Here is a 70,135-nt window from a genome sequence, read left to right as displayed (position 1 = left end):
ATGTAATAAAATTCATGGTCCGTCTGCAAAACTGTGGCTGTGGGGATGTGAGGACTAAGCACCTACTGCCGAGCCTCTAGGAGCTTTTAAGGTGAGCTACAGTGACTTCTGCATATTCTTTGTGGATTCAGCAATGGCTAATTTATTTATTTTTTTATTTTTTTACATGTTGATGGCATTTGTTGAATTTCACCTGCTTGTTATAAAATGCTTTGCCTTTAGGATGGTTACAGGGTTTTGAGTCTAGCTATTGGGCCTTGAATGACGCATTCAGATGAGTTAGTGTTTGCAAAGGATTAAATCAGCAAGTCGTGACCTGAAGGTTTTTTTTATATAGCTGCTCGTCCCTTCTTTGTATGTTAATTTGAAAACATTAATGTATGCAGAGAGCTTTTCATTATACTGCTCAAATTCCGCTAAACATCACGCAGCGTTCAATATAATGCCTCTGATTCCTCTGCCATTTGCACTGCAGCAGTTCCCACACAAATATATCACAGAGCTCAAGCGATTGTGAATTTTCAAGGCAGCAAATCCATTAATACTTTTATGGCTATATCTGCCTGCGAATTTCAGTTTGAGCTGATTTTTCTCAAGAGATTTGATGTTACAATACAAAAACACTTAAACGTCAGGAAAATCTGATTAGAAAATATATCAGTGTTGTAAATCATCTTGTAAAACGATGAAAACCCCATCTCTTTTTCCAATCTCAGTCCTCTTTAGAAGACCATTCTAGACACAATAAAGCCACTTTTTGATGGAAGAATCACATCCATTTTATCTCCCTGTGCTGCTGCAATTGCACCGTCACCAACAAAAGTTATTTTCTCTTTCAGCTCGAAACTACTTTTGTTCAATATAATATCCAATTAACTAACGCTCACCCTCCTCCGTGTGGTCTCCGATCCCTCTGCAGTTAATGAAGAGACTCTGCCTACAGGCAAACTGCATTGTTGGCTTTCTGGCTCCAATGTTGACCAAGATTAATCAGCACATTTGTTTTTGCACCATTGCAGAGATGCTTTGCAACAAAGAGCAGCAAAAGTCGTTTGCTCCGTAAAGAAGGCGGCTGTGGAAACTAGACGAGACGGTGCAATGGGACAGTGACCTGGTCCCGGTCACTGCAATCAAAGGCTGACAGGAAAATGACTACAAAATGGCAGAGTGGGCAAGCTGTGGGTGTGTCGATGAGTTTGACCCCTTTATCAGGTAACAGAACTGAGCCGCCAACAGCAGAATGCCATGGCACCAATCACAATGCCATCTGGCAGTAGAAGAATAGGCTAAATCCTGGGCTGGATTCACTCAGCCAGCCATATGACAGCCTGGTGGAGAGGAAATAACTGCTTTCAGATCAGTATCACTCATGTCAGTCGATAAACACTATGGGTTTTCACCTGCACCAAGGCCATCACATTTTCTACCGCACAATAAAGGGACCTTTGAGCTGTTCAGCTCAAGATGGCTTTTTTTTTTTGTTGACCGGCAAAAAAAATCCCCTAACCTACCGCGGTGCCAGATTAACACTAAGGTTAAATCTCAGTCAGGCGTCTGATTGTTTGATACTATCAAAGCAGCAAACGCCCACAAACAAGCAAGCAGGTGAGTATTGGATTTACACTCACCAGCCATTTTATTAGGTACAGAGGACACCTAATAAAGACGCAGGAGCAAAGAAACAGCCGGTGAGGTGTTATGCTTTTGTGGCCCATCTGCTTGTGATTTTGCATTCACAGATGGTCTTCTGCATACCTTATAACAAGTGGCTATTTTTGAGTTACTGCTCCAAATTACTGTTCCCTCATTTGGAACTAGTCTTCTCCTGTGACCTCTGGCATCAACAACCCTCCATGGTTGTGCATGAAAACCCCAGTGGATCAATAGGTTCTGAAACACCCAGACCAAACCAGTTTTACACAAACAAACATGTCACATTCAAAGTCACTTAACTAGTGACTGTTTTTTATGCCTTAAAGCTCCAGAGTCGAACTTCTGTCCTCAAAATGCTGCATGTGTTGCTCACACAACAACACGAGTAGACGAGTCAAGGTCCATATTTAAACAGGAATTATTCCCTAACCCTAAAATTCCCTCCAGTCACCACAGTCACAGAAACAAAACACTGCTGATAGCTGCTGCTTTGTGACTGAGACGATTAGATATTTGCGTTAAAAGCAGTTGAACGGGTGAAACTAATAAATTAGCATATATTTTCTTATGAAATAAATTGGTTCTGACCATAGGAGCTGTTTGAACGTCTCTAATAATAATAAAAATCGACACTGTAAAACAGATAAACAGATTTAAACATTACTTATAACTTCAGCGTTTTTCAAGCAGCACCGGCAAACACTGACTACAATAATTTAATCTCATGGCCCATTAACTATACAAACTGCATAACCTTTACATGAGTGGAGACCATTTATCAGTGCGTTCAACTATAGAGTGTAGCCTTCAAGTGCACATAGTACTTTGCAGTTTCACAGGTAAACAGACAAAAACATGTTAATTAGTTAGCTGTCAAGGTGGATATAATATTTTCTCAGTAGTTTTAGTGACTCACTTGCATCAATAATTTCATTTTCCATTGTTTGAACGTGTCAATAGCTATTTAATGTACATTTGAGGTCATTTAATAGTTATCTCCTTATGCAGGATTGTACAGGGAAATCCAGCCCAGTCCGTTTTCGTCAGTGAGATGTTAATATGAAGCTACCACCTTGACCCCAGTTCCAGTTTAAAGTCATTTAAAACCATAGATCAGGTTTTTGTGTCAGGGTCAGTTGCTGGTGCAGATCTCACTGTTGAAGGACACATCAAAATGTGATGAATTCTGACCCACAGAGCAGCGACAGCTCAACATTTAACCCATTCAGCTCAGTCCCTCTCAGAATATAAAAACCAGTGTCCATTTGACACTTGGGACACACATCTTCATTCTAATTTTGTCATATTCTGCTCTAGGCTATTGAACTCCAAAGGACACCTTAAACTTAAACAGTCTAATGCACAAAGAGAATATTAATGAAGAAAAACCTGCATTTTAGTCATATTAGTGTCGTGTGCAGCCCTGCTACTTCTTCTTCTCCTTTTAACGAGGTTTCTTTGACAGTTTATATTAAATGTAATAACCACAAACTTTAGCAGCTACTCATCAGTCACCACAACATTTATCTTACTGTAGGTTGTGTAAGGTCAAAATCTGTCATTTAAATGATTCCATGATGGTTAATGGGATGTGAAAACACGGTTAATGTGCATCAAGGTAAAATGTGTTGAAATATTACCCAGAATATGAAGCAGATTAACACTGACCAGTTTATATATTGAGACTCGGGCGTCCAGTTGCAGTGAGCCTGAACCTTTTTGTGCACACTCCATGTCAAATCAGCCCTGTGCGGCATGACTAATTCTTCTAAACTCAAATATTCAGAAATATCTTTTTTTTTTTACTGTGTATATGGCTGAGGTGCCAATCCAAATACTGTGGGACAAGTCTACAAACGACATCCTCACACACGTTTCACAGGAGTGGGGGGGGGGGGGGGAATGATCTCCACTTTGAAAATTGTAGTGAGAATTTATTCTAGCCAGGCATAAGGTAAGTGATGTGGAAAATGCTGACACTTTAAGAAAATTTACAACTGCTTGGCCTTGGCCTGTGACTCGCTGGCAGAGGGTTAGGAGAGCATCAACCCGATTTTCTCTAAATCACTTACCTGCTGGCCATCATGCCCTTACAAAAGCATGTTATGGCTGCTATGAGCTTTCTCTCTATCACACTCCGCAATAACAGCCTGGCAGCTGCACCCAAGTGGTGCCGCATCATTGCTGATGGCTTGGGAGAAATTGAATTAAAATATTGTTGAAGGAGTAAATGTGCAGTCCTGGATGTTCACTGCACCCTGCTTTGTTTACCAATGCACACACACACCAACAGCTCTGTTGCTGCCCAGGCTCTGACCATGAGATTCGCTTAATCATCCATGTATATGTGTCATGGTGGTTTGATTTACACAGCACTCGTCGTGTAACTGTTGTTACGTGTGGTTCAGGTCACAGGTGGAGGCAGTGAATCAGTGTGCCAAAATAATGTGATTAAATGTCAGTGGGTTTCCAGCGTCATGCATGGACACTGACACTGAGAGTGAGTCAGGTCCCAAAACCAGCATTTGACACGCACAGTCAAAATGTGGGAAAAATAAATAAAATAAAGCTGCAACCTGCAACAGAAATAATAGTATCTATAATGTTTGTAATCTGTCTTGCCTGCTGCTGCTGCTGCTGCTGCTGTTGCTGCTGCTGCTGCTGCTGCTGGGGGAGATTATGTGGTAGCTCATAAAAGGTCAGTGGCATCTGCTATATGAGCCTCTCTGACAGTTTGCACCTGTATTTAACAGTGTGAAACACACACTTTGAAACAGATCAGTAAGCAGAAATTTAATTTCCTTAATGCCAGTGCATTTGAAATGTTTAAAAGCCCACTGCGTAGCTATTTTTGCTTCATATAGCGGAAAGATCGGGAAAAATGATATCCACTGACGTTTATTAAGCTCAACCCTGGTGTGATTAGAGGCAAAATAGATAATAAGCTCGGGGAAAAACATGAAGGAATTGACAATGAGGCGCGTGGGGAAGCTTAACTGTACATCATTTAACAGTGAGTAGCATGAAGCGCACACCTATCAAAATTATAGACGACCATATGATGTATCGCAGTGTGATGTGGTGGTTTCCCAAAAGACTGTCACATTTAAAGAGCAGTTTTATTGCCACTGTTAATCAAGAACCATCATGGAAACTTTCCTCTATGGGTCGTTTCCAGTGGAGTCAGGCATAAAACTGGGCTGCCTTTTTCCATCATTAAACTCCTAATTACCACCGATTGGATTGTGTGAATGACGTCATCATGCATCACACACACCCAGAGGCATCAAGTGCGCTGATTTGGTCATGGGAAAGATCCAGACTCGTCAGGCCTCTCATCACCAGCTGTGTGCATCTCAACCAAATTTAGTGTTCAAAACTAAGCCTGACACCATCACCGCCGATAATCGCCTCCCTGGGTGTGTCAGTAAAGACGACTGCACAAAAAGACATCCAATTTAGAAGTCTAACAACAATCTGATGAATTATTCACAACAGCGAACTCGAATCATTACAACTATGTGGTTTCCCAGGCCGGGCAAGTCAATAGAAGACTCAATGAAACAGAGAGATTCCTCATAATGTCTGCCTCGGGAAAAAATGATATCCTCTGTCCTCGGATACAAACAAGTTCTCCAACAAAAATCCTGTGTTAGGCAGAAAGTTTTACTTAAGGTCGCACACCAACATCTGCACAGGTTCTGGCCACATCCTCAGGAGAGTGACAATTCAGGAAGCAGTGATATTGAAAAAGGAAAACTTCAGTAATTGCCCAAGGAAATCTAATGCAAACAAAAACAACCACTCTGGCAGAGAGACATCTTGAGAGCGAACATGTCCTCCACGGGGAGCAGAACAAATGGCAAACAGTGGTCAAAAGTTCACGTCCCACTGGAGGAGTAAGTGAGTTGTGGCGGCTGAATGTGAGTGGCTTTAGATTTCACAATATGATAATTGAGTCAGAGCCAAGTGAACAACAATGACGGGGGAATAAAAAAATTAAGAGAGGCTAAGGAAGGGAGTAAACAAAAACACTGCATATCTTCCACAACAACTGATAAACATGTTCTGAGGATTAGTCATACTGGAACAGAGTGTGAAAGTAAATACACTGAAATTAGTTGCTGCTTTTCCCTGAGACGGTCTGCGAAACAGGCAGACTACACTAAGGGTGCATGAAGAGGTGAACTGAATGTTAATGTTACTGTGTGACAAAGAAATATTCAAATGCACGTCAGTCCTTCTGCGGACACAAGCTGAGACCAAGGCACCGAGGGCACTGAACATCAAAGCGGAAGGGAGCTAACAGATTCACACTTGAGAGATAAGACGTGCTTTAATTGTTGCTCTGTCCCTCGTGGGGTCACGAGTATCCCATCAATCACTGTACACACGATAACCTGGCATCTCTCCAGACCTTAAGGAACAGAGAGAACCCTGAACATGAATTATAATAAATTACTCTGGGTGGCATTTTCTCATTTTCTTCATTAGGAAGGGGAAATGATAAGATAGGGGGGAAAAAAGGAAATGGGGCCGAGTCTGAAATTCAACAAAGAAGATAGATAGTAATACTTCTTCCATCGAGTAAAAGGGAGAAAAGAAAAGGCACATTAAATCAGCATTAGGGGAAACTGGAGGTCACAAGCTGCAGAAAATACAAATGAGTGTGGTGTTTAAAAAAAGACGATGCGGCCAGTGTATTTGTCCGAGTGCTACAGCTGCGCTCATGAACAACCGTGTTGACTGAGGCAAGAAAGTCAACACAGCGGAGTCTCTAAGTCTCTGGATCTTGTGGAACACGATCCATGAGAAAGTGACTCATATGTTGACGTTTTAAAGGTGCAATTAGGCCCATTTTTCTAAATTCAGAGGAAACTAAAGCACTCAGAGAGCAAAAACTTCCACCAAGACCACTTAGTTTGTGGATTTCATATCTGGATGACGACCAAAATGTAATCTTTTCTTCCTACATGCCCAGAAAAGTTGATCAAAAATCCATTCTTTACTTTTATAGAATATTGAGCAAACACTTCTCTGGTTATGTGATCAAACAATGGCTGTTTAATAAACAAGTAATAATGAATTTCATCAAATTGGTTTTGTTTAAATGTGTTTTTTTTTTGTCTAACGAGGAAAAAATATCACACAAGTAAAAGTAAATAAATAGATGTTGTTGTTGTTTCTGGCCCTAAAGCAGAGAGTTCATGTCTGATGAGGTCGGACTAAAGTGCTCATTAAAAATAATGTGAATTACTTGAACAGTGCATGGCATATCAGAAGTTTTAATTATTTCCATTATCATCACGAAGCCTCCGCAGTGAAATCAACTCAAACTTTAATAGTTATCACTCAGGCAGAGTGAAAAATTCTCTTCCAACTTTGAGTAAATGAAGTCTCCGACCACAAATCTCGCCATGTTAAATTCTATTGCATTATAAAAGAATGAAAACATGTTAAGATAATTAGTCACACTGCAACAACACATGAAAATAAACACAGTGAGAAATACACACAATGATTGTTTTTTGTTGTGTTCTGTATTGTGTATGTGTGTATTATGTGAACTGACCTGTGACCTGCGAGCTGTTTTCGAAATAATCTTGATTGTCTTCATAGAACCGAAATGGCACAAGGTCAGATGGACGCTTGATAGTCCGATCACTACTCGGTGTCATGGGGGTGGAGCCTCAAAAGCAGGGATCAGCAAGTTAATGTGGCCAAGGACCAATTTCTTTGTAAGCGATTGAATATTTGGGCCGAAACATTGTGTCTTCATTAAAGTGCCGTAAAACGTCTTCAGTCAGAAACAAAAAGCCACGTTTGCTGCCTTAAACTAACCATAATGTGGACGCTGTCTTTAATCACCAGCTTGCTACAAAGACAAATGCGTGTGAGATACGTACTCGTACTGTTAATACTTGGGCAAGTCGTTATTTTATGGACATTTACTCCCAAGAGGTGTAAGGTCAATTCTCCCAAACAGAATCTATTTGAATTAGTTCATATTTTTTCAGAATAAAAGCTCTGAACTCCATATGAAATTTTCATTTCTTTGTGAAGATAAATAATCTAAGATCATATTTCTTAAATCATCTGCCGGGCCAGATACTGATGCTGGCGGGCCAGTTTTGGTCCACGGGCCACCAATTGCTGACCATTGCTATAAAGGAACAAAGGAAACTGTGGTTTTTTTTTTCATGACATTACAAAAAAGTTAATTATTAAGTAATTAGGACTGAAGCCGGACTTTCAAATACACGGAAACATGTTAGTCTGACTTTAAATGTTCTAAACTGAACCAACACACCAAGTTAAAGGAATATTTTTAGTTTTTATCCCAAACTCAGTATCTCCTGAGTTGAGAAATATCTTCATTCTTTTCTTTGTTGCGTGCTCACCAGTGACACTTGGTTCTGTTAGCGTAACTGTTAGCAAAGATGGCGGACACTGTTTACATTCAGGGAATGAGGTCCCGTCCCGTCCCCCTACGAGTGGCTCTAAAAAGTGCAGAATTAGTGTTGCAGTTTCAAGCTTCGGCCTAAGGTTCTGACCAAGTGTCACTGGTGAGCACGTGACAAAAAAAAGAATGAAGATATTTCTCGACTAAGAGGAAACTGAGGTTGGAAAAACACAATTTTTCAAAAATACTACCTCTGTTCTAGTAATACAAAGCTAAATGCAAATTGGTGAAGTATTCATTACATTACAATACATTACATTACATGTCATTGAGCAGACGCTTTCATCCAAAGCGATTTACAATAAGTGCATTTAAACATTTGGGTACAAACAAGAGCTAGAAGTAAGTGCGTGCTTCAAGTAAGCCAAACTATAAAGTGCTAGTCGTAAGTGCTTTTTTTTTGTTTTTTTTTGTTTGTCGTCATCGTCTTAGTAGAGGCAGAGTCGAAAGAAATGTGTATCTTTAATGTTATTGGGAGTGAAATTTCTCCTTCATAATATGTTCAGTTGGACCAAAGCCACAGCTTATGGTAGAGGAAGCCAGTGCACAGAAGAGCTGAAATCCAGGCTGGCACATACTGTACTTAGTGTGCAGCAGACTTGTATAAAGTACTTATAAGTACAAGTATCTTTACCAGAAAATGACTTTGGAAGAAGTTGAAGTCACTTTTTTATAACATTACTTAAGTAAAAGTCTTAAAGTCTATGACATTTACTGCACTTAAGTATTCAAAGTAATTTTCTGATATCAAATGCACTTAAGTTTGAGAAGTAAAAGTATTAAAAAAGTGGGGAGTTAGGATTGAGCCATGGTAGCTCAGTGGTAGGGCGAGTTGTCTTTCAACATAAAGGTTGTGGGTTTCATTCCTGGCTCTGTTCATCTGTGTCCTCAAGCAAGACACTTAACCCCATGTGAATGGGTATGAAAGGTGTGTGAATCTTCTTCTGATTTTATTTGGTAGTAATGAGTGACAAAGATAGAGGAAATGTAGTAGAGTAAAAGTTGCTTTAAATATAAATAAAGTAAAGTACAGATATTTGAATGTTGTACTTAAGTACAGTACATAGTATTTGTACTTAGCTACATTACAACACTGGTGTGCAGCACTTTTTATTATATGAGTTTCCAGGGATCAGCACCTCCATGAGTTCCTTGGAGTGCAGGCATTTCTCTCTGTCCCAGGTCAAAGTCTACCTGAGAAGTAAATATTACACTAAAATTCAACCTGCAAAATCAAGACATCAATAAAAACGTCCCTTATTATTTGCAACAGCGGAGGTAAAGACAGCTGTATCAACAGCAAAACACACACTGCTCAGAGGGAGATTACAGGCAGCACGTCGCTGATCTCCAGAAGGAGGACATCCGGTACATTTGTCTTTGAGGCTCCGGGATGAGATAAGACATTAGTGATAGAGCAGCATGAAAAACGCTGCACTGTAGCCTGTAGCCCACAGACACATGTGACAGACAGGGTATCATGCTCCAAAAAAATGCTCCTGAAACGCTTCTGTTGTGGGAATTAAACCGGGCTCATAATGGCCGTGGGGATTTGTGCCACTGCTGTTTGACAGCCGTCGCACTGGGTGGCGGGGAGAGATGAACTGCGACTAGAACACAACGCTCGATCTACACAGTTGCTGATCACAGCGCAGATCTACTGACCACAGGGAGGGAGATAAGGCAAATATAGAGCATCCTCACTGACAGGTAGAGTGTTGTTTCACAGAGACATGTATTCAAACTGTGGCTGTTTTGGACTTCAAGTGTATAATCCCCATAAAATGCACAACTCCCTAACCATACCCACACCTCATCCTACAATTGCATCTGCCTTCCTTTCTGCTCTTGTTTTGGGGATTTGCAAGATTATTTTTTTCCACGGGAACTACTTAACATCCTCAACAGCTACTTCGTACATGATCCACAGTTGCCATGGCAATATATGTGTGGGGGGAGAGGGAGAGAGAGAGAGAGAGAGAGAGAGAGAGAGCAAGCAATAAAAAGGAAAAAAAACAGTATTCAGAGTTGACAGGGAAATAACTGGTTTCATTATATTCAGCCAGCTGATTCTCTCTATCACCAATGACAGGACGGAGGCCGACTTGGTGAAAGAGCTTTTGTGTTGATGTGGCAATAAATTACAATTGGGGTCAGGGCCGTGCAGGCCGCACTCTCTGATTAAATGAGACCAAACTTATATCCCTCTGACATCTCTCAGCCTTCTTCTAAAGAATCTGAAGGTGCAGAGACAAATCCCATAATCCTAATTAAGTATTTCCTCCTATTGCAAAGTACAAAATGCCTTGCTGTTTACACAGCTAACGGCCTCATTCGGTTCCCATGCTGAACCCGAGCACGTGGTTTAGCGTAATCTGCTGAAGAGACATGTAAGATCGCAAGAATTTAATATATAAAAGGATTCTGGAGGAGAAGGTGGGAAGTTTAATCCTGGAAGTATTGCGTCAGCAAGGCAAAGCGACTGAGCTCCTCGCGGCCTCGTCTTTTGAGGATGTTGTTCTCATTTTCATTGAGTCACGGTAGTCTCATGGACAATTGAGCAGGATAGTGGGAGAGGAAATCGCAAATGCAGCTGCTGATGTTTCCGAGTTTCCCTTTCTTCAAAGCACAGGATACACAGGCGCAAACAGAAATCTGGCAAAACAAAAGGGAAACGACTTTTTTTAAACATTTAAATGTAAAAGCAGCTCAGAATAAATTAAGTCATTATTGTCAGCATGTCCTTCACTTAATGTTGTTATATGACTAATGATGAGAGAACAAAAATGTGTTCTATAACTAAATCATTTAAGACATGCTAATATATTCATAATTATTATATAAGTTATGACTGCATATTTATATTTTAAGCTTGCACTGATTTATTAATGACATATTTATTCACCTGCAAAAATGTAGTGAGTGGACCGCGAGTAAAGAACATTGTGTCAAGCAATTTTAAAGTTATTGAAAAGGTCGCTCAAAATATTCCATTTTTTTCCCCAACTGTTTCTAATGAATGCATCGTTAAGAACGATTATAGCTCGGTTAGTGTTTATGGTGAGCAACTGTTAATCACAGGAAGTTATATAATGTTCTTCGAGGTCGAGTGTGAAACACTTAGGTGGGTTAATGGGCGGAAGTTGAATATACTACCGATTAACTTTGTGAAGGTGTATTTTATAGCTTTAAAATAAAATTGTTTGGGTCTCACCTTTAGACTTTGCAAATCCTTACACACTGGACATGTAATGAGTACATCCGTATTTCTCCTCTCATGCGTGTCGTCTTATACGTCTCAGGTTTCACTTATCTTAACCTGTGTTTAGAGCAGTTCACAGTAATGTCATGATTTATGAGAGGGGAGTCGTAGTGGAAACAAAACAACAGCTTGACTCCTGTGCGCCTCTGCTCTATTGCCCTTGAGCTCTGCCATGACTACACGATAAAGTCCACACTGCTTTCCACTCCAATCACAACATTGTCACTTTAAATACAAACTGAACCTCTGTCACCGTGTTTACACTCTGCAGGGGCGAGCGGCGCCTCAGTGGCTTTGCACAATGCTTGTGGTTCTGTTGAAAGCATCTGATGTTTTGTAATTCCTCACACGACCTCGGGATTAGGGACAGGAGAGGGTGTGCCCCCATCAGCCCTCAAGGGCAACGTCACCCTACAGCGCCGCCTCAGAATTACAAACAACTCTGATTCATCGTAAGCAGAGGCCACTGCTCAAAAGCCAATCAATACCTGCTAAGAGTAAATGCCTCACATCATAGGACACATCAATCACATGCACAGGTGTGCCTGTCAGAGTAGCAGGTATCTTAATAAATATCAAGTCAGCCCTCTGTGGCAAATTAATATTCCCTGTCCTGCCAGTATGTCAGGGAAACGTGTTGTGATTTGGTTAAGAAATGATTTCCGTCTCGAGTGTCGCCATTCTAATAAATGTTCATCATGTTGGCTGACTTGTAATTATTGTTAATGACATTGTGCTGATGACAAGCAGGAGCACTTCAAGTTATTACACGACTTGGCAACGCTGACGACAAGTTAAATAGCATCATCCCCGGAATTAGACGATGTTGTTTAACCACGGGTCGAGGAACGCCGGCGGGGCACATGGCAAGAGAGACCCGCAGTGTAATTACAACACAATGAACTGCACAATGTCAGCTTCTTTATTAAAGCACGCAACAAGAGCCATCATTCAGCTTCCTGTGGTTGGGCGGAGCGGACACTGGTGATCTGTAATCATCACCACAACAGCTGCATTCTTTTTTTTACTGATGTGAGTTTGCATTTGGATTTAGACTAAACGGGTAGAGACCACGGCCTTGTTTGAGCGATTGGTAAGCATGTCGGATCAGAATCTGATCTCCTTGACCAACTGTTTACATTATACATTGTGTGTGTCCATACTGACACTGTCTAATCTCGTTTTCCACATGGATTTCTATAGAAACACAAAACTAAAAAGTCAAATCCGATTTTTTTTCAATCGTTTAACACCTCCAATTATTAACTCCTGTCTCTTTCTTGGCAAATATACTTAAAATCAAAAACTTCTTGCTAAAGTCTCTTACATAGTTTGCACACCTGGATTCGGGAAGATTATTCACGGATGTTCTTTGTTTTTAATTAGACCCTGTTGTATTCAGGTTTAAATCTAATATTCACAGCTCCTGAGACTGTGGTGCTAAATTAAAATGGGGGGGGGGGGGCTAAAAGAACCACAGTGCCTAAACACAGCCTCACAGAGGTGGCTGTAGTTACTGTACTTGTGTATTTACTCATGATGCTCTGGACAACAGCAATGATACCAAGTGGATTATTGTGGTAATTCAACTGAAGTGAGTTAAAGTAATTACACTGTGCAAAAGCATATAGGTGCACCCTGAAGTATTGAGGGGTTGACAGCAGATGTTGGAACAATAATTACTTTTACAAGCAGGTAGAGCACAGTAATGTCCTGGAGGCAGCAAAGAGATTCTGATTCCTATAAAGAGCTCAGAAAAGTGTGCTCATTGATTTTTTTTCATGATTTCTTGATGACAAAAAGAACTTGAATCCCTCTTGACTTCTATTATTATTGAATCGGTATTGTGAATACTAACCTTACCAATTAAATGAAAAGTTCTAATGTTTGATTGTATTAAACAACGACTCATCGCAACAGCTTTGATTTATTTGTAATATCTATCTTGCGTTAATGTTATGCATACATTTCACAAAGATTTAACTGGTTCCACTGCAGGTAATTTATCAAATTGGTGGGGAAATTACAGACAACATTATAGCGGACTGCCACCTCATGCAGACAACACCATCTCTGCAGCAGAGCTGGAGTTTCTGCTTTGAAACTTGTCATGAAAACCTAACAGTTCTTTGTTTTTAATGTCAAATTTTACTACTGAGTTTTGTTTGCATCCAAAAACTAAGCAGGTGCTCATTGTGTGTAAGACATGCAGACTAGGATTAAAAAGGCAATTAAACGTCCATTTAGTGCAGTGAGCGAGAGAATGGTTGCAAAGTCAGGAAGCGTGCACTCACTTGACGCTAAACTTAACTGGCACTTGTGTTGCAGTTCTGTTTACAGACTTGTTCTCAACATGTGATCCCACTTATACCCAAGTCCACTAATAAATTGAACACCTGCTTGGTGTTGAAACTGCAAGACCAAAGGCCTGTAGCCATAAAATGATCACAACAACTATTTGATTGTATAATTATTACGTTTTATGCACAAGATCTACTAAAGCATGCTTATTTTTGTGCAGCGAACCCTTTTTGTACAGAGCGACATTAACCATCTCTACGGTAAGTAGAGTACAAAATACCTCACACAAGCATCAAGCACTTTAACTGTGGAAAAAAACTGAAGAACCTGAGAAGATGTAGAGATTCTTTTATTTAAACCAAAACCAAGTGATTTTTCAAAGACACTTTTTTTAAATCCAAGATGTGGTTGGGCATTAAAGCAATGGATCAATTTTTAGAAAAACAACAGTGCAGTCCTCCAGTTGTTGCCAAGGTGGTTTTGCATCTCCGTTACCTTTTCTTTCTTCCCTAGCTCTCTGTACTTTCTTTTTCTCTGTTGGAAATCCCTCCGCTGCGCTTGTCCCCTAGTTGTGGCCTTGGAGAGCCTCTGCCATGAACAGCTTCCCGAGGTTCTGCGAGGTGAATTCCTTAATGTTCTGGCAGTAGTTGTTAATTTGCCCTGTTGGATGAAATCCACATGAAATCCACATGAATCCATGCGCCCACACACAAATACACAAACACACCCACAGAAACATAGAGGCATGCACAAAAACAGTTGGAGGCGGGAGGGGGGGGGGGGGGTTGGGGGGAGGAACACAACAGCAAAACATCAAATTAGAGGGAAATTGAGTAAACGGAAAGATCAGAGTGTTGTCAGAAGGCGTAGAAGAGCCGAACAGCATGAAGCTGGGGGAAATGGGCGGTCGAGTTGGAGATTGAGTCAATAAACTTTAAATTAATGTAATTTCAAGATAATGGCATAGATAATTACAAAACAGAACCAGAGCTCCTGTGAGGGAAGCAGAGGCAGCTGATGGAGTTCGGAGGGGGGGTCTCCCGGGTGGAGATGACTGCTGTCTTTTCTGGCAGAGTGTGTATGTGCACGCGTACCTGCAATGAGCAGCGAGTCCATGCGGGGTGGAGGCTGGGGGGGCTTGAACATTTTGGTGATGTCCTCCTCAGGCAGCGGGGGCTCCCCTCTGCTCTGTCGCTGTGTGTTCTCCTGCTGCCGCCTCTGGACGTACTGGAGAAAGGGACGAAGGGAGAAAGAGGTGGCATTAGTGGAGGACGTTGAGCACGGGGTGGAAGGGAGGAAAAAAAAACAAATATAAATAGCACAGGGAAAGGAGTGAGGAATGAGAATAGATGGATAAAGAGGAAATGGCCTGAAAAGGACGGGAGGGAGGAGTGACGGTACGGAGGCAAGAAATGACAGGATGAGAATTTAGAGAAAGAGGTGAAATAATGACAACAGGAAGGTGAGTGAGTGGGAGTAGAAGTAAAAAGGAGAATGAAGTGAGAGAGTCAGGAACAGAAAAGGCAAAGTAACAGAAGGAAGGAGAGAAATGCAGTTAGAAAGATGCAGAGTGACAGCAGATAGTGCAAAGATTAAGAAATAAGGGGTGAGGGAGACAGGCGATGGATACAGTAACCGGAATGAAGTGAGATGTAAAGAAACACCGATAGAAGACGAGATGGGGAGACAAAGAGCAAGAAGAGTTGTAAGTGCTGACAGGGATGGAGTGATTTGTGGAGGGCTGACAGTCAGTGAATCAGTGAGGTGCCAGGTCTCCAGAGAACCTAAAAGCCTTGTTAATTTGGCAAGATGGAGGAGAGGCTGATACATCGATGGAGGGGGAGGTTGTGGAAGATGAAAAGGGAGAAAAAAAAAACTGTGTGGGAGCACCTTCCATACTTCCAAGTAAACGTCATACAAAGCATCTGCATGGGTGACTGATTCAGACAAAACACTGCTAAAAGATGATAAATGACAAATGTAACCGTTTGTTTCAATTAATCACTCTACATTCATTTCCTGCCAGTGCATCACAGCATGACTGTGCATAATCAAGATGCAACTGTATGCAAATTGCAGACAGCAGCGCCTGTTTCTCCACTGCACTTATCTTGTACACAGAGAAACAGACAGACAATGTCCACAACATACAGGACACATTCTGCCTTTTTTTTTTCTCTAAGGCAAAAAAATAAATCTAATTGATCTAAATTAAATACAACTACAACAAATCCTCCTACAAGTCAGCATTTAATGGAGTCACCTTTGCTGCTATTTCTTCACCAGTTATTTCTTACACACTACTCAGGCTCTGTCAGGCTGCATAGAGGCTGTGAGGGAACAGCAGTCCTGCCACAAAGTCTGAATGTGATTGAGGTCCGGCCTGCTGTGCAGCTCAGGCTATACGTTTCACTGTTGTTGTCGTCTCGGCGGAAAATAATCGTGTCCAGAAAATCATTGCAGTTCTCTTATAGACTGCAGCAGGATCTATTTGCGTTTTACTCTCTATCTCCTTAAGCCCCCCAGGGCCTTCTGCAAAGGAGTGTACCCACGGCATCATTACCAGGACCACCGGGCAACATGCCAGGGACGGTGGCTTCTTGGTTTTGTGATTTGTTTTTAAATCATTTTTTAACAAGACCACATGGAACCAATGTCTAATAACCTGAACAGATTCAAATAGAACAAAGCAAAAGCTGTGATCATGTTGTGAATAAAAACTGCCGTGGGTGAAAACATTTCCGGAATAATGCCTGTATAAAATGCATGCTATTAAACTAAAGTTGTTTGAATAAGACATAACATTTTATCTCCTGTTCATCACCTAGACGGCTACACAAAGGTTTGCAAGTCCCCAGATACTCTGGACACAGGATGACAGTGTTGTGTTTATTTTTTCCTTCAGTGGTGTTTTTGCAGGATCTCGCAGAAATGTCCAGGTTTAGTCAGGGTGGACACAAGCCTTAAGCGATTCCTCCAAGTGTATACGTTTCCTTTCTTTGGCCTCAGTAGTTGTAGGTACATCATTAGCTTGGTGTTGCAGGGTTATGATGACTCCTAGCTTGTGTTCCAGTGGGTGGTTAGAGTCAAAGGGGATGTACTGGTGAATATGTGTGTGTGGGCTTTTCTGAATCCTCAAATGTGTTATGTGAGCTTGATTTTTCTGTCCACTGCGATACCGTGTTCCGTGAAGGCATACGCTCCCTGAATTTTAACTCTGGTCCATGTGTCATCCACACTTCTGAACATGTGGTTCAGTGTGGTCCATGCTCTGTTTCCTTACTTCCTTCATTGACAAGTTAGTAACAGGTGAGCCAATGGCACAGCCAAACTCCCCCGCTGAACAGGACCATCACATCAATGCATGATACAATCCAAAAACATATTTTTACGAGAGTTGTAACAAACCATACAATTATATACCGTAATTACCAAATTTGGGTAAATGGTATTGTTTGTTACAACTCGTAGGTCATGGTAACGTGGATTTGTTGACAAGCAAAAGATAGCGGTGAACTCTGACACGGGACTTCTAATGTCGCTACAAACAACCAGACCAGGTACAGCAGGTATTTTTCATGATTTTAGAAATGAAAATGAAGGAAAAGAACAATAGCGCTTTAGTTTACGTAGCTTACATTTTCAACCCGGCTTATATAGCCTATCGCTCATTGTATGCATTGCTTGAATCAGTTGTTTTACGAAGACCCAGCAGTTACACAGTGCCAATGCAGGCGATGCAGACCTGCTCAGGCTTTGACAGAGGTGACATTGACCCTGTTGTAAGTTAATGTACTATCAAAATAATCGTGGAGACAATATGTAGGTTGAAATCCTACATCGTGCAGCATGTAATTGAGATCAATAAAATGGCGGTGACTGAAGATGGGTGTGGTCTAACACAAGGTCTTTTTCTTGCAAATGCTTCTTAATTGTCAATGTCTCTCTCTCTCTCTCTCTCTCTCTCTCCCTCCTGTGTTCTGTTTGGATCTATCAATCTGGTCAAGTTCTCCTTGGGTCTCCTTTAGATTATATGGTCTAGGCTTTATTCATGCAAGTCAGATTCAGATGTAAATGGCAGACAAAGAGAGCATCACGTTTTGCCTCCACCCTATTTTTTGCTCTCACTGCTAGTAAGAGGCAAGACTGGGAACTCGCTTTCACCAAACTCAGAGAGCTATAAATGAAAAATGGAGCTCTCTCAGCACATCACCTTTTTTGCAACGTTCTATGATGATTAATATGGTTCCATTGGTCCAGGAAGCAGCAGGGTCAATAGCACAAGATTACATGGAGCAAGTACTGTAGATGTCTGAAAGGTCTAAAGGAAGCTCACTTTTTTCCCTCCGAGTTTGTTCATTGTACAGAATGGTGTGAAACCTGAAACAAATTAGTCACCATTACAGGGGCTGCCTGTGCGAGACGGTATGAAATTGTGTGAGTGTGTGTGTACTTGTATTTGTTATTTAGGACCTTCTCTGGTATAAACACCAACCTTATCAGGACACTTTGGTTAGGTTGTCCAAATGAATGGAAGTCAATGCAGTATCCTAAAAAGAATCTCTCTGTTTGTCTCCGTTGATCTGTGTGTGCGTGTGTATATGAGTGTCAGGGGTAAGGCTTGGTGGCCATGTTGATTAGAAGGTCGCCTGTGGAGGATGATGGATCATAAGGGCAGCAGAGTGGGTTATTGGCCTGGGGATGTGTGTTTCTTTGCAGCCCGTGTAGTGAATGTCTTGTGTGAATACAGAAACTGACGTGCAATCAAAGACGCTTGTATACCGTCTGTTTAATGTGTCTGAACTTGGTTTTAGACCTTGATTTTATACCCTGTTGGCCTGGATGATGACAACTCAGGCTGGATCAACATAAATAATTGAGTATCCTAATTTGTACTTCTAGAGGATAATGACATGATGTGGCTGTTTGAAAATACAGCATTGTCCAAAGATCTCAGTGCACCACTAGCTTTGTTGTTGTTTTGTGTCGGTCAAATTATGTGATCACTGGCATTTGGACTGGAATGATGAAATTAGTCTTACATATTAGCAAGCTGTCGATGAATTTAACTCATACAACATGTATATGTAATAATAAACCTTTTTCAAAGAAGATATTTGTCAAACTGAAAGAGTAAGACAAACGTGGGTTTTACTTGAAAATGCCACTTGATTCCTGTGTGCTGTGCCATGTGTTGTGTCTTAGTGAAGGTGTAGCTCAGAAGCTACTTCTTCGAGCTCGACTACTAAGCACTTTTGACTTCTCCTGCTAATTAAGTTGATGCTTTCGTTGATCTACGCCCTCTGCTGGTATACATCATAACTACACTTTAAGTCTTCTTCTTATTTTCCTTTCCGCTGCTCCCTTCAGGGGTCGCCACAGAGAATTAACCTCCTCCATCTAACCCTGTTCTCTGGATCCCCTTCTCTCACACCAACTAACTTCATGTCCTCTTTCACTACATCCATAAACCTTCTCTTTGGTCTTCCTCTAGACCTCCTGCCTGGCAGTTCCAACCCCAGCATCCTTCTACCAATATACTCACTCTCCCTCCTCTGTACATGACCAAACCATCTCATTCTGGCCTCTCTGACCTTATCTCCAAAACATCTAACATGTGCTGTTCCTCTGATTGACTCATTCCCGTCACTCCCAAAGAGAACCTCAACGTCTTCATCTCTGCTACCTCCAGCTCTGCTTCCTGTCTTTTCCTCAGTGCCACTGTCTCTAGACCATACAGCATCGCTGGTCTCACCACTCTCTTGTATATCTTTCCTTTCATTCTGGCTGATACTCTTTTATCACACATTACCCCGGACACTTTTCTCCACCCATTCCAACCCGTCTCATATAACTGAATGTATATATAATATTTCATCATAACTACACTTTAAGTAAAGTCCAAAAATGTCTCAAACGTTAAAAGAAAGAGACATGGGTAAATTGATGAATAATTTCTTAATCTGTTAAATCCTTAACAATTATTCGACTAATGGTTAGTTATAACTTCCCTTATCTTCATCCATGTGTGATAATGTTAATTTTATGGTCTGCTTCTGGATTAGTTTGTTCTTCAAGAAAAAACTTTTAAACTAACAGAAATGCTTACTGCTTTCTTATAATTTATTAATTCCAGATTTGTGTCCATATGTAACAGCTGCTGCCCTCATGGCTCATGACTTTCTCACTTTCTGAAACAGATTTTCCTTACACAAGGATAAACTGATGAATCTCAAAGAAGGAGCTTCTGTTGTGGACAAAATTAGCAATTCATTGACAGAACAAGTGAGGCTGCAGATGGGGGAGAAGTGTGTTTAAAATTCAAGTGATGGCAATCTGCAATGGGCACGTGTCCGCCGCTGCAGTGAGGTGAAGGATGATAACACAGTGACAGATATTTGAAGGTAAACATTAGTCATTTTTATCTCATTAGAGTCTGCTCAAAACAACAAATGACTTTTAAACCACAGCCTGTGTGTTTGCTCTAAGTTGCTCACAGTGGTTTTGAGTTTCCTGTTGTTCACAAATATACCAAAATGCAGCTTTTGTTGAAAAACAATTGGGCAAAACACATTGTGTTTGAAATGTTTGAGTGTTGAAATTGTTGTTGTTCGTATATACATATATATATATACATATATATACACATATATACATATATATATACATATATACACATACATATATATACACACACATATATATACATATATATATATAACATACATATATATATATAACACATATATATATACATACAAACATATACATATATACACATATATATATATATATATATATACACACACACACACACACACACACACACACACATACATATATACGGATATATATGTACAGATTTTAAAGCACACCAAGGCAAACTGATTTGTAAAATATGGGCTGTATGAATAAAGCTGATTTTATTTGAAGCCTTCAGAAATAAAGCTGAAACCAACCAGACCCAGGAGGCTAATTTGGACCTTGTTCGACTTTACACAATATCCAGACAACTTGCCATTCATAGCACCATCACAATCTTTATGAACTCTTTAAAAATTAAACCGATAGGAAGCAGCCAATGTGCATTTGATCATCTGTAATTTTGTGCTGTGTTGCCTGAAGAGTTCCTGTCTACCGCTAATGTTTGCTTCTTACAGTCTTAGACAGAGTTAATAATGTGTACAGAATATCCATGTATATCAATGTGAGAACAGATATCTACAGGCTACAAATACAGATGCCAATAAATGTTTCTATATCTTTAACAATTTCTGTTTACTGTAGTTACAGCTGCAGTTTTCTGTGAGTGTATATACATTAATGTGAGCCTTTTGGATTGTTTTTGTGTGTGTTTTTGTATTTATTATCTCTTGAGGACCTTTGTTGGCATAAACACAGTTATTCTCATGGAAACCAAAACCTGGTCCTGATGAGGAAGAACCGATTAAGTTTAGGGCCATTATATGAATTGTGTTTAGGTTAAGGTTAGGCTGTCCAAATGAATGGACTGCAGAGGCAAGAGAGGAACCGCTTTGTCAACCAGTGTGTGTGTGTGTGTGTGTGTGTGTGTGTGTGTGTGTGTGTGTGTGTGTGTGTGTGTGTGAGAGAGAGTGAGAGAGCACGCTTTCTGTACACATGTGCTACCTGGTGCTTCTGCTGGTTGCCGGCTGTGATTATAGCTGTGACGGGTTGTGTTCGGAGAGAGATACATACCTGCTGTTTTCCTGCCAAGTTTGTAGCTGTAGGTGCATCTGCTGTTGCTACCTGCTCACTGTGTCTGTAGGTGGAGTGTATTCATTGTGTTGTGTTTGTGTGTGTGATAGTGTGTGTGTGTGTGTGTTAGTGAGTTACCTGATGCTTCTGCTGCTGTTGCTTACTCAGGTTGCGGCTGTAGGTGTTATATTTGACAATTTCTTGGCTCATGTCATCCACTCTGTCCATCAGAAGCTGAAGGCTCTTCTCCAAGTGGTTGCTGGAAAAAAAAGAAATCTCAGTATATCATTCACACTGTTCCATCAGCAAGTGGCAGCAGCAATGTCATACATTATTTCAATCACCCAAAGCCTACTAAATCTACTAAATGAAGGATATGAGCATTTCATGTCAAAATAACGATGATTCACAATAATTAAAAATAATCTTTAAATGGCTACATTTTGGTAAGAAAAATGTTTTCATTGCAGACAGACATTGCGATCCAAATCTTTAGCCTGGTGCAAAGTCGTACCAAACCAGTTTGAACAATAACTTGAAAGGTGACAGACAGCAATATTTTATCTCAGGGAGAACAATTTCCAGTGCAAGGGAAAGTGGAACGTAGAGTGAGAGTTCAGTAAAGCCCAGAGGGCAGCATCACTTGCCTTCAGCAGGAACATTTTTGCCACTTCTCTAAATTTACATACTAAAAATCACACCATGGGGAGGCCTGAGATAATGTGAAGGCTTACTGCCAGGTATAAATACAACACAAAAGCCTGTGCTCAAATCAAACATCAAATGCTGCATCTGCATTTGATGTTAATCACTCAATATATGATATCAAGTCCGACCTCATCTTTTGTGTTCAGTTCCAGCCAGGTGTGTTCATCCTCTCCTCAAGGGTTTGATAGCACTTTCTCTTGTCCCATGCTATATTCTGTGCTCTAGTAACGTCCCTCGTCTGTCCTCAAACACTGCTATGCTGACAATGCTGACAACACTGCCAGCATCCCATGATACCTATTCTTAACAGCATATCTTACTGCCTTAAATTCAGCCTTGGCAAGGCTGCAATACTCTACTTCAACTCATCGTCATTGTCTTATTTATGAATGTTTTGGCACTACATAAAGCAGCATGTACTGGGTTAAAACAGATTCTTACTGTTTACATGGAATACCAACCCTCTGTATGTTTTGGCTGTGTGTGCACTTGTGCTGATGCAACTGTGTGTTTGATTGTTTCAGTTTATGTGGAGAGTTTGGGTTGAGTTTAGTTACTATCCTCTCTGCTATGAGATTTTCAATTACCCATTTTATAAATCAATATTACTCTTTGGCTCTCCTGCCTTCATATGCACCTCCATCTTCTGTTGCAAGCTAAAACAAAATCATCTTGTCAAGAAGTAATTTACCCACCTTCACTTGCAAAGACTGCAAAAAGTCTCATAAAAAGGTACCCTCTCCACAGCTTTTACTTCCTCCCCTAAATACTATTGATTAGGAATACATTTCCTGGAATACATTGATACAAACGAAAACCAACATTGGATCTCGGAAAGCTTCTTCAACATGTAGTAGTGGACTTAAGTGAACAACTAAACTGAGAGACGCTCAAAACATGTTTGCTAAGAGTCTTAGGGTTACACAATATTAAAAAGTTTTAGTTTATTTTTTTTAGTGTCTATGAATACGATGTGAGCATAGCGTTGCCGGTATGCGATTATATTACTCATGAACTGCAACACAGGGATATCAAATACAATATAGTTCTCACTCTGCATTTATAATATATGTAAAAGAAATTAAGTCAGAGCAGGATCCTTCAAAACAACGTGCATGTGAATGCAGTATTTTCTCAGTTAAATGTGAACAAGAAAAGAACAAACAAAGGCTTGAGTGTTTCCGCACACTCAAATGTGACATTACAAGTGTCACGTGATTGAAAAAAAAAAGATTGGAACCTAAATAATGTATTCTACACTGCACAGTGTCTGGCCATAAACTCCAAAAGAATTAAATTATTGAGAAGGGTCAGAGAGACTTCCGATCAATCCTGAATACAAAATCAAAGACTGCCGAGAGATTTCCTTCCATCACTGATTCTGTTTTAAAGTTGGGTTCAGTGTCAGCCCCTACTTTATGTGTGGCTGAGACTACATGTATATATTCACACAGGACAATAGAGGACAGCTTCTAAAACCATATTGATGTGCAAACAAAAAAGGGCCGACATCTAGTAAATTGAAAGTTCAGAGGGGAGTTGTTTAACAAAGCTGCCAAGGAAGTGACTACCGTTCTTACAATGACTGTTTTTCTCTGATGGAGCCATTTCCACTGATGGACTAGGGCACAACACTAATCACCAGCTTGCTTCTACAGCACTGCAATGTTTTGAGGACAAGCAACAGCCAAGATCGAACATTGTTTACCTTTCTTTGGTTGCAACAGGAATAAAGTTATTTTTTTCTTCTACTCTCTCCCTGAACTGACCTTGATTATTGTATCATTATCATTGGTCAGGTACATAGAAAGGCTCTTTAAGTATACGTTTACCAACGCCCTGCTTCTATTATAGAAAGCAAGTCACACAACACAGACCTTAAACAACGACTGATCAAGTAGCTTATTCACAACTTGGAACAAAAGGCAAATATGAGCTTTAAAGGTTGATTTACAACAAACTATTAACTACTCAGTGATGAATGCTCAAATTCTTTAAGATATGAGGCCAAACACAAATATGGACTTCTTTGTCACATTTCAAGCCTGTTTGTAGAGAAAAGGCTACATAAATGAATTCCTGTTCATGCAATCCATCACCACGATCAACATCATCATCTATGGTAAGAATAACCCTGTTTGCCAGAGTGAAACGGCATTCACTCAGCCCGAGACATAGATGACATTGACAAATGGGGCTGAAGATTGGAAAATGAGACAAAGAAAAAACATTAAATAAAACCCATTTTCTTTGACTTTTTTTGAAGGAGTGGAAATGAGGAGAAGGGGGTGGGGCTGTCAGCTGAAGATGTAGAGAGATGGACGCTACAATCCAATACAAGGACAGAGCTGCGTCGCAATCTGACAACTTCAGGAAACAATTTCATCTCACTAGACATCCCATCGGCAGTCCTGCCATGAAACCTATGGGGAAGGGCAGGGCTTATGCTTCTACTCTATTTCATATCATACCCGAAGCTATGTTTCAACCTCGGAGTAGTCATCTTGAAAATGGAGTAATATGCAGGGAAAATGAGGAGTTCTTTCTTACAATTTACAACAAAGGGCGTGCCATGTGTGTGTATTCTATCGAGCTGTGTATGTGGAACAATTCATTTAACTGATGACTCACTTGTGTTACAAGACACAGATGATAACAATCACAACAGCTCCTGATGTGCTACGCTGCAGTGTATAACTAAACACAGTGCATTTTGTGCACCAATACTGTGTAAATCTGTGTCGTTATTGTGCTAATTTCTCCCACCTGCCCCCAGGAAGTTTTTTGATTAGCGGCTTCACAGCTGTTGCTCCACTTGCAGCAGTTTATCTCCATAAATGATTGCTGATAAATTCTCCAAAGACTGATGCCGGTACCTCTGAGATCTAAATGCAGGACTTTAAGGCTGTGTGTTGATATGATGGGGTGATATTTGCTTATATTGTACTCATTAGTGAAGGATGAGAAAGTTGTATGGCACATCCTGCTTTTGGAGACATTGCTGAATAAATACACTTTGACATTTATACATGGCATTTACTATAGCTAGTTTTTCGAGTGTGTATCTTAATCCAATACTGACCCAAGCATCCTGAGCTGGTATTGTTTATTTGTGTTATTTTAAGTATTTAAGTTCCTACAACAAGACTTTCAGAGTTAGGGGATCGCTTTACATTTCATACTACATGATGTACAGCAGTCTTTGTAGCAGCTGTGAGTTCACACTACATGAATACAGTAAATATCGCTCACCAGGAGGAGTTGTAGACTGATGAAACTGGTGAAAAACACGTGGGTGCAAGTGAATGATACGAAAAACAGGTTTTTATGTAGTACAGCTTTATGCTCAGCCTTTGTTGTAGCAGTGCTTACACCCCACACAATTTTTTCTGATGAACAGTTTTGGTTGGTTGGTTAAGTTGCACTACTGAATTCCTCTGCATTATTCCACAGGGAAGAAAATATTGCAGCACTGCTGAACATGAGACTGGGGTCCACGACAGGTCAGTGGGTTTGTGCGGTCCGTGTCTTTGAATATTTCACACTCTGTATGTTCTCATTCATCCAGGTCATTGTGAAATTCAAGTAGTGACTACCAACCGACATGTATCAATTAGCAGTGATTAGACTTAAAACTTGTGAAAATCCTGGGTTGACCTGGGCTTTATAGGTGTTGAGATAATGGTGAAAATGCATCATTAGTAGCATAGAAATTCATTGCAATGACAAAATTTGAGAAGCCCAGCCGTCCAAGCTGGTTGGTTGAAATATGACTTTTGGAATAAAGTAGGTGTTTTTAAATAATTTTATCAATATCAGCTAATCCCATGAAAGGAAAAACCCAACTATATATATATATATATATATATATATATATATATACTATATATATATATATATATATGATAACAAGCCTAATAGTTTATGCCTATACAATATCATCCTCTAAAAACTAATAAAACAGTTAAAAGAGCCATAACGCTCTAGAGGATGACATATTGCTGTATTACAACAAATACATAACATGTAGTTTATTGGAAGTGTTGTGTTTTCTCCTCCAGCTTATATTACATTTCTGGTCCAGCAAATCTGACCCTTAATTCATGAGTGTTGTGTCGAGCATTCACTTTGTTTATGGTGTGTTTTGTGGTAAACTACATTAGGCTGTGTTCATTGTAATAAAATAATGTGTATTTCAATATAATAATGAAGTTATTTTAATTGATTTTAATAGATTCTGGGGACTGTTAGCTGACAAGTGAGAGCTCAGGCTACATTACAATTATTCTTACCGAGATAAATTCACATGACAGACATGGAGAGACCCCTTATTCTCACCTTCAATCTGTTAGAGTTTAGAATAGAGCTGAAGACACGGATTAATGGCCAGGGGTTCACTAATGTCAAATCAATTTTAATTTAGAAGTAGCTTTAACTCATGTCAGTGAAAGTAGCCTGTAGGTTTTAAGAGATGCTATGACATGCTTTTAAAGGCAGCCTCTAAGACACTTAAACTGAAATGCTCCTGTAGGTATGTATTCACAGTGCTGCTGGTATCCTAGTTCAAATGAATCAATTTAATGCAGCACTTTGCTTAGTGTTGGGCGGTTGGGGGTGATGTAATTTCCATTAATAATCTTGATTTCCTGAAAATGACAGCAGGAGGGTTTTACACAGGGACTGATGAGACCAACTGGGTCTGCTGATGAACCTTATAGTGTCATTTTAGTTCTTGCTCACATGGTTATAAAACCCAACTCAGTAGGAGGTTATTATTAAGAAAAGAAATTCCCGCAATCCTCTAATGTTTCGCTTTTCAAGTGCAAAAAAGAAAATTGACATGTTCACAGGTACTTTAAAAGATGAAAGTACACCAACAGATGTTTTCTTATAATCTATGAATTAAAGTCCATTAGTGTGTTTACAAAATTGAGAAAGAACATAATCCCCCTTGAGCATCTACAGCAGTGACATAGGTTGCATTACCTATGTATTCCCTGCATTGTCAGCAGACTGAAGGTCAGGGGTTAACAGAGGACAGATGTCGATAAGTGAACATAAAGCCCCACAAGATCATGCAGAAGCACCTTGTAAATGTTGATCCCTTGAGGAAAGTCTGTGTAGAATATTTAATCCAGATAGCAGATGTATCCATCTTCACTCTTTACATTTTTACAACCAAGGTGTCTAGCTCTAGGCTCTCTAGGTAAATGGCTGCATGTGCTCATGTCTGACCTGCTTGAGAGGTTGAGTAGTTCATGCTTGTCGGCGACCGTGGACTTGTCTTCCAGTTCCCACATCAGTACGTTGATGAGGTGGGAATTCTTGATGACAATAGGCACCTCCTCAAACATATGCTCGAAGCCAATGTTTGCCTTCTTCAAGCTTGAGAAAGAAGGAGGGGGAGGCAGGAGAAACAGAGGCAGGGAAAGAACAGTTAAGACACAATTTACCGTAAACACTGAAGATGTTATTGTGTTACTTCCATCTGGAAAGGATTTCTTTATGATATTGAATAAATTTATCTAATTTTATTGTGCCTGAGATACCTTGACGGCCCCAATCTATTCATGTATTAAGACTGTATGCATGAAAACAACACATTGGAATCAATGGTATCTGTAACAAATAAAAAAAACAATTAATTCTATGGCATTTTTTTAAAATGCTAATATTAACAGTTACAGTACCTTTGAAATATAAAAATAATGACCTTAGAGGCCATAAAAAAAAAACATTAAAAAAAAGTATATATCATTTGTGTTGCATTGAAATCAAAGAACAGTATGATATGATAGGATGCTTACATTGCATACCCCAAGCAATGTTAGACTCCGTAGCATAAATTACATTTTTATGGGCTCCACTGATAAGTGTGCAAAGCACCAACCGATTTTAACCACCTCTTCTGGCTCCTAGGGATCTAAAAGCTGCATATCTCTTGCTTTCCTTCTCTGACATGGGCTTGTTAACACAAAATGGAACTTCAAACTTTGCTTAATGTCTCCCATAAATCCAATAGCATTGACTGCCTGCCCTGATTCAGTCTGTCACTTGTGCACAGTCCATGAGTTACAAACTAATGTCTGTATATGTCTAATGTTAGCTTGTTAGATGTGCTGCAGTTGTTATGGGATCAATACACTTGCTGCATTAATCCACCATGTGCACTGTTCCAGAAACAGGTGTTTATACTATGCTTGCCTGTGTGATAAATAGAGGTGTGGAGCATCATTTGATTCTGTTGAGGTAATTTTGATAAATGCCATTTTGTATTCCAAGAAGAGCATCACCTCAGGCAAATTTTAAGATGAGACTCTGAGGCAAGGGAAGCAGACAATCCTGCCTCAGGCTATGAGTGTGGAGGACAAAAATCAGTATGGGAAACAGACGCCTATAAGGAAAATCTATAATGATATGAATACTGTTTGTTATATATATTGGCACAATTATCCATCTGGGGTACTTTAAAATATTTCCTGCAAATGACCTTTTCAAATGCCTGCAGAGTGATATAAAAAGGCTTCCATGAGGAAAGAGAAGGACAGCACACTCTTGGCAGGACAAATTGCTCAACCCTGCTGGACTTAACGCACATTTAATACCATGCTCTTTCCAAGTTGGGCCCCGCTGGACAGCCAAAGGTTGACTCCACAGGCTGATTAATTTGATGCTTTAGATTGTGTATTATTGACCACTGCTTCCATAGTCTGACAGACTTGGAGAGCAGTTCAAAGGGATTGGTCTATTCAGCACTCATCTATCCATGGCTTTCATTTCAAAAAGGTGCACAATATATGCAAGCTTATCTAACATCAAATACACCAACATGAAAGAGACTGCTATTTGCACACATTGTAGTAGGGGGAAGACAAAAATATGAAACACTTTTGAAGGTTTGCGTCTTTGGGAAAACAAAACACATTATTGACATTCAAATTTCTGGTCTGTCCTGAAAATAATAGCATACGCACAAGATTGCTGTAATGTGGTGATATTGCCGTTTCCTGCCCTGAGCTGCCCTCTTTCAATCATGGGCTTATTGGGAACACTGATAGCTACAGATTGCCCCGCCCCCCCCCTCCCCCAACAAAAAAAATAAATGGATATAAAAGGATTAGGACTCTGGGCCAAGCACACTGGGTCATTAACAGAACAGCTTGTAATGGAGACACAGGTGGAGAAATACAGAGAAAATAATAAAGTGAAATAAAACATATATAAATAATATTTCAATCTATTTATGTGCACGGTATAATAGTATACACACATTAAATGGACAGCAACTTGATGCCTCTGGGACTTCTTGACTGAGCTTTTAAGCTTGCATTTGTCAATGCATTTGTGTCTGTGTGTTGTCCTTGTGTGTGTATGCCTGTGCAAGTTAGTGTACTTGGACTACCCTGAACTGCCTAGAAAATGGTCCCCTCATTACATTCATTTTTAGCTGCAATTTAAAAGCAATTACGATAAGCCTTGGGGTCAGAAAAACGTAAACACGGTACATTTGTTTGACGGGCAAGGACGAGCTGATAAATCATTGGCATCCATCTCCAACTGCTACCAAATGTCTCCCCTGTGGATGCACAAGCCTATATTTGCATCTATTGAATAAGCAAAGTCACAAGAGCGAAAAGAGGAAATTTGAATTCCCACATACCCATTAGCAATGTTAACCAATGTCTTCATATATATGCACAAATAACCAGCACATTAATTGTTAACCTCCATGCTTATCTCATCTGCAATATTGTGTTTACTTTTATGTGTTACTGCGTGAGATACTCACCCCTCAGGTGTGAAATCTTTCTCTTTGCAGATCTCCATGAGTTTTGGAGTAAGCCTGTAAGCCTTGAGTGACAGGGAGCCTTGGGCTGTCTTTATTGGGTCTGCAATGACAAGTGAAGAATGACAAGGGAGACGTGACAAAAAAATAATTAGACACTTATTTATTAAGTTGTTTATTAATGCTTTTTAATTCTGTGCTTTTCACAAATTCACAAAAAATCTTCCAGTAGCTAAAAAAATCCATGTAGTCAGTTAAATTATATATGTATAGTCCTCTACAGACATACGGTGCAAATACACACCCAAGTGCCTTGCTCAGAGGCACGTTAAAGTTGACCAAATGAGAAAATTTGTCATTCCAATTCAGTAGTCTACGTTTTTCCAGTTGACAAGCTTCTCATTATAAGCCTCATTCTCCGCCCTGTAGGCAACTGCTTCTAACCGAACACTCAAGTCCAACACCTTGTGCGTTAATTTGCATCTGGTTATCAAAGTTGTTGCCGGAAAATAAAACACAGGGTGTATTTGCTAGGGGAAAAGTATGTGAAGTGTATAGAAATCTATATGCTGTCAATGGTAATTTTCCACATTCTGAGTCGTACACTTGTGTATTTCCTTTCAATGCAGATTGAACATTTTTATTTCTTGAGATTCAACTATTTTCTTAAGATCTTGTTTAAATAAAAGCCTGGTGAGAAAATTATAGTTGTTTTTTTTACTTAATTTGCAAAGGGGACAACAGTATAACACCACAACATGGCTTGATAAATGGCTTATTTATCAGTTTACAATGGTGTGGATCTGTAAATGACACACCATCATTACTCAAAGTAACAATATAGTCTCTAATTCACAATTTTAAACATAAGGTTTTTACACATTTCAGAAGTGTCCAGTTCATATTTACAAACGGAAAGAAGTCCGACAATCTCAAGTGCTCCAGTGAATTAAGTCATTGTTAAAAGGTTATAGCCGAGTGGCTTTAATTATATTCTACTTTGAGTTTTATGAATGAAAAAGCTTTGTTTTTGTACAGGTTTACAAATCTACAATATCAACCTGTTCATTGCAGAATTGAATAATGACATTTGTACAGTGAGCTTTATAAAATGTATTTAACAAACTGGACACATTGACAGGCATCAAACTACAGTATAACAGACAGCCGTTAGCCTACAGCACAGACAATCCTAAATGAGACTGGCATTTGACAGCCGATCTCAACTCATACTGGAAATCCTCCAGTGACACTGCTTGGCGACAGCCACACTTGAGTGAGACACCTTTCCTACATCTGTAGAAAGTTTAGTGACCAAATTAAAACTCTGCACAATATGAAATCAGATCTTAAGAGCATTTAAAAACCATGAAGTTTAAGAACCTTAAAGTTGCAAGTGATGCACAGAATGTTTTACATCAGTTGCTTCACCAATGAGAAGCAATTTAAGTCTTCCCTTGAGACAAGTCTTAGCGATGTAAAAAGAATCAAAGTAAACACATTTTATCAGTATGGCACAATTCACAAAAAGAAAATCAAAAAGTGCAAATAACGTTTTCAAAAATACATTATTTAAAAGCATATTTTAAAAAGGGTATTGGTTAAAAACACAAGAAATGGTTAAAATCACAGCAACAAACAAGGACACAAACACAGGTACAAAATGTTATATAATGAGTGTTCAATAATTCAGTATGGCCAACAAAAGATGTTATAAAAACTGAAATGGCCCTCCATAGGAAAATAATTCCCCACCCAAGTTAGAGCTTGCTTCTAATGATGTTCTGAGCCTAAGGGTTTGTACTATATGTCCCTGATTTGAAAGCTACAGATGAGCACAGGGATGATGGCCAGGGCTGCCGCATTTCCAAAAATCAAGCAAGAACGAATATTACGTGACATTATTCCTTTGAATATATTCAGATAATTCTCTACCAGCACACAAATGTGACAATTTCTTTTATTACACTTGGTCACACAAGGCTGCAAGTCTATGATTTTTTGCCATCGACTTGTACCTTACTTTCTCTTCTACAATGAGGAAATCAAAAATGCTGCCTTATCAGATGCTTTGGTGTCCTGATTGTCCTCAGGAGGATGGTTTGATTTTCTTATGTCTACCATTTTCACAGAAAAACTTACAGTTAAAAATTCATCACCATTTCTGAGAACATGACTACATCGGTATCTTACATTTATGGTAGATTCAAAGTTAGTCTAAGGCCAAGCTGCACTCACTGGGCACTCTCATTGACCACTCGATAATTACTTCAGACAGTAAGATGAGCTTCAAGGCTGTATATTTTGAACCCGAACTATTATCACTGTAAACATATTTAACCAACTCGCCAGTCAGCCAATGAATTGATTCATCCGCTGGCAAAAAATGACCAGTGAGCTAATGATGAAGAGAGCAAAAGTCAATATTTTTTCCCTTCGACTTTAAACAGAGATAATGTCAATTCCTTTGAGGTGCTTTGATCCATTAGGCGCTGCATTATTGATTGACTTTAACAGGAGACCTTGTTTGGAATGAGAAAGGGCTGAGTGAGTAACTGGCTCAAATGGCCTGCTCGTTTGCAGGACGAAATCAGTGAGGTTCACGAGTCAGATGGATAAAATTAATCTTTGTCCATCATGGATTTGTACAATCTAAGAACATGACAACCCTGAAATGATTTTGGGTAGATCTGAAACAAGGATGAAAATCATAGACGTCATAACAATAACAATAAAAGAAACCCACTGCAGTTGCTGCCTCTCTTTTGACTTTGTGTGAGTGGGTAACCACTGATCAGTGAGACTTGTTTATTTTGTGTGTGGGTGTGTGTGTGTGTGTGTGTGTGTGTGTTTAAACCTGATGGAAGCAAACCCCAGTGGTCAGCAACTAGTGGCCCGGCAGACGATTTAAAAAAAAAAAAAATGTAATAAAAAGTGCTTATCTTCACAAAAAAATAATACAAATTTCAGAATTATATAAATACAGAGTTCAGAGCATTCTTTTTTTAAACATTTTATTCTCTGCATCTCACACACAATTGTGTCTTAAAAGAGTCACAAGTTGGTGATTAAAGACAACGTCCACATTATCACCAGGCAACACTTCTTAGCTTATAGTAGCTCACAAATGTTTTTTTTTTGTTTCTGACTGAAGAAGTTCTAAGACACGAGTAACAGACTGTGGCAAATTTTAATTACTTGACACATTTCCTAAATTTTTACTTTTTGTACAAAAATTGGATCATTTAGTTTAGAAGACGAAAATGTTTTTTTTTAGAAAACAAATCTGGTTTTGCCTGATGAAGATACGTTGCGTTGGCCCGATATTCAATTGCTAAAAAAAAATAACCCTAGGCCAAACTTACTTACCCCTGCTGCACACAGTATTTTCTGCCCACATAATGTCTTGATACTATCCGTCAGTTTGACAATAGCTTGATATGATTCTATGTCTACAGCCAGTAAATGTGAGTCACACTTAAACACCACTTATATACACACATTGACAGGCCAGCAGTGCTCTCACTGAATAAATTATCATTTAGAGACTGCGGATTTAAATGTACATTGTTTTATTGGTTTAAATTTGCTGTCATTTGACAAATGCTTACACCAGCTTGTGGGAGCGGCAATTATGAGTTGATCTTCAAGGTTTTCACTGTAGTCACGCAGGTGCAGGCGTATGATGCATGCAAGTCTCCTGTCAATTTTCCCCACCCATCGCTGCCTGTTCTGCTCCTAGTCTGAGGAGGGTGGCAGACCTCATAGACAAAGGCTACCTCCGCAACACCCTGTGACATTGCTTCCATTTTTTGTTTATGATTTACTGGGACAGAACAATTCTGGGTCTTTGTGGGGTTATATCCGAGTTATTGCCTTACTGCCTCCTCACCACACGTGCATCCAGTTACCCTGTTATTTGACAGGTTTTTTTCACAACTACGTTAGTAAAATAAAGAAAAATGTTAAGCGCAACAATCAGGGTTGTTGCACTGCACACATGGTTAGATTTTAATACAATTGTTTTCTTAGTTGTTTATTTTTAACATCTGTGCCAACGTCAACTCATCTCTTCCTACATCTGTCACACTGATTTATTGCTGAGACAGTGAATGTGAACCATAATAGAATATCTTATGAATTCTCAGTAGCAGTCCTATTCGTGGATACCAACTGACAAAAGAGACTGAATTGGACGTGTGACTGTTTAACCAGGGCTGAAACCTAAATTAATAGAATAGAACAATAGAATGAGCAAAAGTTAAAATTCCAAGTAACTATAACCAGTTGTGACAGACTCCTGAAGTGGTCTTGGTTATTTAAACACATATAAAGATGGGGTTGCATTTTTTTTTTTTTTTAACTTAAGAAGAACCAAATTTAACATGAAAACCATGTTAAATGTCAGTGTTTGTAACAACTGTGCTGCAGAAAAAAGTTTTGAACTATCTGAGCTGTCAGAGGAAGTCCTCGTCTGACTGTAGAGCACGAGACCACAGGTTTTAAAGTGGAAAAAATGTAAATCTACAATAACTCTATACATCGTGTGACACTCCGACCTGGACTCAAAGCAGTCTCTTAATAATGTGCCTTTGATATACTCACAAATAGTCTTAATTGATAAACTTTAGGATCAAACGAACCAGCATTAGCCTGGCACAAATGTGGCAGTCAAAGGTCAAGATTCAAAAAACAAAAGTAAACTTTAACAGGATTCACTTTGATTGATAAATTCTGCACATGTATTTTATTAAATTCATTCACAGTCTTGACAAATATGTCACACATATTTTGAATCTGGTTAGACATAAGAGTTCATGATCATAATGGAATTATAAACTTTTTTTTAACCTTCTAGTCTGAACAAAAGGCCACCTGTTACGTTGGATGTAATAGGGTAAAAAAGTAACCCTAAAAACAAAAAGTTAACAGAGTTTTCTCTGCATGTCTACTCACCATAGATGAGAACAACTGACTCTTCAATGGCATGCTGGTAGCTGAACTGGGAGTCGAGCAGCGCTCGGCTGACAAAGGAGCCGTAGTAGGTGGACTGGTACCAGCCCACATGCAGATGGTCAATGTTGACGTGACGCAGGGAGCGCATCATTTCCATCTGGTACTGGACTACAGACGGCGAGGACCAGGGTGCCAGGGACAGAGAGGGGGAGAGAGAGACAGAGAAAAAAATTAAAATGAAGATTGAAATTAGATGGGAAGATTTTCTGAATCTGTAAATATGTGGTCTCCATCTGGAACCGATCGTGGTGTTTCAACAGACGGGGTGTGATTAAAAAAAAAAGATAAAAAATAGAAAAAGCAACAAGGATGTGAAAGACAAATTGATTAAAATGAGAAAAAGGGCTTCATTTTCATTACCAAGGGGGTGTGGCAGAAATTTCAAAAACACATCAACTTGGATGACAGCTCACCCTTTTATTTCATGTGTCTTAAAATATATCCTGGTAGGGAGATGACAGCTGGATAGATACACGGACAGGCTTCAGCTACTGGATAGAAGGCCAGATAGATTGCGGGCAAAGCCATTTCATTACACCAGACACATCCTTAGGACGGACAGCCAGAAATACAAACAACCTGCCTTGCTGGCTGTAAGTAACAACCAAAGCAAGCGAACAAAACAGCATCTCCATGCAGGCAAGCTGAGGGAGGTTGATAAATCAGGATGTTATTGGGCAGCTGTGGCCCCCTAGACCCCAGTCTGTCGAACACATCCTTCTCCTGCTGGGGCTGTTAACAAGAACAAAGTGAAGAGGTGAAAAAGAAGGAGGGTGGGAAGCAGGGAGGATAAGTGACGATGGAAAGTTCGAGGACAGAGGCAACAGAGAAATGAGGTGTTGAAAGTGGGAAAAAAAAACGTGGGGGGGAGTGAACAAATAAGTTAAAGCAAAAAAACTGTAGAGAGAATAAGAACAGAAAGAGGAGGAATAAATAAAGAAAAAAAACAAAATTACAAAATGTTGGTTTCTTCTATAGCCTGAATTTGCCCCTATGGTGATGTTATGTAAGACAAGGGGGACTTGGTAAATATCTAACACCATCATCAGTTGGTTCCATTTAGGGATTGGACAAAACACAAAATATAAAAGTACTCAAAGCTGCAGTTTGGTAAGTCTGCAGCAGAGTCTGAAGCAATGCACAAAATGGTTTCTGGTATTCTGCATCAACCTCCCACAAACACACACCTAAATTGCTATTGTCTGCACACAATTAAAGATGCAGGGGTGTGACATTACAGGCAACATTGACATGCCTATTTCTCTTAACAATAAAATCTTTATTGAATTGAATTTTGCTAACTTGTGGATTGGGGCACTGGTTATTCACAGTTACACGGTCATTCCCTGGGTTAGGGTTATGTACAAATCTACCACCTTAATCTAGCCTTTTTCTGTAGTGATTGGTGTGGTCACTTTGACAAAAGCAACCAGAAACAGATGGACAGGAGAATACAGAGGCGAAGAGGATGGGGAGGAAGGAGTGGAATTGAGAGGGGAAGGACTGCAGACCATGAAACAATTCCATAACAAACCAAAGGAGGAGGAGGATGTCTATGTTGATGTCCAGCACTGTTTATTAGTTATAGAAGCATATCCACTGGAGAAATGTGTGTAGTAACCTATATTTTACAGAAGAATTAGCTGGTGCGACATCTTTGGCAGTATGTAGTGTCAAATGAGATGAAATAAAAATGATATCATTGAGTGGGTACGACAAGTAACAGAAGAAGCAAAAGATGGAGTATTTAGAAAGAGGAGAGTATTTGTGACAGACTCAGAGGGTTTCTGCCCAAGGGCTGGCTAGCAGCACACTCCAAGACAAAGAGCTGAAGAACTGGGGAGGGAAAACAGCCTGCCACCTAAGTGATTACCACTGTATCTGTCCCTACACATCCATGCCAATCAGTATGGGTACTTACCTCTCAAGTGCCATTGATGCGTATACCTGCCCCAACACCATATCATTTGTGGGTTAATTGTGCACAAAGTGATCTGTCTCTAAAGCAAGAGGTGAAGACTGGAGGATTGACAACAGTGACAAGAAATCCAATCAGCACTTTCTCTGCCGTCCTATTTTAGATCTCTGTGGGGGGGTTTACCATCTCAGAAACTTATCTCAGCATCTCCTTCACTCTGTATTAGTCTAAGTCCATACCATGACTTTAATGTTGCAAAATTCCATTTTAAAAGACGGCAAAACTGAACTTTTTTTTTTAAATGCGAAAACTAGCCTGCCGCATAATTGCCTACTACTTAAGGAATGGAATGGAACATTGAGGTGAATAAACACATCAAATTAAATGCATACAACTCATGAGCATGTACGCATCATTAAATAAGCCACAATTTCCCCTGCAAACTATAATAGTAAGTTGGTAGCAGACCATATGCACAGCTCATACTTTGCTTTGTTTGTCCATGAACTAGGGCTCAAAGACTAATTGCATTTGTGATATTATCCCAATACAACGACATTTTCTTACCTTAAATAAATTACTTTGCATGAACTATGAGTGAGAACGGAGCAGGAGGTGAAAGGAGGGAGTGTATACGTGTGTAAAAGGGAGAGAGCAAGAGTGAGTGAGTGACAATAATATAGAGGTTAAGGAGGTGCATTAGTGTCTGTTAACGTAACTGCATACATTCTTGATTCTCTCTTCTTGATACAGTGGTAGAGTAAATTGCTCATTCCTGCAATTACGACCATGGTCACTTCAGCGAAGCCCTTAGCATGTGTGGTGCAGCAGTGAAAAGTTCAGTTTTTCATATTCCAGTCTTGTGGTATGCAAAAAAAAAAAGTATGAACTGGTATACTGCCCAGTACCAGGCTCTGGTTAATCTTTAAAGACAAAAATAAGTTAAGAACCTAGAAAATGCTGTGGCTTCAGGACAAGTCTCTGACTGACCCAGACTCAAGCAACTGGCCCAGCTAAATCCCCAATTTACACTCCACACATCTGTGAAGAGCCTTGGAGACGACAGCTCACACGGTTCCACCCAATCTACCCTAGCTAAAGAGGATCTGTCAGGAAGAATGGAATAAAATGTCCAAATCCAGGTATGCAAAACCTGTGGACACTTGACACCAATTACAGTTTTAAGTCTTGTTGGGTTAAGAGGTAGTGAACTAAAGGCCTGATCACTGATTAGAGAGTAATAAGAGAATTAGGGAGAGTTTTTTCATTGTCTGTTTTTTTCAAGAAGTTTCACAATCCTGCTTTTACTTAAATTACTAAACTCAGCAAGCTTAACTGACATTACATGAAAGCATATAAATAATACAGTACTAACTATTTATAAAATGAGTGAAAAAATGTGAAAACTCTTTGACTACTTGGCATTGAACATGAGATTCGGTAAAAGGTAAAAGAAGGGGACTTAATGTGCTCTGAAAGCACTTGTATACTTGCAAGGTACCACCATCTGTGTGAAACAGACAGAAAATACATGCAACTCACTGACATGCATACTTATAGTGCAAGTAAGATTCAAAAGGCTGAGGAGAGACAGCAGGGCAGTGACATCCACCACAGAGAAAATTGTGAACAAATTGGCTTGTAAATGTCACAGGATCACACCTTGTTCATTTAACAATAAAAACTGCTGTAGAAAAACTGTGCAACTCACCGACTGTGGAGACTGTATTTGAGTGCATTAGTCTGTACACTCCCCGGTACAGCAACATAGTAGATCTGGAGAACTATGCGGTATAAAAAAGGAGTGCATGTGCAAACACAGCAATACAATTTCTGGATTTGTTTGACTCTTCAATAAATCTATAACATGTTTATCTATACTACTGACAAATGCTGATACAAAATAAATAATAAAATAATTTCTTTTTAATACTATAAATCTGTGTAAAGATGGGTACATTACTTTGCTGCTGGCTCTGCTCACTTGTGCTCTCTCTCCAACACTGACCATGGACACACCTACAACTGTAAGTTCAGACTGGCTAAAAACACATTTGGCCATCTAATGCCAGGTGTGAACTGAGGTACTCGGAGCTGTCCATTTATGATGGAACCACTCAGGGCGTCTGTTCACAGCAAGTGTGAACAGAGCCTTATAGAGGAGAAAGGCTTTTGCATTTCCTGTAATTATGTATGGAGATAAAAGGAGATGAGTAGGCTCAGGATGTCGCTCTGAAGAGTGGTACATGAATGACTAATGTTTTCCAGTCTTTCAGCCACAACTGAGGTGGAGGTGATCAAAGATAAAATGTGTGCTTTACTACCATTAAACTGCAATAAACCAAATGTATTTTGTTGCAAATTAAATCAGTATTCATTAATGTAATCCATGCGCGTCGAAAGAGTAACTCGTAAAGAGTGAATTCATACATTTTTTTAAAGAGGCCATAGCATGGACCTATCGCACTTATATGTGAGATATGGAGGTGTGCTTACAAACATGAAGTCGTTTTTATGGTCAAAAACGTCCTACTCACTGCAAGCGAGCCGATGTAAATGTCTCATCACTGACGCTCTCGTCAGCCGCGCTGTTTCAGACCAAAACCACACACGCAGAATACGGACTGTCTTGTGATTAGCCAGTTACCTGGAAGTGACGTAATTGGCACATCAGCTCTCAGACCCGCAGCTCCCCCTCTGGAAAGGCGGATGCACCGCTAGCAATTATCAAAACATTGAGTCGTCATGACCCCTCGCCGCAATCCCTTACACATTTGATCCGGAGTCTGACCCAGAGTCAGAAGACAGTGTGACAAGTGAACCACCTCCATCGCAAAGACTGCTGCAGGACGCCTGTAGCTTGGATAACTTTGTGGTTACCGAGATGATAAACACACATACATGCAAATGAAACACAAGCGAACACGTGTAGCTTAGCCTGTAGCCGACTATCGCTAATGCTAAACGACAGAACAAGCACACAGACAATTGTACGGTTTGTAAATATTGTTATATACATTTTGTTCCTTTAGGTGACGTTTGGTGCTGTGTCCTGCTTTATATTGCCCGAAGTTTGTGTAACAATCCTCCGTGAAGTGGTTGCCGCATACATGGAGGTATTTAGGAAATGTAGCAGGAATATTCCAATCAAATATGAAAGATATCCACTTAGCTTTTCTTTGCTCATTGGTGGGGAGCTTGTGGAGTGTCTGGTATTGTTTATCACAACCCAGAAATGAGCAAACACTCGTTGAACCTTTTTTCGACATGTTCTCAACCGCTCAGCAGCTACATTGAGAGTAGTTATGGACTTTTAGGGCTTCATAGACGATGTAATGACGCAGATACACACCCAAACACAGCGTTAATTGGCACATCCGGGCTATGGTCTCTTTAAATACAACCTATGACGTCGGCAACGTGGCAATCCTAATGTTTTTTTCTGTACCTCAAGAGAGTTGGACTTGGTTAAGAGACTCCTCATATGACACATGAAGAGTCAAGCATATTAGAGGTTTACAACAAGCCCCAGCAAGACAACTTACTTCAGATGCTCTATATTCTGGTCTGAATTTTCTGCTCAAAAAATGGCAAAACCTTTCTCCTCACTGATTTATTTCCACGACAGCTGGTAATATTTTGTGGGCATAACGGTAGTTTTGGCCTGAGAATGGCCAATTTAACAATACCGTCAAGGCACATAGGGGAGCATAGGCCACAGTTTGCTATTCCTTACTCATTTCTACTGCCCCATCGTGTCTACTATCAATCAATCTAGGTCCCAAGGCCAGACAGGGAATGAGTTTACCCATTCCCTTAGCACTGCTTGATTGTGTGTGTGCATGTGTGTGTGAGGTAAAGGAAAGGGGATGTTGTGTGTATGCAAAACAGAGTGGTATTTAACAGAAACCATGAGTTCAATAAGAGAAAATAAAATCGTGTCGGATAAAACAGGACATGATGGTGAGTGAGCACAAAATGTGAAACAGCAAGAATGTGTTTCGTGTATGCGCAGGTGGGTGTGCTTTAATGTGTGGAAAAAGAGGAAGCATAAAATGTGTGGAGCCTAAGGAAAGCTGTGTGTGTATGCAAATGTGCATAAACTCTACCCCTTCCACAGCAAAGTTAAGAGTCATCAACAATGCACTACCCGTGTGTATGTGTGTTTCTTCACAGAGAACCTGACAGATAGTCCATACTCTAATACTCACTGACACAAGAGGTGAACTGCATCAGACCTTGCATGCTGCTCCAGGCCACAACATCTCAGCACAGGCAACAAGGTGTGTGTAGGTCTCTGAATGTGAGGATGCAGTGATCTGTGTGTCACAACGCATTCTAATCATCACCTTTACATGCAGCCGTGGCCTTACCTGGGGAAATTGTTATGGTTTAACAGACACACACAGTTACATTTTCTTTACTTCGTTCCTTTTCAAGTTGTGAATAGTGAGCAGCTTTGATCAAAAACACCCCAAATACATTTAGCTTCAGATCTTTTCTCTGTCAAACACAAGAAGCTCAGAATGATGAGCTTTAAATCAGATCACTAAAATGATTGAGTAAAAACGTCTTTAAGATTTATTTTAGAGCAGAAATATTTGACCTGCACTAAACACAATACAGCAGGAGTGGTGGGTGGGAAAGGTCAACACGTGGTTTTGCTGTCTTTTGGCTCGTATTAGAAAAAACATTTTTGATGACCTATCAATAACTTCAAAGTTTAACAGAAAACAACTTCAATGTGAATTGTTTTCCCTTTCTTCTTTATTTGAGTGTACCTTCACATGCATGTATCTTTCTACACTTGACCTTTCCACAAAAAGCACACAGAAACTGACACCTTTTACCGCAGTTTTTGTGTCTAGGCTGAATCTGAATCCATGAAAAACATAAATATTATATTATTTGAATAATTTTAGCAGCTGCTGTGCAGATTAGATCCCTCTCCTCTCCCTCTTCATTCGAGGAAAAGGAAACGTGACGTATTCTGTCGGAGCTGAAGTCAATCATATTTGTGGTGCGAGGAGTGAGACGCGACACATCAAGTGCGAACCAGGCCAGAGAAACAACTGATCACAGGGTTAGGATTAACGGGAAAGCTCGGTTCTATAGCCGCATGTGCAGATGGGATTTGCACTGCCAGTGCAGACTGAAAGAATTATGTGGGAAAGATTGTGCTAACTTTTATTTATTTTCTTGCACTGCACATGCACTGATAATCATCAAGTTGTAGCCCGTTAAATCAAAATCATAATTATGGGGTACCTATAGGTTTCTTTCCCTACAACAAAACATTACAATTGAAAGTTGTGCTACTTTTGGTTTGCTCAGTGAAAGAGATCTTTTTCATCCTTTCCTCAGTCAGAACTCTCAATTCTAATTTAGTGAGTGTGTGTTCACACTTATGACCCCTTCATTCAACAACATACTTTAACACTGCATTATTTCTGCCTTTTATTTCCTTCTCTACATGAACTCCAAGCTGTTTGTTAAAATAAAAGTGGTTATTCTTACCAACACTGTGTTTTAACATTTATTTCAGATCCTTAGGTTTTTTTTTTTTTTTTTTACAAGGGTCTGTGGCAATTCTATTGAGCAAACTATGAATATACGCAACTTGACTTAACCCCACATGCAACTAAACAAAACATTGCATCTGCTGTTTACTGGGAGCAATAAGTGTTTCTCTGTGTTTGAAGGCATTGAGACAAATTGTCTGTTCTGCCTTGCTGCTACTTCTACTGCGTTCCTGTTTACCCCTTCCTCTTTTAAATCATCCTACTCCTTTTTCATCATGTTACAAAACAGCAGTAGTCTGTAGAGTCCTCAGATTGTGAAGACCCAGTGTTCAAATGCCCTGAGCGTTTCTGGGTCAATAAAATTCATTTTTCAGAGGAAACCTCAGTCCTCATGGATTGAAATATAATTAGGCCAGAGAGTACAAACGACATTTCCAAAATGAATAGAGAAAGGAAATATAGCTGAAAGCAGCAATGTAGTTTGTGAGCATTTGCATACCACAAATATTGACTGCTAAGTTGTTGGCAACTGAGACTTGCTTACCAGAGGATTTAAACTCAGACCATTTGTATGCCCCGATTGGTCACTTATTGATTGCCCTACCGAGGAAAGATGGCCAATGCACACCTCACATCTTGCCAACATATGTGAACAACTCTTTTTAATAAAGATGCTAAATTTTTTTCATCAAAGAACAAGAGAAAGATAAGACAAATGTACAACGTGAAGTCCCGCCTGTTAACTGCGCAGCAGCCGGTAACGGAGGACCCAGATGACGCGAGCCAGGAGACGAGTGCTGCGTCAACAGCAGCAGCACCCTCTCCCGCTGAAAAAAAAACACAGCTCTTTCGATCAGCCATCATTTGCAATCTCCAGCAGTTGATCTTCTTCTTGCGACCATGACATGTGACTGAGGCAAGCATCTTGACATGCGTCAAGAGTGAGTCAATGTGGAGGAGAGAATCCGGTAATTTTCCAAAATAAAATATCATTCAGGATCAGATAAGAAATAAAACGGAAATAATGTAAGTTATGTATTCTTTCTGTGCGGCCCGGTACCAATTGACCCACAGATACCGGTCCGCAGCCCAGGGGTTGGGGACCACTGGCCTAAAACACTGTTTACCTCTTGAAAAGCAACACTGGCACAATTAGACTATGAGCTAACTGACAATGTGTATAAGTGCTTCCTACATAAACCTTGGAATGATTTATTTTATCTGTTCTCAATCTCACACCATCTTGAAGCAAAAAGAAAATATATATATATATTTTTACTTCCAAACACACACAGGTACAGTACCTTGTGAGAAAAAGCTGACAAAGCAGCTGCTCTTAAGCAGGTATTGGTACAGCAATATGGCTTCCAGGCACCACTTACTGCAACCAATAATAAAGAGAGGCCAAGATTAAAAGCGATGAAAAATAACCACGTACACAAACTCTCATACTAAACCCCTTTCCCCCAAAGAACTGCAAGAAAACAAAATTAACCCCAGAAAATAGAATCACTTATGTTAGGAGGCAGTTAAAATTAAGGTGGAGACCAATGATTCCCAAACCCGGCGTATTGTACCACTGAGGCACATGGAAGGAGTTCAGGATTCTCAACAAATTGAAAAAGTAAATGCTGTTAAACACAAAAAATAAACAGAGTCATGTATAAATGTGTGAGTGAATGGGTGTGACTGGGTGAATGGAAAAGCTTTACTGTAAAGCACTGAATGGCCATCAAGAATAAAAAAGCACAATATAAATACAGATCACTTACAGACCATTTACGGCTCTGTTATTTAGTAGAGAAATATATTAGCTATTTAATCATCTCTGTAGCTCATTATTCAAATCCCGGTGTGATAAATATTGCTATCATCTCACTTCCTTACCCAATTCGCATGTGCCTCAGTGCATAGTCAGTCGAACCTGCTGCATCTTGAACGTCACTGTCAAAGACATTTGGTTCAGACACAGTTTGCTTTCTTTAAAGAGAAAAGAGGACAAACCCTTTCTTTCTACACATTGTCAAGGTCAGCTGGTGCCAATGTGAGAGATCAGATAGCTCGTCCTCCTGTCATGGCATTTTGTCCATCCACACGCTCATCTGTCTGAAGGTGGGAGCAGTGATAAATGTGCGAGTTGTCGGAAAGTAAATGGTGGTATCGAGTTGTGGTCTAGTCCGGGGTGTCAGGAGAGGCAGAGGGCTAATTTTCAGCAGCAAGGCTATAATGGGATGTGTGTGCCTATTTGTGAGGATGTCTGCGTGTTTGTGTGAGGGCAGTCACTATTGTCCATGTTCCACCTGGCACAGTGGATTAGGTGCAATTAATCTTAGTTAAGCAAGCCCTGAAGAGGGCTGCCTCCCGAAAGCGTGCACACACATACAAAAAGACACTTAACCAAAAACAGGCCCACAAACACCCTCAGTAATGCATGGGAGAGGGTGAGAGCATTTTGAAGGAGCTGCTTTGTGTGCGTAACACACTGTAGGGTTCACCATATGCACATTTGACAGCACTGCTTGTCACGGGACTTTGTTTTTATAGTGGTAATGGGAAAATGATGTAGGGGAGGAAATGGTGTGCCTGTTGTTTGTCTACATGTGTGCATATGCCAGTTTGCCCATTTCAATGGCAGAAAGTGGAAAAGGAATTCTTACTGAATCGTCTCGTCAGTCCTCATTTAACAACCCGTATGCCAGCCTACTATTAATTTGTCCATATAAACGCTATGCATATTTCATTTACTACAAAAACATGTGGTTTATTATTATAGTAACAGATCTTAAGCAAGCTCTAACACAATCACCAACATTGTTAAATATTCTTGTGTTGTCCTTCTCCTCATCCATCATATCCCTGCTGTTCCAACAGGTGTAGCAGTTCATGTATTCTGCATGTATTCACAGGTGTGGGTCCCACATGGGAGCGGTAATTGCAGCACCACCTACAACATCTGTCTCATCCATATCTCACGTGTCATTTTTTTTTTCTTTTACATACAGAAGTAAGATGACTGACCGTTCTGAGCTGTTGGTGGGAGTGAAACAGTTGAATCATTGTTTTTTGAAAAGAATAATTCCAAAAAAGGAAAGAGGGAAAGGAAAAAAGTCGAAGAAGACTCAATTAAACTGAGATATTGCATCCACGGAGAGCCACTTTGCATATAAGCTTGCATGTACATACCCGCAATTGTGTTCAGTGAACAGGGGTCCACGTTAGTTTAATGCTCCACACATGATCACACAATCTCACATTCTATTCTAGTAGTGATGTTTTCGCTCCAGGAGTTCGCCCCCATTTGTATATCCTCATATTTTTTTCATGTGAAGCTGAACATGTATACGAGTACTAGCAAACTTCCTCATGTACTCAAGCAGTATCCATGGTTACCATCATCTTCATCATCTCTTGACTAAAAAAAAGGAGTGTGCTACCAACTGGACTGGAAAGTATTGTGCTACGGGGACCATGTGCAGTCAGACATGTATAGTCCGTGTGGAATCAAACTGGAGGTGTGCTTGTATTTGTCCATGCAGGGTCCACACTGACCACTACACTCCCATTGGTGTTTTGTCATTTGCCACTGAGGCAAAAGTTATTATTTGCTATACGAGTGCTAGTTATGAAATTAGTTGTGAAAATTTTCTGTTGCTTGTTGTTGGTGAATAATGAAATTGAGACTTCTGCCGGCAGTTTTTATTTCCTTGCAAAGAAAGGTCAGTCTGCACACTGGTCTCCTCCTATGTAGCCAACTGTCAAATATTTTGCTTAGTTGCATTCATTTGTCCTTATAATTTTTTGATTTTTTTTTTCATCATCTCCTCTAAACCTCCCTTCCTTCCTCCCTCGTCACCCTAACATTTTTCTCCTTTTATCTCATTCCTGTCACATCCTTCTCTCCTTCTTGCCTTTCTCCATCCGCCTGCTCCCTACAGCCCACCTGGATTAGCAGCATTCGGCAGTAATGTGCTCTGACCCCGCCTCCACACACAAAATTTAATGTGGGGCAGAATCGTGATAAAGCAAAGGAGCAGATGAATAAAACAGTGGAACTGATGGCAATGGTGACGACACACAGGGGACACACACTCTTGATTTATAACGCAGCGTGAGCATTCAAAAGCAGATACAGCTCCAGCGTGCTGCTAATATCCAGTCTCACATCTACAGAGTATGAGAGACAGACAGCTCAGATGGAAAGATATAGAGAGGGGTAGATGGGAAAAGGTGAGAAACTGGGGACATGAAGCAACAGACAATGAATGTCATTTTATTGTACTTAGAAAAGGTGCCCCTCAAATCCTAGTCCATAACAATGCACATAATATTTTAAATGTGTATATGTTTCACTTAAAGGTAGGTTACCAGATGATTTCTAATTAGTCTCACTGAGGGAGTGCAAAGAAAAGCGTAGGAAATCAATTTCCCATTTGGGGCAGGTAAGGTGATCTATTGAAGCGCTAACCTGAAGGAGGACCTTATCAGAATGGGATGGACAACTTTTTACAATATACGAACACACACACCTCAGTGCATATTGAACAGTGTATTTACTGCAAGGAGCACAAAGATCATGGCAGAGGTATTTTAAATCCCCCTGACTTCAATTAACCCACCGTGAAAATGTCTGTCACCGTTGACAATTAAAGCTCCCAAAACCAAGGACTAACCTTGCAGCCCCGGTGGAGAAAAATGCTGATGTATTTGGCTTTAATTAGTTCGCTCTTCTGTATTAGTTTCTTTGCCTTGGCTGGAAACATTTTTTTTATTTTTTTTATTGTTATTTGTTTTGTTTTTTTGAAAAATAAGAATTTCAAACATTACATCCTGTGTGCACTTCTATTTTGAGGCTGATCGCTCTGTATGCAGAGCTACTTATTGAGAACACATTACTCTTGGCTTTCAGCGAAGTCACTCAGGGATAAAAGATTAATGCATTAATAGTATTTTAATGTAGCTGCACCCACTTTATAAAAACACAAATACATACTCAACACTAACTATATTATTAAGTAAACACATTTCTTTAAAAATGTAAGCATACTAAACACAGATGAGCACATTTGAACTCCCCACATTGTAGTCCAAATAGTTAATTCCCATTTTAAAATTAATTTTTTGGATATTACAGTTAACACGGTACTATGAAATTCAGTGTTAAAAAACACTGCAGAACAAAGGGCCCATAACAAAATAAAGGGAAGAAGGATAAGAGAAAGGAATGACAACCGTTGGTCACTAAACCCTCAAGAGAAGGCGAATATTCAGTGGAAGTGTCAAGGACCATTGGATGGACAATGATAGATGAAGAGAAGCCAAAGAATGTGAAGTAGGTGCTGCAGCTTTCCTGCCAGCTAGAGTCAAAGCAGAACATGCCACAAACTGCTATGCAATTCCTCAGTCAGGTTGCTATCACTATAACAACATGGACTAGGGTCTGGCAATTGTACTTTGTTGTATTAGCATTGTGTCGTTTGTACAGTATTTTATTGGAATGGAAAATAAGTTTATAAGTTACTTTGCTATGATGAGATTAACTTGACACTAGTTTATTTGAGATGGAAAAAAATATCCAAATATTTAGTGTTGTATTAATTTGTGAAAGTAAGGATTTTAAAGGGGCCTGGCGTGGAGAGGGATAAAGATTTTTTTTGTCATGTTTGTCATGATGTACATCATAGCATTTTAATCCAGAGTGCACTCTCATATTGCATTGTACAGCAACATGATCCACAATGAGCTACCATCAAAAGGCACTCTTGCCTTCAGTAACACAACACTTGAGTCAGAAAGGCTATAATTATACAGAAATACGCACAATAAAATGCCTCGCACTGATTAGACAAGAGTGGATAAAGAAAGCCTATGGCAAAATTTTAATGCAGTTGTTGGCGTTTAACCAGATACGTAGTAGATACGCCAGGTTTGAACATACAGTATATAGTTTCAATACTTTATCCTAAATTGTGAAGATTCACACCTGGATCAACAAAAAACTAGATTACTGGATCCCCATATACACTGGTTTTAACAAAAACTGGTCTAGTTACACTTTGAAAAAAAGATGTTACGTTCAGAGACTAAGAGAAAGGAAAGGGCTTTCATCATTTTTAAAGTACAGACAAATCCTGGCAGTTTATACCAAAGAGACAGAAGCTGAAATGCAGTCGGATTTTGCCTGAAAATGAACAATTAGCAAGCCTTTAGCCTTTTAAATTATAAGCTCAATCGCATTAAGTATGTGACCTGACAAACTTAAAATATAAACTAGACATACTCCACTGGCAGGAGTGAGGATTTAAAACACAACCTCAGGGAAGTGAAAAACATTGTGGGCTGTAAGAAGCGGTGGCTGCAACATTGATACATAAAGCTAATTTGGATGAACTCTAAGATGTTCATAGTAAAACAAACTTATATTAGAGGAATTACATATTTTTCATCTCATTTTTGTTGAGGTGGGAATGTCTTTGTACCTCATGATTTGATTATTTGATATTTCAAGTGCTAGAGTCCATCTCTGAGCATCAAAATTATTTAAAAATTCATCCTATTATGTTATTTGATGTATGAATAATGACATTTTCTTCTCAGACAAATGGAAAAACATTTCAAATATAATTAATCAAATCTAGCAGTAGCGGGGTGAATGCACACATGTAATTGTTTCTCTTCAAGCCTAATGCATCCATTCAAAAACACTGAGAACAACAAAATTATTGGCAGAGACACGTGTGACCAGAACCTCAATGTCCTGAAAGAGCAGAGAGAGAGCGAGAGACAGTGTGGCGATCAGTTATGCTCCCTCAGCTGATTTTGACAGAAAATCAATCATGTTGAAGAATATTTACCATTCTGCTTTAATCATCTATAGAGAAATATTGAGAACAAAATGATTGGATGAGACGAGTCTGGCTGTGACTATAAAGCTGCTCTCTTAATGAAATGGTGCAGAGAAAAATGTGATGCAGCCCCATAAGTCCCTCAGCTAATTTTGACATAAAATCATGAATATACAGAAACAATGTTTATCACTACTAGTTCCATGTTCTTTTCCAAGTACTCCAGTTAATGTGTATTTAACTTTTGAGAGCATTCAATGACATTTCTTTTCAGCCCTTGTGTGAAGGCCACTAGATTAAAGAAAATATGCTTTACATGTCAAAAGATGTGAACATTAAATACTTCTCGGTGTATGAGAAGTATTTAATGTTCATACACATGAGTAAAAGTAAAAGGTGAGATTTATAAGGACATGATCATCTTTGCTTTATTCTCAGAAGCATGATTTCTCTGGTATGGGGGCAGAATGTTTATTACACAGCTCAATCATCTTTATTCCAAATCGAAATTGTGTAGCTAATTGGTTTGCTGAGTGATTCAAACAGTAGCAGCAGGAGTGACATAAACAACAAATAAACTGAAAAGGGGGGTGCCAATCAGCAAATCTCAACCCTGTTAAAGACTACAAGTTGTTTATACACTAAAATTATCTGGCTGCGCTCTTTTAATGAAGATTCTTGTTAGGGCTGGGATAACAACAATTTGTTATATGCTTTCATGTAAGATGTCCAAAGGAAATGCTCCTTGGCTGAGAAGGCCGTCTTAAGGGGACTACCCTCAAACAAATCTCTAATTACTGAATCAGGAATCCTTACAGAACAAGCACCCTTAAAATGTGTATATTTCACCAGTTTGACAACTGTTCTGATCCTCTGAGCCCAGACAAGGAGCCTGGCAGCCCCACCACCTGTGCTGGGCAGATCGCTAGTAGCTTGGCAAGGAACTGCAGGATAGCCAGAAGAAAGCACTTTGCAATACAGAAAGAAATACTGTCAAACTCGAAGCACATATATAGACGTAAGTGGGATATTTATATGTACATTTCACAGAACACATATGTAAAACATATACATTTAGATTTATTTTAACTAGCCGTATGGCTTAAAACTCATATTGCAGTACAATGTGAAACTTTTTGTGTACTCCTTCTCCACTTGCTCGATTAAATGATTGATAGTCACAGCCCTTCATCAAAAAAAAAAAAAAAAGGCACAATTACTAGCAGGATGTTGGTTGGGTGCTCACATTATTCCTCTTTCCAACAGTATATTGCTAAATTTATCCTCCTACAGTTGTGGCAGGGACATGAGGAGGATGCAGGAGCAGAGGGGTTTGATCAAGACGTTGTGAGACTAGAACGGGCAAAGAGAAAGATGAAAAAGGATAGCAAAAAGAGGCAAAGGAAAGACTCGGAGTCAGAGATTGCTGAGAGGGGATATGGTAGGGGAGAAGGGTGGAGGCAGCTTTTTCACAGTAGTGGTTAGAGAAAACGGGAAAAGAGGGACAAGCATTGAAGAGTGAAAGGAGCAGACCAATTTTGTTCTACCTTCAGGATAAACGCATGCTTCTCAATTGTAGTAACATTGGTAGAATATTAAACTTTCCAAATTTGGTACCGTTAAGAAACACAGTGTTTTTCCAAATCTGAAAAGCAAGATCTTTGAGACAATTAATATAACATCACGTAAATAAAACAAAGTGTCAGTCTATGGTGATTTATATTATACTGATATGATAGTTTTCTTAATATTTTAGTCAAATCCAGTGTAAAATATCTGGGTCAAACGCTGGGCTCTTCTGTCCGGCCACTTACTTCACTGACATAATTTCAAGACTATCCCTGGGCAGTTAGCTCTATGCAGTGTGAAATCCATTGGCATGATCAGGTCAGATGGAGACAGCTGCCTTTCGTTTTTGTTTTCCCAACAGCAGTTTGTGAGAGGATAAAAAAAAAATCTCTGTAAACTTGTGTGAGAACAGACAGGTGCGTGGCAGAACATGTATGGATAGGACAAGAGAAAGTCACCCCCGACAGGCAATCAAATAAACAAAAACGACCATTAGGGATGCAACAATATCAAAATCTCGTTATAATATTGCATTAACAAGTGCTAGAGCTGACACACATCCAGCAACAGACAGCTTGAATGAAGTGGCACATATTTTCAGAACCTTGTTTGCCACAATATTAAATCTCTCTCTTAGTATTGGTATCTGTACTTCAAAGTACTATAAAGCTATTCACCTCTATAGACATATGGTTTTATTTAATTTTGAGTGTTTCATTTTAGGCAACAGTCAGTCGTCCTCTAACATCCATGTCAAAGACATCGGCAGTGGGGCAGCATTTTACAGCCCTAACCACAGCAATTATTTACATTACACTGCCTGTTGATAATGCCAACATTATGCTAATGTGACACTTACCCTTCGAGTGACAACAATGCCATCTTTAGCCAGTAGGCTCCAAAGTTGAATGCTAGTCACAAAGCCAGATTGCATCCATTTGTTTCACTCCAGTCTCACTTTCAGTGACTCTCTGGAGTAAGATAAATGGAAGTTGAAGATGTCAGAATAATGCAGGTCCGGAATAATGTCCTCTCCAGCTTTCCCCAAACTCATAAAAAGCATGCCGGGGCATTATAAGGATCAGATATCTTCAGTCTGTCAAGTTTTGCGATATATCGGTTATCTCCATGGAGTTCAAGTGCGCGGTGAACTCTGACTCTGAACTGGAGGTTGAATCCAGCATTGGTCCTGTTAGTTTTTTGCCACATCTTAAGCTGCCAATATGGCGGTTCATAGGGAGTCACAGGGCTCTATTCATGGTTCCCACACATTGGTGAACATAAAATTCTTCAAATAAAATCAAAAGGACTTTTCAAGGACTTTCTGTACCAGCACCAATTCCCTAAAATCTAAGGACAGAATGTGCTGACATAGCTTAAAATGGAAGGGCAACTTGTAAGAGCCACTTCACACATGGCGTCTTCTTTTATTGATCTGCAGCATGCTCTGCATCTGGCCAAGTGATTGTCTTTGGGATCTTGGGCAAGTCAGTCTTTGTAATTTTGTGTGCCAGAGATCCTGGAATTCACATTTCCCAAGCATCACGTAATTTGCTCTGTCTTGCTAAATGTTATTCGCTCATTGTTCTGCATGAAATCTCATGTAAACGGCGAGAGTGTACAGTGTCCACAACACTGCTAGTAACTGCGACCTGATGTTTGTTCTGTGTAGGCCTAGTCTACGTACATCGAGCAATGCAAGGCTCATGAAACAGTAGGTGGGGTTGTAACAAACAAGGATACATCAGGTGGGGGAGACATTTTACTAAATATCAACTTAACTTCTTTCTTGCACTATTTTTTTTTTTAATTCACGCCAATTCAACGCCAAAGAAGAAGCCCACAGCACATTATCTACATGCTACTAACTACTTTTTCTACACTTCTCTATTTTATCAAGCAGAGTGTGCAAGGACATGAGTGAGAGGGGTTTGGGTTCAGCTGAGGGTTTTTTGTATGTGAGGCCGCCTGCTTGATCCCTCTCTTTGTCTCTCTTACACTGGTCACATTTGCTGACATAGTCTGTCCTGCAAGTACAGCTCCACACTGGCATCTGTTGATAGAAAAACAGCATAGCACACAGTCTCTCTCTCTCTCTCTCTCTCTCTCTCTCACACACATAAAATGACTAAGCTGCCAACCCTGACCATCTTTCCTTTACAGATAGAATAGAGGAGTAATTCTGATCTGAAGGTCCTAGCACCAAAGCAAACAAACAAACACAGACAAATATACCCACATATACAAATAAACATATTCAGGTTGTATGACTGGGCAACAACCGAGTACATGCTACTCTGCAGAGTATTTCTAGACCTAAACCTCAAGCTTGATCTCAGGGTGCAACGATTAACTGATAAGCATCAGAAAGTCAATACAATAGTTAGAGAAGGGACTACAGTAATGGAAAAAAAACACAGATCCAACCAAAGTCAGTGAAAAATTCATCAAGAATTGATACAAATGTCGAAAAGACATTTTGGCCTAATTTTCCTCCTGTATATTAGTGTGCGTATGCGAGTGTGTGCACGCAAGTGAAAACGTTTCATAGCCATGTACCTACTTCAGGCCATTTAGTTTCAGGAGAAAACCTAGCATGGTAGAGACTAATAGAGTGCAGATTAAAAGTTTACTTCCAGAAGAAATCGACCAAGCAGAAGTTACAACAATGCAAGTGGGAGCAACTACTTCCAAAACACACTGGCACCCAAAGTAACTACTCCTAGTTTAAGGCAATAAGCTATTTTATTGGAACACATACGCCTAGGTAGCAATTTTGAAACACTGGATTTAGGGCAGATGACTCTCACATGTCATGTCAAGTAATTTTTTACAGGAAAGGTGAAATAAAACTGCCCATAACATTACATTGTTCTGTGGCCTACTGTTTTAAAATTAATGATAAGGGCAGAGGTATTGTTTTGAAAGCATGTAGCTTTTAAGCAAACCATAACTAATCATCTAAATTGCAGATATGAACTACATGATTCCACAGCTAAGTTTTGGATCTTTAGCTGAATATCAATGTGTCTAAGATTAATTCACAGATTTTCCATACAGATGTGATTGTTTGAAAATCCCATTCACACTTCAACATCACTCTTTTCTGTGTGCTGCTGTAGAGTCAAGGCAATCCGCCCCAACATCAGCACAGATGAAACAATGGCTATTAGTTGCAACAGGGTAGAAAGAGAGGGGGTCTAGTTGGTCAGCTGTATGCGTGGGCAGCCAATTCAGGCTGAAGTACAGAAACAAAATATCAAGCATAAAATCCATTTTTCATGTTCTGCATGATACGGTTAGTGCAATTGCAACATTTTGGCGGATGTAATTATGAGTATAGCATAAAATACACTGTGAGCAGAGACAAGTATTCTGCACTTCACAAAGATGACTCCTTTGTGTTGCACAGTTGGAGGCAGGCTCTGTAGTGACAGACAACCTGAAGTGTGTCACTATTTGCAGCTCGATCTGAAGCCCGGAATTCTGTCATAGGTCAGTAAATTTTTCAAACGAATCATGGCAAGTTGCTCCTCACTAAGGCCTCTGTTAACTTGAAGAGTGACGGATGAAAAATCCAGTGTATCAAAACTCAACAGCACAAGAGCCATGACACTAACAGCTGTTCCTACCACAAACAACCTTTAACCACCATTGGCGCTTGTGTCTCTCACAGCATTTTTGATAGTTGCAGAGGCCTGTTGGGAGATTTCTTTCCAGTTCCTTCTAGCTATGGTCAGTGGACATGACATCCATTGATGAATGCTGACATGAAGCAGGGCAAGAGATGACATGTGTATGTATGCAAATACAAACAAAATCAAACCCCACGACCCAATCCCTGCACCACTGCCCTCACACAACCCGGCACTGACAGTGTAGGACACGAAGGACCTAGTTAGCTCAGTTAAAAGTCAACACTGTGCCTGGGGACATCTTCCACACACATGTCTAAAAAAGCACAGCAATGCTCAGTGAGTTATTTTATCAAGTTGCCCCAGGCCTTAGAAATCTATTGTTTTTATTTCGTAACCACCTGCCTGTCAGTGTTTACTTAGGCACAGTGAGGAAATAGGGCTGGGGGTCACTGACAATTTTCTGAATCGACCCTCATGTGGAGGATAAAGTGGTAGAACGATTTTCACAAACTTTAGATCTCTCCAACCTGGTGCATCATTAAAAATTCAAAAAGGTCTCCACGTAAAGGTTGACCACAAAGTAGTTACATTAACATAGTTATTATGAAATATGACCACACAGTGCAACTCTACAATACAGTTGTAGGTGATAAGCTACACTTCAACATTAAAAACCTGACCAAATACCAAAATATCCAGCCTAGAAATGCATTTAAAGTAACTAACAAAATGTCCAGCACAGCCTTGCCAGCATCCATGCCATATTTGCTCATCCAAAGAAGACCGCATTGATGGTATGTTGCTCACGCAAAACTGGTACAGTCAAGTCTCAGTCTGAAATTTGTGCAGAAAATACAGTTAATGGTGTATATTAAAAGACTGATCAAAGGATTTTATGAATCGATAACACATTAGAAATGCTATTTTTTAAATAAATACAAAAACAGAAAGCACCCTTAGCTCTTCTTAGGCCAAAATAAATGTTAATTCCCTTCCCCTGTAACACTGAGAACAGAATGAGTATTACAGTTTCACATTGTGCAAAAATTACAGCTAAATTAAGTACAAAAGGCAAGGGAAATACTAAAAATACAATGGACATCCAAAGAAGGTCTGTGTCAGCCCAATGAGCAAGCTTTGTGTAGAATTTCAGAGACATCAATTTTCTCTTTTTGTGATGCCTTATGAGCTTCAGCCAAGTCATTCAGACTTGAGAAGTAAGGTAACAGCAAAGAACACACAGTGAGGAAGGAACAGCACACTTTCCAAATTTGCAATTCATCATAACCCAAGAAAGACAAAGACAAAAAAAGACCAAAAAAAGCAATCTTTAGTAGAACTTTGAGAAAAAGCAAGTACCTGTGTTCCTGAACCATTCATACATTTTCATCTACCAGCCATAGTCACAATGGGGCCCATCTCTCCATCCACTTAAATAGTACTGACATTTTGTGCATAACATGTGTTTTTTTTACTGTTATGTGATATTGTGTTGTTTGTATGGGTGTGTGCATTTTTTCAGAAGCCAGAGAAAAACTGCACTCAGTTACCTTCATCGAAGTCTGCATCATCTTCAGTGTGTTGGGGAAAGGGGAAGCAGTTGGTGATCTCCAGCCGGTCATCGACCACCAGGCCCAGCAGGACACCCTGAACCACTTCGCTTCCCTGGCCCTCTTCCTGGTAGTGCTTGATAATCTTCAGCACCACCTTTAAAAACAAACAAAAGAACAATATCACTGAAGTATCGAACTACAGCAACAGGACAAAGGCAAAGAGGGAAGAAAGGAGTCTTCATCCTCTTTCCTATTACAGTTTCTGAAAAACAATTTCATTTTCTCAACTGGAGGTAATTTATTTACTGTGCCTATTGTTTGTGCATTTTGTGGTTTCCACAGCATTTCTAGTTATTGTATTTTATCATCCTTTGATTTATGTTGTTCAATTCAGTTCTGTCTCTGTTGATTGTACTAATTAGTTTTTTAGAGTTGCTTTGGTTGAGGCTGTTTTACAAGCTGCCTGGATTGTTTTCCATTCCACCTGCTGCAAATGCCTCTCAGGTTCTTATACACATGTTCATATACATTTTTCTTTTTATCCATCTACCCAATAATGACAATGCAATAACAGGAGGGTTTTTTAAGTCATTTACTCTTTATTGTAGTCTTTTTCTATTTTTGTAGAGAGGGAAACACTGAAATGGACATAAATATTCAGACACAAATATTATATTCTATAATATACTCCCACTGAGTAAAACTGGACATTACATCTTTACATAAACAATCTGTGCCACTGAACAAATGAGGCATTAAGCAAACAGATAAAGGAGTGAGGCACGATGACATGAGTGAGAAAGCAATTATATTGCAATTAAATCATGAATATGCTAGTTGCATATTGCATTACCACAACTGCTGTACTCCATCCTGTCAGCCATATTATAGATTTGATCTACACCTTGTTAACACCAAGTAGAAAGTAATGCTACCTTATATAGTAAAGATGCGTATATAGCAGATGATCGTGTCAGTCTGTGTTGTAATGCGAATGGATAATGATTAAAGCAGAGGATGGAAAAAACATTCATGCTGTGCATTTAAGTCAGGTTCAGACTTTCAGAGAGTTAACTGAAGCTAATATCCTGGTACTGAACAGCACAGTGCAAATAGCTTCACTATTTTTTAATCATAAAGACACAAGATAAATAACAATTATGAAATTGATTCATTCGAGTTGTAAGTTACTTTGTTGTAACAAATAGCACTAGAAAGCTGACCTTATAGCAGAACAGTTGCTTTAGATTGCATAGGACTGCACAAGTGTACCTAATAAAGTAAACAAAAAGGAGGATTGAAGCTTAAACGTGAGAGGGGCTAATACAATGCAAGTTATTTAACCAGGACTATCATGAAGACACTCTACAAATTACATAATAAATCCTCAACCAACCATTCCACACTCAGCACTGGTCACCAAGCTCTAAAAAAAAAACAGTAAGTTGCCATGAAGTGTTGTTTCTTGAAGAGGTAAGTTACTTGGCCAAACACTGGCTATGGTTGAGGTAAATTGAGATGTAAGCACCACCTGTCAGCTCAAACACTGGTGCATCACTGATCTTGAGTGCGTACAAAAGGCCAGTTAGTATTCAGCAGAGCTTGGCAATTTACACGAGAGAAAGAGGAGGTGGCAGACAGAAATTCTGAGAGAAAGTGCTCAGACAGTGGGAGGGTAAATTTGGACTTGTACTCTGATATACCACATGTCATGCCTCAACTAAACGGCATGCCCATGCATCATTGTGTGCTTAATTTTTAATGGCAGAACAAAATGGGCCAAAAGGACAAGCATTCACATGATTGAGGAGCTGGTTTGGACTGTAATGCTGCATCACCGACACCAAGGACAGCAATAAAGGGCTATGGCTTATTTATAGAAAACACAAAATACAATGACGTGGACAGACTCTCACACACACATCATGAGAGGCCCTGAAAAAAGCAGCCAAGGAAAAAAGAAGAGAAGAAAACAAAGCATCTAAATGAACAGGAACACGACAAGAAGCTGAAAGCATAGTGTGGAGGGGAAGAGCATAAATCACGCTGATAACAGTGTGAGCAGGTCACAACCAAAGGCATTAATAATACACACATACATACACACACACATACATGCAGGAGCAGGGTGGTAGTCCTGGAGCCATGCTCACTACAAAACACCCATCAACACAATGAGGGAGCCCTTACTGGTCTTACTAACCTACACACACACACACACACACACACACACACACGTACATGTTTCTTGGGAGATGATTTATTTCCATAGATGCTAGACTTGTCATGCAACAAGTAAAAGAGCTAGGGGTAAGAGAAGAGAGACGATATGTGGTGGAGTGGGGAGAAAAACAAATCTCATTCTCTGCTTGCCTGCCATGGCTTAACTGACTGAGGGGAGGAAGGTCTGAACCATAGGGTGTGTGGGGGGGTTGGGGTTGATAGAGAGAGAGGGAGAAATGTTAGAGTGAGAACACGATGGAGAAAATGGAAATAAAAGGGAGAGTGAGGAAAGGCAGCAGTGAAAGTGCTGAGCTGAAGAGACCACAAGGATAAAGGTAATAATGACAAAAAGATGGCATGAGAGGACCAGCTGAAGGCAAGGAGAGAGGGTGGACATATAACAGTAAGGGGGATCGGCAACACTAGCCACTTTTCAAACCCCCTGTACCACCCATGCTTTTGCTCCCTTTTTTTTTTACCCGCAAATGTTTTTTCCTGGTCTCCTCTTATTCTTGGATATCTGTTCATCACACACTTAAATAGCATACATGTGGAAAAGGAGGAGGTTGGTTCAAAACAACTCTAGGACAGTCAAATAAAGGAAACTAAGTAGGGCTTTTAGAAAACTCCTGAACCTACAGACATGCTTTAAAGGTTTAAAGAGAGTAGTAGCACCACACAGAAAAAGGAGAGGAAGGACAGAGGAAGGTTTCTGTGGATTTGTTGTGCTGGCTTCCTAATGTTAGGAAAATACCATCAGGTATCATCAGAAAAAGCCTGTAAATCTCAAGGTCTGTGCAAACCTTCCTTCAAACACATATTACTCCAATATTCTTTCCCTTCTCTCACTCGCTCTCCCTCACACACTGTGACTTCAGCGGACATCGACTCACCAATTTCTTGTTAACTCCAACCATAACTACTGCTGGCTTAATTCCAACCTTAAAACATGCATTGAAATGTATTGATTTATATTATGGTGACTTGCTGAAATGCACACACACACACACACATATTGATCTAGTTCACCAGCAGCTAAGTCCAGCAGCCCAGTAAGTTCACCTCGTATGAAGAGGGCCAAGATTGATATGTGGACAGTGCATTATAAATCAACAAGCTTAAAATTGAATTGTGCAAAATCAATTGCGGCCAAAATCCCACATTGCCTGCCTTTAATTCTCATCATAAATCTTTTCTTTCACTCACACCAAAGCACTCATATTGCCGCCACAATGGGACTCAAGTTATGAGAAAGTACTGCAAGAGAGACAATCCCATAATGACTGTTGTTCATGTGCCTTGTGTGGCACGATGGGCCATCTACTTGGTTACACCAGGCATGAAGATGACATAGAAGATTACGACTTCATATGCCAGCTTCTGACAAGTCTTTTCATGCCATGTTGGACTTTCAATCTAGGGTAGTCCAAGACTAATAAATGACAATGGGAGGTCTAACTGCAATTTAGGAAATAATCAACTGACTTTCAACAACACCATCTGTTTTCCCCAACTCTTTAATAGCTGTTATTCACTTTAATATGTAGCAATAATTCTCATATGAAGTATACAAAGATGATCTAAAGTATGCAGCTATAAATTTTTATAAAAGTTTTTTCATGACATAACTCACTGTTCCTGACTCTCAGAAAAAAGCAGCATGTAAATGTAAAAAGCTTGAGTGCTTGAAACTTAATTGATTCCAGCTTCACCGTTTACTGCTCACCCTCAGATCATTGAATCAGAGTTGTACTATGACAATTCTTGTTGCCACTGCTTCAACGTATGTATTACCTTTTAGACCAGTTAATGTGCTGGTTTTGTATCCTTTTTGTACAAGACTGGTGTAATATTAAGGCACACAACTAGGCCTGGATCAATACTGAAAATTCAAAATACAGAGTAAGAATTAGAATACAACAACCACAGTTGTGAATGGCAAACAAATACATGCTTCTACCCTAGCAGTAAGTCATATCTAGTGTCTGAATGTGTTCCAGATGATCTGTGACACATAACGTAGTGTAAAGACCTTTCTGACACGTTTGTGCTTAAGGACCCAAGACAAGTGCAAGAAGCCTCAAGGCAAAGAATAGGCCGTTTCTGTCACAGTGTTTTACTCATTCACATTTAAAAAAACAGAAATGTCTGCCACTGGTAAGAAATGCTACAACAAATTTGGACATATTTCCTTTTTTATACCACAGAGTTTTTACAGCAATGTAAACAAAACTGCACACAACATACACTGACACCAGTCATAGCAAATGAATGATTATTCTGCTCTGGTGTTAAATTGAGACAATTGTATGATCTCAGTAGGTGTTTAATGGAAGTCATCACACTCTTCTGTGGCAAAAGCAACTATGGAAACCTCTTCAAAACCAAGGAAACAGTCCAATTTTTTCTACACAGCAGTGGTGATGCCGTCTGTGAGCAACCCTCCAGCCAAACCTCTGCCAGACGGGTCATGATGCAACACAGCAGCAATTGCTGCATATCAATGCATTCAGGTGAGACTTGTCTCAAAGCACCACCTCAAACAAACATGTTACCTTCAACAGGCTGAATCCCAAAAAGGTTGCACACAAAACATCTCTCAGCTGCTTTTAATTTTACCATTGTGATTTAAATGTTCGGTTGACAAGACTGAGAAAGGGAATTTGGAGATCTCGTAAGGTGGTCTAAATAATATACAATAAGGTAAAATATTTCCAATTGAAATTTGGAGCCCAAAACTCTGTTCTTTGTAAAACTCTGCAATTTTAATGAGAAAAATAAAAGGAGGGCTGCAGCTGGCAAGTTAAAATTCCTGCTACTGTGTTGAGGCACACCAGGCAAATTGCTTGCTTTGTGTCCAGTGCAATGTAAAGCAGGGAGAGGGAGAATTTAAGTGCATGGCTGTGAGGCAAGTTTGTCCTCTGCTGTTTATATAGGAGAACTACATAAAATAAAAAAAAGGTGGTGTTATGGGTCTTTGGAGTTGAGTTTTATCAAGTGACACCATAGCAATTTAAATTTGCAGTAGGGGTATTTGTGTTTTTGATCAATAATTACGTTAAAAAAAAACGTTCAGCATAATGCAAAACGTAGTCTGGGAGAGAACAACTTAATTTCTGATTTGTTTACAGCCTCACAGCTAAATTCGCAGCATGATGGGAGTCTTTGACCAGTCAGACCATAGAGCAGTTCAAAGAGTGATGGGAGACCCAGAAATCACAAGACAGTTCATAGAGAGAGCAGGGGTTGTAATCGGCTTTTACACTGCACATATTATGCAATATGATAATTTATAGTATCACAGCACTGATAAAACTGCCTTCATTACAAAGAAATCTAAAAACAGTAAGGTCTAAAAGAGAATCAGACAATAAATGTTATTGGATACAAATTAATATCATCAGAGCATTTAAGAGAGAAAGACATCATTGTGAATGTATTTTCCATAAATAATTATGTTGTGCTAAAATGATATTTTCATGTTTTGAGTTTTTTATTGTGAAGAATGTTGTAACGATAACATGCTTTTTTTTTTTATCAAATGGATTATTATTATTAGTATCGTTATTTTTATTATTGTCATTTACGATCAGTTTAACAACTGAAGCCACTCTGATTCAATCAAATGGGGAGAGAATGAAAAGGAATGTAATCTCAATGTAGAAGATTGGGAGAGAGATCTGCTGGCCAGTGATGAAGAAAGCATCAGCGTTCCAGATATGGCGATTGCAGTACATACTAATCCAATTTGACAATCATCCTACAATGTCAAACCCCTAAAACCATTCAGTAACCTTACAGTGGATAGTAGATATCTACATAAGCGGTGACTACTCACTCCTTTTTTCCTTTTGTTTTGAAGCAACACCATTGGGTTTACATTTACAGAATCTGCCACATTCTGTCAATCGAACATAGTTTTGGCATAAGTGATGATTATTACTGTATAAAACCTATTTTGCGTCTCAATTTCTGCTTGTGTGTTTTTCCTGCGTTTACCATGGCTTTGCGGTCACTCCCGGTCAATGAATATTATCCTGGGGATAAATAATTAGAAGTTAAACATATTTTATTATGAAAGTGGCAGTTACTGATTTAAATCAAAACGTGTTGGATGTTCTCTTTAAAAGTATTATCTATAATACAGGCCTTTGAAAAGACATTTATTTGATTTCATTTGAAGGCTCACATTTGTACAGTGGCCGCATTTCATATTCTTAAATCACTAGTATGCAAAACCAAAACACGATTTATTTTCTAATTGACCTTACTGTGTTTAATTTATTAATTTATTATTCATTAGCAGGGGCAGCTAAATGTTAACTTATAAAATTGTTATTCTTGTTACATGATGAATGTATCACTGCCCTACTTAATTTAAATAAATGCCAAACTGACTGACATGTGATGAGCCTTGAATTTGGAAAACACACTTAGAAAGCTGTTATTGTCTCAAGAAATTGATCATTCTATTTTGATTTGTGTTGGATCGCAACACAAATAGAATCTGCAACTTAATATTATGATACAATCAAATCATGATAAATGCATATTGATCCAGTCCTATTAAATACACTCTTTGATATTATTATCAAAATGAAGAGCTTGTTTAAATGCCTGAGAAGGGAAAAGGACCTAATGGCTGCAGATTTCAAGAGACTCTATGTATCTTTGTGATACTTGCAATTTCTTTGTTCTATTGATCAACTGTTTACATGCCCAAGTCATAAACGGTTTGCCTGTTTTGAGGTACTATAGTTGTAACAGAAATTAACACAGGAAATTAAGACATTATTTCGGAACCCTGCTGTGTTGTAAATGGAAACATCTCGTGAGGAGATTTTAAAATTAAACGCCCCGGCAGCTTTCTGAATCCGAAAGCCATCACCAATTAACAGTAACAATAAACCTGTCCGCGATTTTGAATATCATGAACAGATAATAACCCTTTAGTATGGTCGCTTCGCTAATAACGTAGCTGATATAGCCATGTAATGTCGGCTATTGGCATATATTAAAGCAGAAGATTATCTTCATGTTAGCTGTCCGCCATGACGATGCTAACATTTTAGCTTCCATCCACATCTGCTAACACAGGAAGACCGGTTTCTCTCTAGTCCCGCCACCCACATTCGACACGTATCCTCCCGGCACCGTGATGACACTTACCAGGCCCTCGATTTGGATCTGTTTGACAGGAGAGTCCAAAGTTCCGGCCGTAGTAGTTATTGTAGCGCTAGTTGCAGGAACAGACTCTTTACGGGACGCCATCTTTAACAACCACACGCGGGTAAGGGAAGGACAGGTTTCGGTGACGGACGTTTCCCGTAATTATGCGTTCCCTTTTTTTCATGCTCGTGCAGAAACAAAGACCAGGTGGCCAGAAGCTAGACTGTTCCTGCTCAATGGCAGGTGTATTGCGTCAATAAGATAATATCTTTAATGACATTATTTCCTTTGGTCCTTTGATGTTATGTGATAGCTATGATAGGTATCTGTGTGTTAGAAACCCCGGCTCACAATGTGTGTGTGCTTCATTCCCGAATAAACGGTAAAGTGGTAACAGAGAGCGTTTATTATTACTTTGTAACCGACGAGGATACTCGAAAACGTAAATATGGCAGCGTTGACAATCAATTTGTCGGCATTTAATGCAAAGTAGCAGACCTGGGATGAGTACTGCGAAATCCAATACAAGTTGTTTTTAAGCAAATGGAATAAACGACGTGAGGAACAGGAGAGCTGTCCTCATCAGTGCTGTGGGATCAGACACGTTCAGACAAGTTCATGAGAAGCCTGGTGAGTTATGAATAAGCACTTTGACCCTAAACAGAGCGAGATCGTTTACAGGGGCGGGTCCAGAAATGTTTTAATGAGGTGGCCATGCTGGAGCACAGAACCAAAAAAATGTGCCCTAAAACCACAAATACAATCTTTAGCCGTGTTTGTTTAAATAACCAATACTGCTTCTCAAACAAATATTAATTTAATAACTTAATGAACTAACCTTATACACAAGAATATACAGTAAATATTAACTGATCTTTGAGGAACCTTTTAATTTTACAAAGTACAAACAAAAAAGAACAGAGGACAATTGTGGGGTAATTAAGTACATTTTATTTATATAGCAGCTTTCACAGATATGGAATCAGAAAGTGCTTCACACGGCGATACAAGTAAGAAACAGTTATCTTAGTATTGCCTTAGATGAACTGGATATGCCTGTTGTGGTGAAAGGTTCAAGGATTTTGTTCTTTTTTTTTTACCAATGCTCAGTTCTCCAATATTGCTAAGCTTTTCTTCAGACATAGTAGTCCTTAGATGATTTTTTTTTTTATCAGGGCTGGAGGGCTAGTGTAGGGCCCTGACACTCACCTGAGAATTAATACAATTATTAAAAGTCTCAGAAACCTAAAAAAAAAAAGCAGGATGGTGATAGTTCTGAGCAAGAAAAGGAAGCATTCACATTAGCCTGCCTGAAAACAGAAGCGTCAATACTGAAAATCAAGCCGTTTGGGGTAAATGTGGAAGAGCACAGCACTAAACTCAACTGGAAATTGTGATGCTCCATAAAGTCAGGTGATAACAGTGGATCACATCTTTATTTAAGTGTCTCAAATAAACAAGATAAAGACAGCAGTGAAAGAATGAACTTTAACATAAAGGAATTGACCACATGGACTAAAACAAATCAGCTGTTGTTGATGATAACGCTCCAAATGTTGGCAATGTTTTGTCATTAAACAGCAAGAAAAAACTTTTTTTTTTTTTTTTTAATGATACTTCATCAGGACATCTTCTATTTGGCCCACAGTTTTTCCTTCTGCTCCCAAACTCTGGACAACCTCCGTCTTTAACTTCATTGCTCTGGTCTGGATGAATTTAGTCTGTAACAAATGTTGCTCAGTCAGTGTAGGTATTAGTCACGCTGTGCTTTTCTGTGGTCTTCTCCTGCAGCAGACTCTCTGTCCTCTGTCAGTGATGTGTTTGTGTTTGCTGCAGGTCAGTGATGTTTCACACGCTGACCTGAATGTGTTTACTACTTCCTTGAAGGCAGCCTTCAGCTTAAATTTATCTTTCATCCATATGTTTGCCTTCTCAGCACTGAGGCTGACTCAAAGTGATGACAGTTCTTTTTCTCTCCTCTTCCTCTTGGCAAGCATCTACCTCGATCTTCCTGTCTACTGCACCTGTTCATACTCTCCTCTACTTCAGTTTCTGCAATTAAATTACCTGTGTGAACACAGAGGAGCGTGAGAGTGCAGCGAGTTTCCTTTTCTTCTTTCTGATTACTTTGTAGCTCGTTCGTATTCTGGCCTGCCATCATGGCCTCAAGAGCCTTTTACAACCTGTTCGTGTTTTGTGAAGCCATGTGCCACTCTCTCTCTCTCGCCTGTGTCTGCTGCAGGCAGCCCTTCTTATTCATCAGTTTTGCATTTGCTTCCTGAAGGCTGGCACACACACACACACACACTCTGCTATTTCAGTGCAACATTCTCAGTGGCCATCCTCATATTATCTTCTTTAGCTGACAGAAGAGAGGGTTCAAGGCAGTAAGGAAACAAAACAGATGCCAACTGCTGTAAAACCCCAAAGAAAAAGAACAGACAGAACAGACTGCATGTCTGAGCTGGAACCACTCCTACAGGTGCCACTAAAATGGTGGGGGCCTGTAATAGAGGGGTTTGTTACCATTGTGTTCCGTCTTTTGTTTGAAATACACTAATACACAAGGGATTAGACAAAAGCAGAGCTCTTAAGTGTTGGATAAAAATTCAATGATTCATCTGCAGAAATTATTTACTAACCTCTTAAACTCAAATTTGTTTCTGCTTAATTTTTTACAATGTTTTCTAAGACATGAGCCACTGAATATGTCATCGTAGATATTCACATTTTAAAATGCCTTTTTTCAACCATCTGCTTTTATGCCTTCAGTAGTGTGTTCTTACAAAAGGGTGGAAATTGAGTAGGTGTTGACATTTTCAAGAAAAAGGTGACTATCCTTGTACTAAAGAACATTATTTTATTAGGCATCAGTTGTGTAAAGTGTTTTCTTCCATCTAACATATTCCAGGAAAAATGGCTTTCAGAGGATTAAGTGCATTGAAATATTTCCCGTTCAGAAAGATTTTCATCAGTAAACTCACATTTGATCTTTTTATTAAACTCCACCACCCCGGTTGCGCTCCTGGGAAAGTTCTGTAGAGAGATGGGTGACCCTGGTCAAACAAGGACTGCTTGTGAAGCTTTATTATACATTTAATTTATTTTTCCTATTAATGAACCACTCGAACAGCATGACAAGTATTTTCTTACATTACCGGCAAGTCTGTCAGTCCTACAATGAGAACATGACTACTTAATAGTACTTATTAAAACTTATGACAAAAAAAAATAAAAAATCAGTGTTTTTACCAAGTACTTAAAACAGTTTATTTGAAATCTTTACAGATGTATCACAACTAGAAGTTACCAGAAGACTAAAAAGGCGAGATACCGAACGCAACTGTAACAAGTACATTACCTAGTTACATAATGCAAAAATGTGAATAAGCATAAATGTATAAAGGTACAAAAAAAAGAACATAATTGTTAAACTGCCTGATTTATACATCCGAGATATGAAACTCAATGCCAGGTTAGATTTACTACTTGACAAATGTGACTTTTTGTTTATCATGAAAGAACAAGTGCAACAAGGACAAGGTGGAAGTGGTTACACTTTGGAGCAGTCAAACAGTACCTTTCCAGAACATGGTACGAGTCAATGATGGATTTGATTTGAAAATACAGAGCTCTGTATCTGAAATCTTTCCGGCGTGAGAGGAGCAATAGTATAAAACTTTTGAAAACTATGGAATGAGCAGACAATGAAATTTTAACTTACAAACCATAATGAAGCACAGGTTGCAAATCAGTGACTTAAAAAAAAAAAAAATTGCTTTATAAATATAATTGTTAAACATTCTTCCTCACTCCGTTTGACCCAAATGAATACTGCGTGATTCCATCTGTAGTATAGTAAAATCCTTTTTTTAAAAAAGTTTCCAACCCGGTCCCAACTACTCCCACCCCCTTCCCTAGAAATAAAATGGGCTGACAGGAAAACAAAAAATAAAAAGGCAAAAAACTCGATTAATTAAAAAGTATATTGTAGCAAGCAGAGTGTTCTTCCAATGTCTAAACAAGGTGGAACCTTGGTCCGGCAGTGGCGACGATGTCACTATAGGGCTCAGATTGGGTGACCTCGATGGCTTGCTGCTTCTTGAGGACAAGGAAACTGTAAAACTTGGCTGCTGCCTGCTTCTTGTTGTTGTTCCGGCACAAGTCCAGCAGACTGACTGACTCTGCACCAGTCTTAGCCATGACACGCTAGGGAGACAGAGGTACAACGTGTCAAACCATGTCTTCTCCAATGACCCGAATGATCGATCAAGCATTCAATTATATACTTTAGTTTCATTAAAACAAGCGGAAAGTACATGGATAAGAAGCTGGAACTGTAGTTCCCAACATAATGCTTCTCTGATTCATCATCATCTATAGAAAAATGTATACTACACAATCACATCATAAACATCGTATTTTTCTTACCTGGAGACCGTGCAGCATCTGCTGTGTTCTCTTGTTCCATCTCTTCTCCTCCTGATCCTGGTCTCCAGTCTGACCGTCTTCATCCTGATGACCACAAACATCAGTACTCAGCATCAACTGTCCCAGACTCACACAGCCGACTTGTAACTTGCTATTGTGAATTCTGTTGTGGCACTTTTCAAACTAAATGATTGCACAACTGCCACCACCAACTAAATTGTCAGTGTACCAGAGAAAAGCACAAGTTTCCCCTCACCTCTTCTTCTTCGCTGTCGTCCTTCTTGTCTTTGCTCTTCTCACTAAGGAGGTCAAGCTCAGGGACGAGCTGGGTGAGGTTGATGCTGGTCTCCTCTGGGGGAAGATCCACCTGGGGCATTTCTAACCTCTGAGACAAGATGGAACGGTCAGCCACCTGTTGCTGCTGCTCCAATGGAGTCATCTGAAAGAGGGGAAGATGTCGGAAGTCAGGACCGAGCTGTGCAATCAACTCCAGTTATTTAGAGATCATTTTGTATTTCTTTCTTAATTGTTGAGAATATGGAAGCCATGGAAGGTCTTCAAATCATCTACATTTTTGACACCTCCACATCAAATTACTCACAGGGATGGGGCCATCTTTGTCGATGGTCTTGCGCTTGACCCCGCGGGGGGTGGAAGGAGGAGGCATGGCTGTCTCATCCAGGGTCGTCCTACTGCCCTCCATTGCAGAGGCTGCCAGCATACTAGGCTCCTCCATGATAGTGTGGTCTGAGGGAGAGATTGTGTGAAGAATGTCAAACACAGACTTATTCATTGATCATGTCTCAGTTCAGATTTCTGACTGTACTCCGACATGACCTACTCTCATCTCCTCCAGCAGCATGACTTACCAATAACATCTCTGTGCTGACTCATGACCTCCTCTCTGGGAACCTCTGGGTTCTCCAGCTCCTTGAGGAACTCATCCAGACTGTCTGCCTCTCCACCCTTTCTCCTCTTCCTGAGCTCATCTGGCACCAGAGGTGTCAGGCAGCGTGTGAACATCTGTCATCACAAATTTCCACAGTTAAACTTGGAGGGAAGTAGACATACAATCACGACGACAGGAGTGTTTGTGACGACTGATGTCAAAAAAGAAAAAAGGGAGAGCTTGCTAAATTATACATCAACAAGTTTTTCCATTCCATATTCTGGGGATGTAATGTGGCTGCGAAAGAATGTGGAAACGAGAGACAAAACCAATCACTTTCTTTCGCCGTCTGCTTCTCATTTTAAATCTCAGAACCTGAACAGAATGTCAATGAAAGCTACAATATTATGAAAATCCTCTCCATTTACTTTTAACATCCTTCTGTCTGACCTGCTTGGAGTGTCAGACATCCAGTGTGCCTTTCATTAAAATTCTGTCTATCTTTTAAGAGATTTCAGGGAGAGTCTCAGCATGTTCTCAAAGATGAGTGGATATGTGAACACACAATAATACATGCATATTTAAAACAAGCATTTGTTACCTTGAGAAGCCTAGCATTCCACAGGGGTTGAGCGGGCAGAGAAAAGAGCTTCTCCACTCCTCCTGTCTCTTTCCACATCATAAGCTTCTTTGTGGGTGGGGCGAGATCCAGGGTGGTGACAATGTCGGAATAGTCGGACAGCTGAGCCCTGATGGTCTTGCTGTCCAGCTCCTTCACACTGTCCACAATCAGCTTCCTCTTGCGCTTTGCCTTCGTCTCTTTCACTGCAAGAAAGGAAATATAAGCACTAAATGACAGCTTTACGATTACTATGCCTCATACGTAAAGTGTAGATGAAAAAGAATGAGCCTCATATTATTTTATCTGCCTGCCAGAAAGGACTTCACTCACAGATGCAAATTAAATGCAGTCGGGTTGTTTGCTTCTTGCTTAAGTTAGTCGTGCCACTATACAGCCATGAGTGTTTCTTGCTCAGCTGAACTCTTTTTAAGAAGTCATACTAATCAAAAAGTTTTATTTGATTAAAAAGTTTAAAGCTGTACGAAGTTCAATGTGCACAGAATGTTAAATCATCATCAGCAGTTATTACCCAATAATAAGGTAACCACTGTCTGCTCTCTACCACAAAAACCTCTATAGATATTTGCTTTTAAATACTGCGACCGTCAATTTTGCACAATACGACATGGTTATTATCTGCACAAAGTATTATTGTTTCAAAAAGACTATTAAAACCCCACAAAGAATTAAAAGCAAAGATACAAAGAAAGTATTTATTAAAACCAGCGTTTTGTCTCTCTTCGGATGTAAAAGTCTCACCAGTGATGTCGATGGGCTCCAGGGCAAAGGCCTCCTCTTCATTGTGAACCAGAGTAGTCTGTTCTGTCTGATCAGCCATTGCTGGCAGTGGCTCC

The 70,135-nt window shown here is 39.6% G+C and overlaps 2 protein-coding genes across 2 annotated transcripts in view; both read right to left on the bottom strand.

Annotated features, from left to right (window-relative positions):
- Positions 1 to 14,010: 14,010 nt before the first annotated feature.
- On the bottom strand, positions 14,011 to 63,495 carry LOC131471513 (eukaryotic translation initiation factor 3 subunit H). Its single transcript, XM_058648106.1, has 8 exons — positions 63,340 to 63,495; positions 55,945 to 56,101; positions 34,846 to 35,013; positions 29,893 to 29,992; positions 27,339 to 27,488; positions 21,534 to 21,654; positions 14,774 to 14,906; positions 14,011 to 14,339 (listed from the first exon to the last, which is right to left on the bottom strand). The coding sequence occupies exons 1-8, from the start codon at positions 63,439 to 63,441 to the stop codon at positions 14,245 to 14,247; spliced, it is 1,026 nt and encodes a 341-aa protein (XP_058504089.1). The 5' UTR covers positions 63,442 to 63,495; the 3' UTR covers positions 14,011 to 14,244.
- A 3,100-nt stretch (positions 63,496 to 66,595) lies between these two features.
- The window catches only part of LOC131471512 (double-strand-break repair protein rad21 homolog A-like), a 7,216-nt gene continuing 3,676 nt past the window's right edge, over positions 66,596 to 70,135 (bottom strand). Inside the window, exons 8-14 of the mRNA XM_058648104.1 lie at positions 70,041 to 70,135; positions 69,261 to 69,484; positions 68,640 to 68,793; positions 68,372 to 68,517; positions 68,027 to 68,209; positions 67,771 to 67,854; positions 66,596 to 67,548 (exon numbers count right to left, since the gene is read on the bottom strand). The exon at positions 70,041 to 70,135 is cut by the window's right edge and continues 31 nt beyond it. Coding sequence (XP_058504087.1) covers positions 67,357 to 67,548; positions 67,771 to 67,854; positions 68,027 to 68,209; positions 68,372 to 68,517; positions 68,640 to 68,793; positions 69,261 to 69,484; positions 70,041 to 70,135 — 1,078 coding nt within the window. The 3' untranslated portion in view covers positions 66,596 to 67,356. The remainder of the gene's footprint in view (positions 67,549 to 67,770; positions 67,855 to 68,026; positions 68,210 to 68,371; positions 68,518 to 68,639; positions 68,794 to 69,260; positions 69,485 to 70,040) is intronic.

The sequence above is a fragment of the Solea solea genome, chromosome 13 (assembly GCF_958295425.1).
Source record: "Solea solea chromosome 13, fSolSol10.1, whole genome shotgun sequence".
NCBI lineage: Eukaryota > Metazoa > Chordata > Actinopteri > Pleuronectiformes > Soleidae > Solea > Solea solea.
The sequence above is the reverse complement of the archived record's forward strand: the minus strand, read 5'-3'. Positions and strand labels throughout refer to the sequence as shown.

Coding starts and splice junctions, on each gene's coding strand:
- LOC131471513 (XM_058648106.1), bottom strand. CDS start 63,441: ATGGCGTCCCGTAAAGAGTCTGTTCCTGCAACTAGCGCTACAATAACT. Junction 56,102..63,339: donor AGATCCAAATCGAGGGCCTG/GTAAGTGTCATC, acceptor TTGTTTTTAAAG/GTGGTGCTGAAGATTATCAA. Junction 27,489..29,892: donor AAAGATTTCACACCTGAGGG/GTGAGTATCTCA, acceptor TTCTTTCTCAAG/CTTGAAGAAGGCAAACATTG.